Source organism: Cenococcum geophilum, assembly GCF_001692895.1.
Source record: "Cenococcum geophilum 1.58 unplaced genomic scaffold K441scaffold_87, whole genome shotgun sequence".
In the NCBI taxonomy this organism is placed as follows: Eukaryota; Fungi; Ascomycota; class Dothideomycetes; order Gloniales; family Gloniaceae; genus Cenococcum; species Cenococcum geophilum.
This window is the reverse complement of record NW_027137645.1, coordinates 505,292-575,257: the sequence shown is the minus strand read 5'-3', so window position 1 is coordinate 575,257 and position 69,966 is coordinate 505,292. Positions and strand designations below refer to the sequence as shown.

At 34.2% G+C, this 69,966-nt stretch overlaps 4 protein-coding genes across 4 annotated transcripts; 1 reads left to right on the top strand and 3 right to left on the bottom strand.

Moving 5' to 3' along the window:
• The first annotated feature begins 19,109 nt into the window (after positions 1-19,109).
• On the top strand, positions 19,110-20,798 carry K441DRAFT_358351 (uncharacterized protein). The gene is made up of 5 exons (XM_067641361.1): positions 19,110-19,162; positions 19,287-19,454; positions 19,591-19,674; positions 19,784-20,157; positions 20,320-20,798. The coding sequence occupies exons 2-5, from the start codon at positions 19,451-19,453 to the stop codon at positions 20,704-20,706; spliced, it is 849 nt and encodes a 282-aa protein (XP_067496876.1). The 5' UTR covers positions 19,110-19,162; positions 19,287-19,450; the 3' UTR covers positions 20,707-20,798.
• On the bottom strand, positions 20,729-21,324 carry K441DRAFT_358316 (uncharacterized protein; the record flags this gene model as incomplete). The annotated part of the gene is made up of 2 exons (XM_067641360.1): positions 20,729-21,206; positions 21,257-21,324. Coding segments are annotated over 2 exons (199 nt in total), but the record flags the coding sequence as incomplete, so codon positions are not given.
• A 6,872-nt stretch (positions 21,325-28,196) lies between these two features.
• Positions 28,197-28,885, bottom strand: K441DRAFT_742512 (uncharacterized protein). Its single transcript, XM_067654390.1, has one exon. It carries the CDS (start codon positions 28,580-28,582, stop codon positions 28,274-28,276), a length of 309 nt encoding a protein of 102 aa, XP_067496874.1. The 5' UTR covers positions 28,583-28,885; the 3' UTR covers positions 28,197-28,273.
• K441DRAFT_670960 (uncharacterized protein) lies at positions 28,262-29,101 on the bottom strand. The gene has a single exon (XM_067650351.1). The coding sequence runs from the start codon at positions 28,949-28,951 to the stop codon at positions 28,748-28,750; it is 204 nt and encodes a 67-aa protein (XP_067496873.1). The 5' UTR covers positions 28,952-29,101; the 3' UTR covers positions 28,262-28,747.
• Between the last annotated feature and the right edge of the window lie 40,865 nt (positions 29,102-69,966).

The window sequence follows — 69,966 nt, the reverse complement described above, 5'->3', positions numbered from 1 at the left end:
AGAGTAATTGTAGCGAACGCATGTGCCTGCACGCAAGGACCTTTTTAATGGTTGCCCTNGAGAATCGCCTTNGTTGCCAGGAGAACTAAANTGAGGACGNACGCGCCCTCCCNTCCCCCTTAACTGCGNACCCCCGCTGTGGCCNCNAAAACACGAATACAAAGCTNTTCCTGCAATTGCTGATNAAATTTGGTNATATTGTATGGGTGGAAACCTTACGATATNTAACAAAGATCACGACACTNTNGAGGATCGCGAAGTCTGCCAGAAGTAAAGTTCTTGCAGCCAAGCATGGGCGTTCGCTACGATTTCTAGCGAGCCCGCGTACCGAAGCGAAATAATATTTTTCCAGAGGGGGGGTGGAAGCTGGTCGTGCACATCGCTGTATTAGGGTAACGGCTATAAAACTTTTAAAGCTTATAGGGACTACCTATAAAGTTCTATATAGGGTACTAAGTAGGGTTTAGGTTATATCCTTTCCAACTAATATAATACTTTAATATTCCCTTTATAAGTTTATAGAGCTAGCATTTCTTTAATTTTCTATTTATTACCGCCATTAACTTAAATTAGTAGGGGAGGTTTATTCTTTTGTCTAGGTAGTAGGTTATTTATAGCTTTTTATAGCTTATCTAGTAAGAAGATAGGGTAAACTTTAATTAAGTTTAGGAGCTTAATCTTATACAAATTGCCTACTTTATTAAGAATCTTATACAGTTTTATCATCTTATAGTCTAGCTTACGGCTAGGCCGTTCTGTTTTCTAGTTCTTTATTATAACCTAGACTATATTACCTATAGTAAAGTTAGGCTCGCGCTTATGCTTATTTGCCTACTATTTTATTAATTTCTAGGCCTTTTTTAGGTTTATATAGGCTACTTTCTAGGCTTCTTCTAAGCGCTTAGCGTATTACTAGGCTTCCTTATAAGATAGTTTTTCGCGTACAGTCTAGGGCCCTTTTAGTTTTTCCCAGTTAAAGCTTATATGGGGTAGGTAACCCATTTCTAGTTAAATAGGGGCAAATCCAGTAGAGTTGTGGGGTAGGGTCGCTTAGGCGTAGTCTATTAAGGGTAACAGTTTAGCCTAGTTATTCTAGAAGTAGTTAATAAAAGGCTAGAGTCTCTGGTCTAAGTATTAATTTATAATCTCTATTTAACCGTCTGTCTAGGGGTAATATGCTATAAAAAGCTTTAGCTTAATGCCTAAGATTTAGGTAAACTTATTCCAAAAGGCTAATATAAACTGCGGCCCGTGGTTAGATATAATAGTATTTAGTAGTCCGTAAATTTAGTAAACGTAGTAGATATATAGTTAGGCTGCCTCTTTAGTATTAATATTTTTATAACAGGGAATTAAAAACAGGCGCTTGCCAAAGCAGTTAACTAGGATTATAACTATATTATATCCGTCACGGTCTAGAGGTAGCTTATAAAAGTCTATAGAGATATATTACTAGGGGCAGTCGGGTATTAGGAGGGGTTTTAATAGTCCTAGGGTTTTATCTCGTAGAATTGTAGACCTATAGCAGTTATTGCAGTTCCATATATAGCGGTTAATATCTATAATTATTCCAGGCTAGTAGTAGCGGTTGCTAATAATCCTATAGGTCTTATTTTTTTTAGGGTAAACCGTAGAGACCTAGGTATATACTTTAGCAATAAGCCAAGTCTATAAGTTCTGTTCCTCTACTACCACTAGCCGTTTACGGTACTTAAGTAGTCCACTTCTTAAGAGACCATGGGCTAGAAACGTTCTTTGCCTTTTTACAGTATTCCTATAGAGAGGGGGCCATATAGTTTGCCTGCAGCAGTTTATTAATAAGGTTTAGTTTTATGGAGTTAATAGGGTATATCTTAGTATCTAAAAAGTCTATATTTAGTTCTGCCCATATCCAGAAGTTAAGGTACTCTGGTTATAGTAGCGCTTAGGTCTATAATAAGATCTTTACAGCTATCTAGTTATTTATATCCTATTTACGCCTTATAAGAGCGTCTACACGGTTAGTGGCGCCTAGCCTATATATAATTAGGAAGTTAAACTAAGATAGGGTATCCGCCTAGCGCGCCTATCAGGCTATAAGGGCCTTTGTTATTATAAAATATTCTAAGGCCTTATAATTGGAAACTACCTAAATAGACTTAGGGGTACCTTCTAGTTAGGCTCGCCAGTGCTAAAAGCTAGAGATAATAGCCAGCATTTCTTTATTGTAAATTGGGTAGTTTAGCTTAGTATTTACTATAGTCTTCAAATAGTAAGCAATAGGGTGCTATTCTCCGTTTATCTACTTTTAGGAGTAAACGCCAGCTATAACACTATCTAAGGCATCAGTTTCTAGCATTAAGGGCTGTTTTAGGTTAAAGTAGGCAAGTAAGGGAGTAGAGACTAGTCGTTTCTTAAGCTCGTTAAAGGCCTACCTATATGCGGTATTAAAGTAAAAGGGCCAGTCCTTATAGGTAAGTAGGCTTAGTAGCTAGGTAATTCTGCTATAGTTCTTAATAAAGCGTCGGTAGAAGTTACAGAACCCTAAAAATAACTACACCCCCTTTACGGTCCTTAGGGGTACCTATTAGTTAATTATAGCCGTCTTTTCTAGGTCTACCTTAATCCCGTTTATACTAATAATAAACCCTAAGTACTTTATATGCTTAACACTAAATTCTAACTTCTTAATATTAGCTTAGAGGCCAGCTTCCTCAAGCTATTATAGGACTTTATAAATATACTCTTTATATTCTAGTTCATTTTTAAAGTAGATTATAATATTATCTAGGTATACTATATAGAAGTCGTTAAGGTAGTTAAATAGTACGTTATTTATATATTGTTGGTATATGGCCAGTCCGTTAGTCAGTCTAAAAGGTAGTACTTTATATTTATACGTTCCGTAATAGGTCTAAAACGTAGTAAGGTCTTCTAATTTAGGGTCTATTCTAATTTAGTAAAAAGCCTAGTGGATATTAAGCTTCGTAAAGATCTTAGCTCTACTTATTCAGGCTAAAGTCTTATTAAGTAAAGGCAGTGGGTAGCGGTCTTTAAGGGTTAAATTATTAAGTTTATGGTAGTTAATATAGAAACAAAGTCCTCTATTTAGCTTTTTGGCAAAGAGAATAGGTAAGTTAAAAGGGGCTTAACTAGGCTTAATAAAGCCCTTATCCAGGTTATTAATAAGATACTACTTTATAGCCTATAATTTAGCAGTAGATTACTATCGGAGAGGGCTATAGCTAAGGGTAACCACCTTGTCCGGCTTAATTTTAATCTTATAGTCGTACGGTCGGTAAGGCAGGAGTATATTAGACGCTGCTTTAGAGAAGGTGTCTTTAAATTTCTAGTATTAATAGGGCAGTTTCTATTCTACTAGCTCCTTATCTATAAGCTTGCCTTTCTCTTAGGCTAGGGCTTCTTTCTCTTTAATTATTTAATTAATTTTATATAAGCTAGTTATAAAGGTAACAGTATTAGGCTGAACTAGGTTTTAGTAGAATCCTATAGCGCTAATGCAGCAGATATTAATTGGTGGGAGGTCTGTGGGTTTCTTTACGGATATTTATTGGGCCGTATTTTGCGGTATAGGGTTTATAGTCTTCCTTAGCTTACGTTTTATTTTCCGTAAGTTATCCTTCTAGTTTATTAGTTTAGTATATTATCTAATATCCCTAGCCTTTCTTTATGGCTACGTAGGGCCTAAGTTCTCTATTAGGGACTTAGCTAGGCCACTACTAACTTCCTAAGTCTTTAGTACGCGTAGTATACGGATCCGTTGCAGATTAAGCTATACATCCTTCTTAAAAGCCTAGTCCCTACGCGTTATATCGGCCTAGTAAACGGTATTTATCTACGGCCGTATAAGGTTTTCTATTATAATACTAATTTCTTTTATAAAGGAAGGTGTTAGGGGCATAGTTTTAGGCTAGATAAGCTGCCTATTCTATATATTAAGCTATAAGCCTAAATAGGCTAGCCATTTTCTCCCTAAGATTATATTATAGCTTTTAAGGTCCGTAATAAGGAAGGGGATATTATACTGCCTTTATCCGTTAATACGGAGGTAAATCCGTAAAATAGTTATAATAGGTAGTCCTATCCGTCCGTTATAACCGCAAATAGGGACTAGTTTAGGTAGTTCTTTAAGGGGTATATTTAAAAAGTTAGCCAGTTTTACAGCGCACTTTATGTTAATTAAGGTAAAGGCATTTACTCCTAAGTTAGCTAAAGCAGAGGTTAAAACTTAATATCTATTGCGAAATAAAGTATAAGGGATAGTATAGCTTCTTCTACTAACTAGCCAACTTAGATTAATATATAATATATTGATCCCTTTTAACCCTAAAGAGGAGTCTTCCTCTAGGGTTCCTCTTTTTCCAGCTCTATACTATTCTCCTAAATTAATAGGACCTTATTTATCTTTACCTTTATTAAGTAGTTCCTTATAAGGTGGCCTATTTAACTGTATAAGAAGCAAGCTCTTTAATCGCTAAGGGCCTATATATAGGGGTCGCTATATATAGGCTAGGTATATACTAGGCCCGTAATAAGGGTAGCTGCGTGGTTAGCTGCTAGGTTAACTATAGGAGTTGCTAATTATACTAGGGCACTACGGGCTATACTTGTAGTACTTACGGCCTGGTTTATAAGGTTTCTAGTTTTTAACTAGTTAGCACGTGCCTTAATTTAATAGAGGCCTTAGTTAATAGCTAGGTAATAGTCTATAAGTTCCTTTAACGTCTGTGCTATAGTATAAGCTAGTAATATAGCCCGCTATAGGTCTAGGGTAAGCTTATTAAAGAGGTCTAGTAGTAGGTCTTCCTAGGGGATCTAGGCCTATTTGGCTACGTTAGGAAAAAATTTACCAGCATTTTTGCAGCATTTGGCAGCATTTGGCCGCCAAATGCGCATTCCGCGCACTATAACGTGTAGCGTATGGTATCGACTAAGGTGCGGCATACTGCTGCATTCAACAATNCAGTGCGGCATACTGCTGCATTTAACAATGCAGTGCGGCATACTGCTGCGTACTGCTGCATCTAACAATGCAGTGCGGCATACTGCTATATTTAATAATGCAGTGCGGCATACTGCTGTATTTAACAATACAGTGCGGCATACTGCTGTATTTAACAATGCAGTGCAGCTAATTGCGCATTTTGCACTTAATGCGCAATTAATATATAATGCCCTCCTCGTGCATTCTGCCCTCCTCGTGCATTCTACCCTCCTCGTGCATTCTATATATCTTGCTCTTCCTACATACTTAATTATATTTGCTTGGTTTATATAGTTGGTACAAAATTATATTATTTTAGATAATTTAATATATAGCGACGGTTCTCTTCTACCTACCTACCTACCGACTTACCTGCCTGCCTGCCTACCTGCCTGCCTACCTACCTGCCTGCCTACCTGCCTACCTGCCTACCTGCCTACCTGCCTACCTACCTGTCTGTCTGTCTGTCTGTCTGTCTGTCTATACCTACCCATCTATGCCTACCTATCTATGCCTACCTGTCTGTGCCTACCTGTCTGTGCCTACCTGTCTATGTCACCTTGATTCGATCGATCGATCAAATCGTTAATCGTGTTCGCTGGCTGGTCGTTCGAACGGTTGTCGTGTGGCGATGACGACGGTCGTCTAGCTCTGGCGACGGTCATCTGGCTCCGGCGACGGTCGTCTAGCTCTGACGACGGTCGTTCTGGCTCTTGACGGTCGTCTAGCTCTGGCGACGGTCATCTGGCTCCGGCGACGGTCGTCTGGCTCTGACGACGGTCATCTGGCTCTGACGACGGTCGTCTGGCTCTGACGACGATCGTCCAGCTCTGGCGACGGTCATCTAGCTCCGGCGACGGTCGTCTGGCTGCTGTCGTTCTGGTGTCTCCTAGGTAGGGGAGGATGTAAGGAAGGGTAAAAAATGAGGGGCTACCTAGGTGTATATAGGGGTATACTTGGCAGAGGCACGTGTAGAGCTATCGGGAATATAGCGGGGACCCGATGCGGAGCTTCGTGTAGAGCCTCCGTACGCAGAGCTTCGTGTAGAGCCTCCGTACCCAGAGCTTCGCGCAGAGCCTTGTGCAGAGCCTCTGTACGCAGAGCTTTATGTAGAGCCTCGTGCAGAGCTTCGTGCAGAGCTTCGTGCAGAGCTTCGTGCAGAGCTTCGTGCAGAGCTTCGTGTAGAACTTCGTGCAGAGCTTCGTGTAGAGCTTCGTGCAGAGCTTCGTGTAGAGCTTCGTGTAGAGCTTCGTGCAGAGCCTCGTGTTAGAGCTTCGTGCAGAGCCTCGTGTAGAGCTTTGTGCAGAACTTCGAACTTTATATAGAACTTTTAGAAAAAATTACAGCATCTAATTTTACTTTTCTGCCATTTTAGCATTTCTAGCATTTAGCAGCTAAATGCTAATACTTAATTATAAATGCAGCATTTGGCGGCTAAATGCTAGTACTTAGTAATAAATGCCGCATTTAGCTGCTAAATGCTAGAAAATGCTAGAAATGCTAGAAAATGCTAAAATGGCAGAAAAGTAAAATTAGATGCTAGTAAATTTTTTCCTGACGTAGGTATAGAAAGTGGGTTTAAAAGGCTAAAAAGGTCTCTATTGTTTTTATATTTAGGCTTTTATAGCTAAGGCGGGCGTTTTATACTTTAAAAGGGTCTTTATAAATAGAAGATAAGTATTTAATTATTTCTTCTTTAGAGATAAAGTGTAAGAGGCCAGTTTAACCGGAACGTATAATTATCTAATTAATAGTGTCACTAGTAAGTAGAGGGTAAGTTAAAGGTAAGTAGAAGGTAAGTTAAAGGTAGAATAAGTTTTACGTATTAAAGGACAAATGCTTTTAACTACTTCTATTTAGAGACTAATCGCTAGTTCTTCTCTAGAGGGGAACTAGCTTCCTATATATTCCTTCTAAGACGCTAATAAAACCTTTCGCCCCTAACCTATTTAATTATATCTTCTGGAATATAGATGGGATATAAATAAAACCTCCTACCGTCTTATCGGATATATACCTCCTAGGGGATTCCGTTATAATTGCCTTCCCTTTTAAGGTCTTAATCCTCTAAGACTTCGCCTCTACTAAGCTTTTATAGAGTTCCGGCTAAAACCACTAGGGAAACCCTTAGTGGAAAGGTACTCTATAATGCGACTTATTGCCAGCTCTTTACTAGCGCGGAACTTTACTTTATCTTTTATTTCTCTGCTCTTCTCTTACCCTAGCTCCTTATAGTGCTTTCGTAATAGGATTTTAATAATAGTAATAAAAATTTGGTGGGATTTACCTCTTTAATTTTAGGAATTTATTATAAATAGATTTAGAGGTTGTCTAGTATAACGCGTTAACTAATTACTAACCCTATTTACCTAAATAGCTTTAATGATAACGTCTTTTATTTTAATTTCTTTCTGTTTATAAGTTGTTATCTCTTCCTTATCCTTCCATTAATAACACTATTCGTCTCGTTCTTAAATAGGCTGTTTTTATTATATCTCGCCTTTCAGCTTCTGTATCTTTAGCCGTACTTCTATTACTACCTTGTTATTTTTTCTTAACGCGTTTATAAGCAACAGGATCCCTACCTTATCTCTTATAACGATGCTAACTTCTTAAAGTATTCTCTTATAATGGCTTGTGGTCCTTCTGCGCGTCCCTAGACCGGCGGTAGTGTTATTAATCTTTTAGTGACGCCCTAGATAGCGTCTATTACTCCTGCGGCAGTTTCCCTAAAATGTTATCGTTGCTGCGTTTATGCTCTTACGCAGGATCTTTTTTACGTCTATAAGATGCCTTGCTCCGGCGAAAATAAATCTAAGTGCTCCTATTATTGCAGTAGGAGAAAGACCTATGTCCTGGTATTTCCCATTCCGTCCTATTCTAGATTTTACTAATTATACTAGATCCCCGCTATCTATGCGCATAAGACTTATAGGCTCTAATACGCTATCTAAGATTTCCGCTAATATCCTAATAGTAATAGGCGGGAATAAAAGGTGTCTTCCCTTGTTTATAGACTCTTTAATTCTATAAGGGTTTCCACTACTATAGAGACGTAATATTCTCAGATATATAGTGTCTAGGAGCGTATATATAAACAGCTCGTCTTTATTAATAATAACATTTATACTTTTACGCGGGCTACTTTAGCTAGGTAAGTTTCTCTAGTGACTTACTTAGGAACTATGCTAACTTCTTTAGCCAATATCTCTCTAATCCCTACTTAGACGCTAATTTAGAACCTAGGGATACTAAGGATAGCGATAAAGGTTAAGATAAATATTCTCCTTGCCAGTTTCCTACCTGTGCTAGTTCTTCTAGTACCCGTTATTTTAAGAAGAATATTAGTAGAAGTGCTAATGCTTCTAGGGATAGAGGAGCCGATAATACCGTTAATAATAACGTTAAGATAGAAGAGGAGGCTCCTATTGCTGTTACTAGTGTTTAAGTTATTACCTAGCTCTTTCTTTCTTCTTATAAAATAGCTTTATATAGTGCCTCTTAGGTGCCTCTAGGATGCCCTATTATTAGGAATTAACTTTATACTTTAGGGATGCCTTTATTCTAAGCTTCGGCGATAATCTATATAAACGTAGTGCACTACTATAATCCCTATATGTAATAAACGGGTAGTATTCCTATAGGTGCCTTATAATTCCTTAAAATTTCTAATTCTTTATAGGCTGTCCTTTTGCTCCTCTTTGTACTATTAACTCTACTGCGTATCTCTGGTGCTAGGCCAGATACTCTCCTTTTATCCCTAGGGGATCTTTCTAAATCCCTAAGGCCACTTCTTATAGTGCTACTGCTTCTTCTTAGACAGCGTCTTCTTTAAATAGTATCCCTAGTAGTTCTCCTGTAGATCCTTATAGGCTTCCTCTTATAGGATTCTAGGATCCCTATTATAATGGCGAAACGTTTCCGTTCTTAATGCCTATGCTTAATCCTATGGTTTTAATTTATGGGGTCTTCCCCGTTACTTTACCTATAGTATATCTGGAACCATTTCTAAGTCTTTACCTTTAGTTCTTAGGAAGGTTTTAATTGCGGTATTGCATCCCGGCTAAAGGTACTCCTTAGGTTCCTAACTATTATGCGCCTAAAAGTATCCTTTCTAACGAACTAAAAATTCGCGCTTCTTCTGGCGCCATTTTTGGTTTAGAATATCTTCTACATTCTATTCTAGTTCCCCATTAATTTCGCTAGGTAGGGGCGGTTCCGTACTATCTCTTCTCTAGTATAGCTTTAGTAAGGAAATATAAAATATAGGATATATTAAATAAGATTTCAGTAATTCCAATTTATAAGCTTAGTTTCCTTTAGTTTTCTTAACTATCTTAAAGGGTCTAAGCTACTGGTAATCCAGCTTCTTTTTAATGCGTTTTATTTAGATATTTTTTATAGATAGTAAGACTTCGTCTCCTATCTCGAATTCTTTCGGTATATATTTTTCGTTATAGTACCTTTTTTATACGGCCTGGGTGTCTAGCAAGTGCTTTTCAAGTTCTTCTCTGCGAATTCTTATTTGCTTAATTCTTTCGGACGCTACTAGTGCCTCTCTTTCGGGAACGATGTCCTTAACGTTTTAGGGGTTATTTGCTTTTACCCCAAACAATGCTTTATAAGGGGTCATTTTTATACTACTATAGATGCTTATATTATACACGTGCTGCGCTAGAGCTAACTACAATGTTTAATTATCCTGTTAATAATTAATATAGTAGCGGAGGTAGTGTTCCAATAACGCATTTAGACGCTTTATTTACCCGTCCATTTACGGGTAGAAGGTAGTGCTTATCCTTCGCCGTATTTTTAATAAGAGATAGAATAAAGACTAAAATACACTGTTAAATACGGTACCTCTATTAGACACAATTCCCCTTAGCGTACTAAATAAGAGCCACCGTTCTAAAAACAGGTCTACTAGTTCTGCTGCCGTGATTATTATTATAATAGTAAAGTATCCTAAAAACTTTGTATACCTATTAACGATTATTAGAATAGCGTTAGTAACCTCTCCAGTTCTTATCTTAGTAGGGGGTAAGCCTATAATAAAATCCATTGTTAATTTTGATATAGGTCCCTACGGAATAGGAAGTACTAATAACTTACCATATAGGCGATACCTGGATATCTATATCCTTTGGTACGTATTATACCTTAATATATAGTCCTTAACCTCTTTAAACATTCCGTCCTAAAAGTATTTCCTTTAAACAGCCTTAAGGGTTCTATTAGCACCGTAGTAACCCCTAAAAGGGTTATTATGGAAGACCTTTAGAATTTCGTCTTAAATCGCTTAGTCCTTTAGGATATATATAGCACCCTTAAAGCGTAACAAACCCTTTTAGTCTTGCTACTATAGCTTCTTAGTAACTCCAGCTAAGTTGGTCTCTACTATATCTTTCTACCTCTCCCTAGAGGCGAAGGCGTCCCTTTATTAAGCTTAAAGAAGAAGATTTGGAAAGGTTTTATATAGATTACTTGCTTCTATTTCACCTACTACTATTACGGACTTAAGGCGTAGTATAAGACGTTTTAAACCATTAGTGCTAGCAGATTCTCCTACTATTATATAGTATGCTACGCTGCGGATAGGTATCTTGCCTATCCCCCTTAGATCCAAAAACTCGTAGCTAATACGCCGTTGAGTTAAAGGTGCCGCGATACCTCTAACACATCCTATAAAATTCTCGCTAATTCTAGGGTATGCCAACTTTATAATGTCTGCTTAGTCTATAACCTAGTCTATAACTATATCCTACGGCTCTATAATTATATCGCTTCGCAGCTATATCGCTAGGACTTCTACCCTACTACGAAATTCTATAGTTTTAGGGAAAGAGTCTTCTTTCTTCCTAAGTAAATTTTGTAATGTGGGGATTATTTCCCCTATACTATCCTAGATCCTCCCTGTCTTATAATCCGGACGTCTTAATAACCTATTAGTAGGATTTGTCTTCCCTAAGTAGTACGTAATTTTAAAGTCGTACTATAATAGTGCCTTTACCTATCTTACTTGTTAACTACTTAATACCTTTATAGTTATAAAGTATTCTAGGTTGTTATAGTCTATAAGGACTTTAATAGGATAATTTCTTCCTATATAATAATATCGCCAGTGCTTTATTACTGTAATTATCGCGAGCAGCTCCTAGTCGTGCGTTATATAACGCTATTTTATAGGGGTTATTTTCCTTAACCAAAACGCTATAGGATGCCATTTTCCGTCTTTTAATTAAGATATAATTGCCCCTAGGGCAAAGCCGGATGTATTTATTTTAAGGTATATATATAGCTCCTAGCAGAAGTATATTAGGATAGGCGCTAATATAAACAAATCCTTTAACCAGTTTATAGCCTACTTAGCAGCTTTCCTAAATATAAAGGGTCCTAACTTCTTGCTATTCTTAGATCCTTTTAGTAGATTGGTAATTGGGAGTATTACTCATAAGTAGTAAATAATAAACGTTTAGTAGAAGTTCGCCGTGCCTAAGAAAACCTATACTTCTCTAAATGTTGTAGGGTAGGGCTATTCCCTAATAGCGTCCACCCGACTTTTCTTTATTAACACTTTATTGACGCTAATAATAAAGCCTAAAAAATTAATACTAGTAGTATAGAATATGTACTTTTTTAGGTTTATATAAAGCTTGTATTCCCGCAGTCTTTCTAGTACTATTTGTACGTAATGCGTATATACTTCGTAGTTATTAGAGTAGACTATAATATTATTAAGGTAGACTATACATATTATGTCTAATAGGCCCGACAATGCCTTATTAATATAGGCCTGAAATGTCGCTAGTGTATTAGTAAGCCTAAATAGCATTATTAGGTACTTAAAGTGGCCGTACCGTATTTAGAACGCCATTTTCTACTTATCGCCGGCTTTAATCCGGATTTAATAGTATATATCTTTTAGATCTAATTTTATAAATATCTTCGCGCCCAATAGCCTATTAATAAGCTCCCCTATTAAGGGTAACGGGTAGCAATTCTTTATAGTAATCTTATTTAGCGCCTAATAGTTAATACAGAGGCAAAGGGTCCCGTCCTTCTTGGGTATAAATATAATTAGTGCCCCTGCTAGGCTTATAGAGGGCCAAATCCATCCTCTCTAAAGATTGTCTACTATATATTAACGTAGTACCGCTAGCTTATTTTCTAATAGGTTATACAGTAGTCTAAAAGGAGGTTGTTTGTCCCCTATGTCTATCTTATACTTAACCAATATAGGGTTAGGTAAGGTTTATGCAGCCTCTTTACTGGAAATATCCTAAGTCTATATATTCCTATAGAATCTCTAGTTCCTTAACTGCGTATAGCCGAATATCTAAAAATAAATATCCCGTGTCCCCGTTCTTGGTATTAAGAGTGGCATATATGGCATATACCCACCCTTCTTCTTGCACATAGTTTAAGAAAGTCTCTTAATCTTTAATTATAATGCGCGGTTAAGACTTCCGATATTAATACGAGGCCGAAGGCCAATTAATGTCCGGATTAACTTGGTAAAGCTATAGGTATCCCAAAATAAGGTCGTACCCCTTAATTTCTGCGGCATAGAAGCGTATCTCCTACGTATTCTATAGACTATTACGGTCCTAGCTAGCTACGGAAAAAGCCTATTCCCTATAGTATGGAATCCAGTAGCCTCTAATACTTTAAACGGTGCGCACCTATAAGCCGCTAAGGTCCAAATCTAATTCTTTTACTAGTAATTAAGAAATAAACCCTATACTCACGCCGCTGTCTATAAGGCAGTCTTACGTTACCTATTTATTATTGACTTAAATAGAGACAGGAATAACCATACGGTAGTTTACTCCCTCCTTCTCTTACTAGCCTAGTGTAAGGGAGTAAAGATCTACTAGGCTGTCTCTTTTCCTAATTAGGCCGACTTTTACTTCTTTTGCCGGCAGAAGCGGCTTATATGGCCCTTCTTGCCGTAGTTATAATAGGTACATATCTCCCGGTTCCCCTTCTACGGATTAGGTCTCTGCCTATTATTATTTTAGGGTTAACTAGCATTACTCTAGGGCTGCGAGGCCTACTTACGTTATCCTTCTATAGAGCGGTTAAGTCGGAATCTACCCCTATTATTAAAGCTAGGTCTAGTCCTACGCTCTTTATTATTAGCGTCTTATTCCTTTCGCTTGCCTAGATAGTCTCTTTTAGCACTTTTAATCCGAGTAGCCTTAGAGATAAGCTTTTCTTAAGAGGTAGGAATTTCGCCCTTTTCTTATATGGCCTATTAAATTTTAGGTTATAGCTTAGCGAGTAGCTGGCGAAGTTATATAGCGTTATCCTATAGATCTAAGTAGGGTATATTATCTTCTAGTTCTTCTAAGTAGTTTATAAACTGGACCACAGTCTAACCATCCCGCTGTTTAGCGTTGTGGTATCGCTGGTTATAGTCTATCCCTTAATTAGTAGGGTCTTAGACCTAATTAACCAACCAGGTCCTAAGTTCGCTAAATTTAAGGGGTATAGTAAGTTTCTTCTTATAGCGTGTCTATAAACTCTTAACGGTGCTACGTAGGAAGGTAGAAGCAATTAGTGTCTAATTATACTTATTAGAGTAACGTTTTAGATCCAGCCAAAACTTGGTTTTATATTATTAGATAAAACAATTACAGTTCCGAAGACTATTACTATAGTACTTATTAGGTTCCTTTATGCGGAATTTAGGTTTTTCTAACGTTATAGTATAGTATAGCGTTACCCCTTTAAGTCCGCTTCGTATCTAGGGTGTCTATACTTCCCCTAATTGTCCTTATAATTGTTCTTAGTAGTCTTAATATACTTATCTTAATTATATCTCTAACTCCTTTATTTTTTATAGGGTCTTATATAGCAACCGCTCTAATAACTCCCCAGCGGTAATCGTTTCTAAGGGTCTCGCAAGGTTAGACGGACCAGCCGTGGCTTCTTCATAAGAAGAAGAAATGCGCTCCTCTAGGGAGACTCTTTAAGCCTCTTATGGTAAGGGCGTTACTTTATGGGGTACAGGAGTATAGTTTGTTATCGTTAATTAATAGCCGTACGTTCCTAACGGATTATAAGTAATTAGAATTGTAAGAGGCCAGTCTAACCGGAATGTATAATTATCTAATTAATAGTATCACTAATAAGTAGAGGGTAAGTTAAAGGTAAGTAAAAGGTAAGTTAAAGGTAAAATAAGTTTTATATATTAAAGGACAAATGCTTCTAACCACTTCTATTTAGAGACTAATTGCTAGTTCTTCTCTAGAGGGGAACTAGCTTCCTATATATTCCTTCCAAGACGCTAGTAAAACCTTTTACCTCTAACCTGTCTAACTGTGTCTTCTGGAACATAGATGGGATATAGATAAAACCTCTTACCGTCTTATCGGATATGTACCTCCCGGGGGATTCTGTTACAATTAGGGGTTTACTAAGTCTTTAGTATATTATAGGCGTAAATGCATCTAGGCGTCTTCGCTAGTACGGCTAAAAATATAGGCTATTCTAGCTTAGGCGTTAGGGAAGTAGTCTGTATTAACTTTAAGCTTATCCTATAATTAAAACTTCCAATTATTAAATATAGGGTCGGTTCCGTTTATAAGTAGTAGGGGATCCGTAACCTTTGCTAACCGCTTTAGTACTATATAGGCCTTAGTAGATCTACTAAGGCGCTAGAATAGGGCCTAAAGGACTATAGCAAGTCTTTAGTTATCTAATAATAACTTATTATTAGATATAGGGGTATCTCTAGCTTTAAGCAGCTCTTATAGTTATTTAATTTTAGTATTAGTAGCCGTAAGCTCCGCCTAGGGGGTTAAAACGTTAATTATTTCTTTATCTAAAGTATTTAAGGGTCCTACAGCTGCTTTACCTGCTGCTGTGGTTCATGGCATAGTGGTAGGAATATTAGGTAATTCTAGGTAATTTCTTTAGGGGTTCTAGTCTATGCGTATCTTATAGGTCCTTTCCTTAGGGTTCTATTCTTTTCTTTTAGGTCCTATCCTTGTAGTCCTAGTAATGTCCTTAGGGTCCTATTCTATGTTCTTATAGATATATTTAAGTTCCTTCTTAAGAAGAAAGAGTAGAGTGAGCTTTAGATAATGTTTGTTACGGCACTGACGCGCGTAACCTGGATAGGGCCTAGTTAGGGGGGTTCGCTTACGTCTTGGCTCCATATATATAGACGTGTCCTTTCCACGACCTTCTTCTACTCCTTATCTTGATATCTAGGTCTATAGACATTCTAATTATATAGGCTTGCATATGTTCTAAACGGCGCTCGTGCCTCAATTAACTAAGTCGCTGTAACATTATATTAAGATCCCTCAACCGATCGCAGGCTGTTATATCCTAGGTTAAAGAAGCCCTATAGCCTAGGGTAGTTGATGGGTGACGGAGCCCTATATACTAGCAGGCAAGGAAGGAGAGCCTAACTTCTATAATAAAGAAGGCAGGAGATGCATACTCTGAGACAAAGCAGGATTATTGTTATTGTTATTGTTATTATTATTAAAGTCCTATGGTGGCTGGGTATGGAATCCCTACACCGTGCAGGCACCCTTATTGAAGTCCTACACTGCGTAGGCACCCTTATGTTTAATTCTTTTTTTTTTTTCTCTCTACCTAACGGCCGCCTATGCTATAGGGAAGCACGTGCTGAGATAGTAACCTCTTTCCGACCGTACGATCTCGTTAACTGACCGAGCAACGCGTATATCTGTTAACTGAACGCGTACACCTACCGACCAATCGATCGATCGAACCAGTGATCTTCTTGGACTGGACTGGAGTGGATCTGAGCTCAAATCCACTCCATCCAGCTAGTAAATTGTTTGACTCCAAGAGCTCCTTGGAGCTCCAGTACATTTATATACTAAAAATAGAAAGGCTTGGCATCGGCATAGCGTTGTAAAAGGAAGAGCAGATGTAGGATAACTGACTAAAAGCTACCTATATTACTCCTCGCCAATAACCTTAGTCTCGTAGTCAATCTCAATAGCCGCATATTGCTTATCTAGCTCCCCTTCCTCCTCATCAATCACGTCGTCTTCTACCTAAGTAGAGGCCTCTGCGGCAACCGTAGCAGCAAGCTGGGCCTTTGCTGCTTCCTTGAGGGACACCCTTTCGCAAGGCTCTCCTACTAACTTATCTACTTCCTTATTGTTAAATATACCCTTTGGCGGTGGAGTACGCGGTTAGTAGTAAGATACTCTTTAAAGCAATTAATTGGCGCCAGGCCGTTGCATTTAGGGTGACTTGTCAGCTTTTGGGTTAAAGCTCTTAGGCATAAGGATCACGTCATCGGATGTAGGGCACGATTGAGTTGACAAATATCGATCTATGGTGGCAGTAAGAAAAAAGATAAGGATAACTAAATTAAAGCGACGATGACGACGGGGGCAGGGACGACAGGGGTAGGAGGAACAACCCAATTCTAAAATTGGAGCTCATCGTTGGAGTCGCTGATTGGCTCACTTGTACGCACTGACACCTATACGCTCCCTCCTTACGTTACACCTGCCCGAATCAGGTTAAAGAATTGGAGCTCCAAGAGCTCCGCGGCTTCAAATCCACTCCATCCAACCAATTAAATTGACAGGATCCACTCCAATCCAAAGACGGCTCCGCCACGGAGCTCCAGAATTAACCCAGTCCAAGAAGATCACTGGATCGAACGATGACCCTTTAACTAACCGTACGTCTCTCTATCGGACGCTTATACTATACTGCTACCAAATAGTCCTTTTTGACAGACACTAAGCTACATATACTGTGAGGAACGAAATCGGTTAATACTGAGACTAGTGCTATACACTGGCTGCGATGAACGACCCTAACTAATACTGAGTAATACGAGCTTCGAGGAACGAAATCACTAGGACTATTAACGCTAGCATTACTCTGCTATTGACTACCGATCGTGCCGATATGCATATGATCTATATACTAGACAACAGTAGCGCCAATACGCCTGCTACTATGACCTGACTACAACTGTGCCGATACGCCTACAGTCCCATTGACCGTACGATCGTGCCGTTACGCCTGCGATCTACGACTTCCGCTTGCATCGTACTGCTACAACAAACGACTGCCCTGCCACAGTCGACGAGACAATGATCGTGCCTCTACGCCTACGATCACAAGACAACCGATAGACGAGCTCTGTGCTCGACCACTATCGTTACCGCCGCTAGTACTGTACTACTACCCGAACACAGCTGCTCCCGCCTGCAGCTAAACCTTAATTCGACTACTACTGCTCCTGCCTGCAGTACCACAATTGACTTCTGCTGCTACGCCCGCAGCACTACGATCGACCCTCGCTGCTCTGCCTGCAGCATCTCATCGACTACTGCTGCCCCACCTGCAGCAAATAACTACAACTGTACAAGAGGTAGAAGATAAGCACCTAGGGATAAAGCTTGAGGGCAAGCTTTTTTGAAGGGGGGGGTAATGTTACGGCACTGACGCGCGTAACCTGGATAGGGCCTAGTCAGGGGGGTTCGCTTACGTCTTGGCTCCATGTATATAGACGTGTCCTTTCCACGACCTTCTTCTGCTCCTCATCTTGATATCCGGGTCTATAGACATTCCAATTGTACAGGCTTGCATACGTTCTAAACGGCGCTCGTGCCTCGATTGACTGAGTCGCTGTGACAATGTTAGCGACTTAGTTAATCGAGATATAAGTACGGCAAAAGGGTCGCGCAAGCCTATATAATTGGATTGTCTATAAACGAGAATCTAAAGCTAGGGAAAGGAAAGGAGAAGAAGAGTAGCGCCGTTTGGTGTTTTATAAGATCTTCGCGTCACGTGATTATAATATGCGGCAATCTATGGCAATCTGTGGCAATCTGTGGCAATCTGCCGGTGCGAAGTTCTGCTAAGTTCTGCTAGTGCCGTAATATATATAAAGGTATTTAGAAGTGCTAATACTTTTAATAATAGGAATTTTCACTTTAACGAAATTAATCTTAAATTTGGGAGGGGATAATACAATTTAAAGGCCTTTGGTATATAAAGTAGCCCCCTAAGATTTATTTATAAACTTTTAAAAACTTTAATTTATTATATGGTGGAGGAAATCCCCTTATAAAATTGCTAAAACTAAGATTTTTGTTGATAATTTTAACAAAACTCGCCAAACGCTCTCAGACGTGATTTTGGTGGATGTTAGTTAGCTTGCTAACGGGCCGAAGGAACATCCGCTCCAATCAAATTCACGTCTGAGCTCGCTGAGGTAAGGCTCGTACAGCTTTGTTCACGACCAGCTTCTAAGCTGCGATTTTTGTACGCCATTTAATTTCGCTTGATCGCCACCAACTGTACATAGCAATCGTAGCGAACGCCCATGCTTGGCTGTAAGAACTTCAAAGCTGTTTACGCTCCACAGTATCGTCATCTTTGTCAAATATCGTGAGGTTTCCACCCCTACGATAATGACAAATTTGAGCGCTGTATTTGCGTTTTAGCAGCTGTTGTAAGTCCACAACATAGGTGTAGGCGTAGGCGTAGGCAAAAGGGGAAGGAAAGAAACTTCAACAAGTCGTTGAAAGGGAGGAGTCGACAGTTCTCCCAGACAACCAAAATGGCCCTTGCGTTCAGCCATAGGCGTTCGCTACAATTACTATGTATATTTGGTGGCGATCAAGCGAAATTAAATGGCGTACAAAAATCGCAGCTTGGAAGCTGGTCGTGAACAAAGCTGTAAGATCATGCCCGGCCTGCGACACTCAACTAGCGGTAATCCCAAAGTCTGCTTGTATAGCGCGCTTAGGTGACTTATGCAGGGCGGGAAGTACCACGTCATGGCGCAGTCAGCTGACGCTTGACCATCTGCGGTTAGACTCGCGTAAGGGAGCCCTGCTCGGTGAGGCGCAGTAAACAGTTGTGTACTGCAAAAGGTGAAGTTATCTCATGAATCAGACGCTTTGCAAAATTTGGATTAGTGGAAATTATTATTATTATTAGTTCTATTTAGGGCCTATCTAGCTCCCTTTTTAGGTCCATGAGGGCGAAGCGCCATGATTTCGGGAAAAAACCTAACTCTGCTAGGTATGGAATACATTGAAAGTTTGTTCTGTCGTGCTAAAGTTAACCCTTTTTGGGCAAAGCGAAGGCGGGATTAGTGGCTAAGCAGCGACATGGATCCCCTAACGTCCACCACTTACGCCTGATATCATAGTAAGTGATCAGCACAAGTTCGTTAATAATTTCCTTCTGCCTCTTTGGCTTTCTCCTAGCCCAAGCCTCTTTTTCTATTTAAGGACGCCTAGCTGAACTTAACCGATCTCACTAATCTCTTTAGAGCTACCAAGCCTGGACTTAGCCGCAGCGCTCTAACACATAAAGGACGGAATAAGACCATAGGCCGGCTCTCAGTCCACCAAAACTCACAACCTGGCCTTAGGAAATGTGTGACACGATCTTTGCCTTCGCCGAAAACGGATATCATTTTGAAAGTCCATCGCTATGGGTACAGTTCGTATTCTCCCCCTTTTCCCCCTCCCTTGTACCTCCCCCTTTATCAATAAAGCATTAGTTAATCCAGCCAAAAATTAGCACAAATCTGCCCGCACCCATCGCCACTCTCTTCGCTGAAAACAGAATAGCCAGCGTGTACTGTCTTGCTTTTGGCCCTAATGGTGCTTTTGTTATTTCCTATAAGGGGAAACAGGATGGAGCGGATCATTTGCGTAAGGATATGTGACATAATTATCTAAAGAAGTGATGCTACGCCCAGCATCTATACCGCAATAAGGAAGAATACATGAACTAACCTACGCCTCTTGTTGTTTGACGCAGAAACTGCAAACATCCCAACTTCACTCGAGGCCTTTCTCTATGAAACAAAATTCGGCAGTCTTGTCCGCAACCTTAATACCCTTCGCGTCTCCTTCGGCACCCCAACAGGATCCTTCTACGCAACCGACGGTTCTAGCTGGCGTTGGGATAATCTTCCGCCTCCCTTGCAAGCCGCTCTCTTAGTGCGTCGCGGCTTTAAGGGAGCATGGCGCGATCCTCCTCGCCTGGTTTCTTTAGGTGCAGATGGGGATTTTATTTTATTAACGGTCGGGAACGGGTATACGATGCGACTGACTAAGTATCCGGAACTGGATGTAACGTTTGATGAGTATATTAAAACGGTTGGCAAGGGAAGGGCTTTTAATTGGATTCATGTAAGTATATTTCTCTCCTGGCATCCTTTATGCCCTTCCAAGGTGTTGATTAGTTATTCCTGCCAAAAAAAATAAAAATAAAAATAAAAGAGGAAAGAAAGAAATGATGCATTAAACTAACAAATGTTCGACACCCTTACTAACTTACTAAATCCCAACTAGAATCTCACCCTCAACGCCTACGTCCCAGACTCCTACATCCTCCAATGCTCCAACGGCAAAGTCTTTCTCAACAACCTTCCCCCTAACTCCTCCTCCCACACCTCCCTTATCCAATCCCACATCCTCTCCGACACTCGCATTCTCGAACAACATGTCGCCGCGGCTTTCCGCGCCCAACAAAATATTACGCTCATGCAGACGGAGGCAATGTATCGCAGAATGGAGATGGAGACGTCGGCAATGTTAGCAGCAGATCTGCAGCAGACTCAGGCGTTGCATGAGGGGAATTTAGAGACGTTGAGATATAGAAACGAGCAAGATAGGATAGTGCAGGAGAACACGCGAAGTTATATATCTGATGGGAAATGGGAGAAGAGGTATATTTAAGTATACCAGTCTACTTATAGTACCGGTCCACATTGTCCCTTCGTCTGGTAGTAGAGTACTAGCGTTGTAGTAGTGTGGCGGTTACCATACATCCTACCTCTTCGTATAGTGCGAGAGATTCGGCGTGGCGACGTTGATTTGCAAGGAGGTGAGCGAGGCAGTACACGCTCGTTAGGGTGTCTGGATGCTCTGGCCCAAGCACCTTCTCACATCGCCAGTTCCTGCTTTTGTAGGTCTTCCGCCTCCTCAAACTTGCCTTGGCGCTCCAGCACTCCTGCCAAGTTGCTCATGCTCGTCAGCGTGTCTGGATGCTCTGGCCCAAGCACCTTCACTCTCCGCGCCAGCGTCTGCCTGTTCATCGATTCCGCCTCATCGTACTTGCCTTGGCTGTATTGTCATGCGGCGGTGGGTGTTAGGGTAGATGAACTGTTCGAGAGATTGAAGCTGGTCTTCTCGTCCGACGAACAGTTCGTTCCTCGGAAAGGATAACAACGAGGAGACTACACATCGTTAGCTGCATAATAACTCGCACACAGGAATGCTACTTTGCCTGAAAAAAAGGTACCCGTCAAATCACGCAGACATTCTGTTCCCTGCCCTTCCTGCCGCTTCCGTATTTCCTCTTTCAGCCGTAGAATCGCGTACGCTTCCCCTTCTCCATATATAAGTGGCAAGAACACCCCGCATATCCCTAGTAGACAATCTACCTCAGCAAGCTCAGACCTGATTCTGTTGGTGCGGATTTTCAATCGGTCCGCAAGCTAACTAACTACGTTTGTAATGCACCACCAGTATTACATCTAAGCGTGTTCCGCGACGGTTCTTAGTAAATCTACGGATATCCGTGTTATAGAGGTTGCGGATATTAGAATAACTTAATACTAATATTTTATATTATATCCTAAAGTTAATTAATTATATAATAGAACCTAAGCTTTTAGAATATATTATTTTTATTACTTAGGTATTTTTAGGTCTTATAATTATTTTCATTAAAAAAAAAAAGTATTATTAGCAATTCTATAACCATATATAACTTTATTAAACGCTAGCTAATATATATAAAACCTATATAAATCTATAGTAGCTACCCTAAAGAACCTTAGGTAGTTATTGTTTGGGTAGACCGTACAGAGGCTCCGAGTATAAAAGCTCTGCACGAAGCTCTGCACGAAGCTCTGCACGAGGCTCTGCTCGAAGATCTGCTCGAAGATCTGCTCGAAGCTCTGCTCGAAGCTCTGTACGAGGCTCTGCTCGAAGCTCTGCTCGAAGCTCTGCATGAGGCTCTGCTCGAAGCTTTGCACGAAGCTCTGCACGATGCTCTGCAAGATATTGGCCACGGAGGTAGCCTTACTACGGAGCTGCGACAGGTGCTGTTCGACGTCAGTTTCAACGTGTATCATCACTCTCTAGGGACCCCTGTAGGGGGTCAATTCTCTTATATATATTAGGGCTCTTAGAGCCACCTTGAATAAGACAGATCAATCGTTCAACTCTGTGTCTCTACCTACCAGCTAGCTTATGTCATTCGTGATACCTGCCTAGCTGAAAGTTATAAGCCCGGTAACCTTCTGAGCACTAGGGAGATCTTAGTGGCCAGACGACTACCACTAAGCCTCTTTGAGCATAGTTTGTTATGAAATATCGCGTGCTTTACGCGTAAGCGCGTCTCTTTACGCAACCTTAAAATAAAAGCCACTATGGCAACCAAGGACTCTATAAACCCTCTTTTGCTAACCTAGAAAGACTGGCCTATATAGTTTTAATTTATCCGCTAAGAAGTAAGTTTTGCGAAGATCTGGGACTATATTAACCNAGATAAGACGGANAACGAAATTAAAGAAAATAATGAGCTAGCTATACCTTNGATAGTAGCAGCTCCTATAGCACCTATAGCAGNACCTANAGATCCTNCAGCACTAGTAGCGAATCCTGCAGCTNCTGTAGNATAAGNAGCGGCTCCTATAGATCTAGTAGNAACTCTAGNATCTACTNGAANAGCTANACCTNGGTTATTAAGTTAAGGATAATAAACTTAGCAATCTCTAGAGATATAGAGAATGCTCTTTAAGCTCTATAAGCTTTAATAACAGAACTATATAAAACGGGAAGAGAAGCTCTATATCTTTATAGCACTATTGCATACCACTATAGGCACTAACTTCTTGGGATATCTTAAAAACCTNACTATACTATATTCGATTTTAAGGCAGCTAAAAAAGGTAGCAAAGCTGTTATAAGCTATATTGCAGCAAATAGTATTAGACGATCTTAAGAAACGGAAATAAGGGCCTAAACGCCAGACTCTAGAATTATAGCTTTAGCTTTATATTACTATTATATAAAACGGCGAAGAGCTAGAGGAAGGGTTAATAGAGGTAACGGAAGGCAGCGTTATATAAGCCTTTATCTAGGACTATAAGGAGATCTATCTAGCTCTATATTATACCTTTATCTAAAAGGTAGCAAAGAGGTTAGAGAAGCTTAAAATGTTAACNATAATTAAGGAATTTAACCTCCTCTATAAGTATCTAAATACGGGACATAACGCCCATACTATACTCTTAGGGCAGCTAGCTACAGATTCTATAATATCTACTACCCTAATACCTTCTTAATTACCTAAGGCAAAGTGCTTTACTTATAGTTTACCCTATAAGTTAAGGAATTATAAGTAACTATTTTAGTCTCTTTAAGGTCCGCACTTTATACCAAATAACGAGTGTTTAAGGAAGTGTTAAGAATGGCTTAAGGTCCATAAAAATAAGTAATACTATAATAAAAGACTTAAGCAGATTAAGAAGGAAGGTTCTAGATTAAGGACGTCTATATCAGCTTCGTCTATTGCTAAAAAGGTTAAGGATCTAGATAGGCTCTAAGCTATAGCGGCAGCTATAATAATATTCTTTTTATTATTAATATTATCGCAGGATTATCCGGATCTGTCTTTAATTAATGCCTAGGGGTATAATACTATAGCAGATACCCACTTTTGTAACGATATTAGATACTTCCGTAACTTTAAGTTAAGTATATCTATAGTAATAGCTGGAGATTCTAGGGCAGAAATCTATGGATATAATAATATTAACTTGGCAATAGAGGTGGGAAAATAACGCCTAACTTGGTATCTAATATTAAGGAACGTAGTATACGCTCCCTATTTTTATACTAATCTAATATCCACAGTAAAGCTCTATAGGGTTAGAGTAATTATTAACTAATTTATAAACTATCTACGCTATAAAGATAACGGAAGCCTATTTGCTAACATTACGGAATACGGAGGTCTCTACCTTATTAATGCCATTACCACCTTACCACCTACTCCTACTACCTATGCTATATCTACTAGATTCTTTAAGACCTTAGTATATAATAAAGTATAGTATTAACGCTTACTACACTGTAATATAGAGTTAGTGGATTATTTACCGACTGCGGTAGATGGGGTTAAAGTGGTTAAGACGGATAGAGAAAGAACTCTGTATAGTATACCACTTTATAAACTATATATTCTTAAAAAGATAATATAGCAGACATCTCGTAGAATATCCGTAAAGGGAACCTACCCTTTTGAATATATTTACTTTAATATTATTATAGAACAAGACGGGTTTAATAGAGATACGTATGTAGCTTATTTTTGGTGTAACTAACGTAGGTGACAGGGTTTTGACGGTTTGATGGGTTTTGACGGTTTTAAGGTTTCCCATACAAACTTCGTCTGTGCCCTCTCGCTTAAGTTTTGATGTTGGAAACCGTCAAAACCCATCAAACCGTCAAAACCCTGTCACCCACGTTATATAAAGTACCACCGTGCCTTTCCTATTAAGAACCATAAGTAAGAGACACTGCTCCCACTCTTTAAATTAATAATAGCATTTGCGAAGAAATTTAATGCTTAAGGTATCCGCATTTAGTATATAGATAAGGAGTAAGGTATAGGCGCTAGGGTAAAGAACCTTATCTAGCTTAACGGAGGTATTATTAAGTAATCGACGCTATATACACCAGCTTAAAATAGACCTATACAGAGGTTAGAAAGAGCTATTTCCGAATAAGTAAGGACTGCTATTATTAAAGTAAAGTTATTTGTAGATCTATAGCCCGAGTTTATACTTCTAGCAGTATTCCTACTTAATTAAACTCCTATTAAGTCCATCAACTAAAAGACCCCATTTAAGATGCTTTATAAATAGAAGCTATAGCTAGTAGGACTTTGTATAGCCAGATCTTTAACCTACGTGCTTATTAAATACGGCATTCCTAGGAAGGCAAAGTTTAAGCTATAAGCCTAAATAGGTTATCTTATCGGTATAGAAGCGTTAAATATCTATAGGATATGGATACTAACCACCAACTGTATTATCCGATCTTGTGACGTACAAATTAATAAGTTAAAGAGATATTAATCTCCCGAAACACCAGAACACCTTATTATCTTATAGGCTTAAAAGGACCGTTTTTAGTAAGTCTAAGACCTACTAGATAATCTTTAAGATAGCAGTAAGAACTAGATAGAGAACTTTAACGAAGAACTAGATATAGGACTACCGTATTTGGCAAATATTAACGTTATTCTTACGTTAAAAAGCATTTAGATCTTAATAGAAGAACTTTATTAGCTACCTACCCTAGAGCTAACTCTAGAACCGTTTAAACTATTAGCGTCTTTAGCGCCTTAGTAAACACTATCTACCGTAGCATCTATACTACAGATATTATCTACTACTTAGTTATCTTCTAAAGTTACTAAACCACTATTTATAGATCCTACACCTCGTTCCGAACCTTAGATAATAGTAGGCTTATTATTAGGGGGTAAGAGACGTTCTAGCCGTAAAAAGCGGTNTATAGTAAAGAAGAAAGATATACTAAATTAGGATCTATAATAATAAGCCTTTACGGTTTAAATTAATAACGGTAATAATATTATTAGTCCTAATACGACACCATTGGCTTATGCTTTTTATACTACTGCTATAAAGACATATGGATATTAAGATGACTTTCTACTACCACTAAAGTCATAGAAAAAGATGCTTAATTATAAGTACGCTATAGAGTTTAAAGCAGCTGCTTATACTAAGATAAGGGCCTTAACCGGAAAGCAGACCTAGGACGAAGTACGACTAATTAAGAAGGTCTATTAACTTCCTACTATATAGGTCTTTACGTACAAGGAAGATTNGGACGGCTTTATTATAAAATTTAAAGCTTATCTAGTCGTCCGCGGAAACCTTTAAGCAGTCTTATAAAAGGAGGTTAAAGCTATAACGGCAGCCTATTAAACCTTCCGTCTACTTTACGCTNTTACCGCTAGCTTTAACCTTAACATTATATAAGTTAACGCCGTTAATGCATTTNNTAATGCCTTAGTTAACGATAAGGTCTACCTTGTTCCCCCTAAGGGTATAGACCTACTACCTAGATTCTCTCTCNNTNTAAGAAAGGCAATATATNGACTACGGAAATCTCCTAAATTNTAGTTTTTAGAAATNTCTGCTGCTTTANGGAGTATAGGTTTAAAAGCTNTACNNGATAAGCTATNTCTCTATATACACCCTACTAAACCTATCTTTATATTCTTNTANATTAANAATATCCTAATTATAGGACACCTAAGCTGTTAANAGNAGATAGAGGACATCCTAAAGCAGCTATAAGATNGATTNNAGATCCGCNAAATACCTCAGTTNANGTTATTCNTAAATACTTATATTNTATAAGATTAACAAAAGGGAAAGCTCTGGCTNTGTTTAGATNAATATNTTAAGAAGCTAGTCTTAATATACNACCTAGAATATCTAAAGCTATNAGCTATACCACTATNNGGCTAGGAATTAACGCTNTATAAGGGAGAAGCTACGCCNAATTAGATAAAAGGATATTAACGTTATATAGGTTCTGCGACATATCNGGCATCTACTANACGACTAGACGTTGCTTTCTNAGTTAGTAGGCTGGCTNAGTTNTTATAAAATCCGTCGCTAGCTTATCTTGNGGAGATTAANAGATTNCTTACCTATCTCTATAATANNAGATACCTCGCTCTTAAGTTCTNTANTATTACGCCGTATAAGATAAACTAGGTTCTAAAAGCTGCTTCTAATNCTAGCTTTACTAANNATACTNTAANACGTNGGAGCTNANAGGGCTTCTTAATAAGCTTATTTAATAGGCCTATAGTATGGCAGGCAANTAGATAAAAGGTAGTTACTAAGTCTACTATNGAGGCAGAACTCTTNGCTCTNTTATACNTTAGTGGGGAGGTNGAGNATATAGTTNGGATCTTTAAAGCTATTAGATTNGACCCAGAACAGGACGTTATTATTAATTATAATAATTAGCAGTTAGTACGGATCGTAATAAAAGAAACCCCTACGGTATCTATAAAACTCTAATATATAGATATCATTAATTCTAGCTTCGCTAAGAGGTCTAAAACGAAAGCTTTATTGTATAATGGGTACGACTAGTAAAATGGCTGCAGATAGACTAACTAAAGCTCTCTTAAAGTAAAATTATTAAAAATTTGTTAAAGTTTTGGGGCTCCCGCGATATCCGACATCTAGTTAATTAACGCTTGGTAAAGCTTACTACTAGCTCGTCTATCCCAACTGCCTAATCCAGTAATTCAGCTCTAACGCTCTGCTTCAGATCTGAGGGGTATATTGGCTACGGAGGTAGCCTTACTACGGAGCTGCGATAGGTGCTGTTCGACGTCAGTTTTAACGTATATCATTACTCTCTAGGGACCCCGTAGGGGGTCAATTCTCTTATTTATATTAGGGCTCTTAGAGCCACCTTAAATAAGACAGATCAATCATTCAATTCTGTGTCTCTATCTACTAGCTAGCTTATATTATTCGTAATATCTACCTAGCTGAAAGTAATAAGCCTATGTACGCTTCTAAGATACTAGGGACGATTTTAGTGGCCACGACGACTACTACTCTAAGCTCTTTAAGTAGAGTTTTGCTTACGAAAGTATTTTGTGCTTATCGCTCGTAAGTGCGTCCTCTTTACGCAACCTTAAATATAAGCTAGTTTGGCACCTAATGGGTAGCTCTGTAAGTACTCTTATCTAAACCTTCTACGTCTTGCGTACCTATAAGGTTGGCTTAAATATCCGTAAGTTAGTAAGTTTTCGCGTAATAAGGTATTTATATACTATAATATAGACGCTATATATCCGCTAGGCTATAATAGGTTCTTTAGGGTGGCTATTATAGATCTATATAGGTTTTATATATATTAGTTAGCGTTTAATAAAGTTATATAGGGTTACAGAATTGCTAATAACGCTTTTTTTTTTTAATAAAAATAATTATAAGACCTAAAAATACCTAAGTAATAAAAATAATATATTTTAAAAGCCTAGGTTCTATTATATAATTAATTAACTTTAGGAAATAATATAAAATATTAGTATTAAGTTATTTTAATATCCGTAACCTCCGTAAAGCGGATATCTATGGATTTACTAAGAACTGTCGCGGAATACGCTTAGATGTGATACTGGTGGTGCATCACAAACGTAGTTTGTCAGCTTGCGGACCGATTAAAAATCCGCACCAACAGAATCACGTCTGAGCTTGCTGAGGTAACGGTCTGAGCTTGCTGAGGTAAGTAGACAATATACTTTGTCCTCTTCTAATGTTGTCGTGCGGCTGGCCGCCCAGCTCATTCGTTCCTCGACGCTGAACTCGGTGAGATGCTGTCCTCTTAATACTCCAATGGGAATCTTAGTAATCTCATGGATTTCCTGCTCCAAGGACATCCTACTACCCAGCTGCTTGCCCTCCTTGGAGAAGAACTCAACAGTGCCGGCGCTAAAAGCTCTTGCAACGTCCAGTCTCGCGTGAACCATCGGCTCTATCGAAACGCAACCTCCCAGGCGATCCGGAAGACCTGTGCGTCGGTGACCTCACTCGGGACCTGGACATCTGACAGATACACGTAGCACTTGCTTGCGCGCTGATACCAGCGGAACATAGAATTGATCGCATTGCTAATTTCGTCGCTGGTAGACTTATCAATGCAGCAGGTGTCCACCCACGCAGAAGCGGAGTTTATTGTAGCCGGCCTTGTCCTTGCCTGTGCCGGACACCAGCTCATGATACTTGACTTCCTGGCCCTCGGTCCAGGTGTGCGATAGGATGGCATACGGAGGAGGGCGGTCATCGCCGAAAGAAATCAGCTCGAAATCGCCGCCTGGTGAGCGCTTCGGAAGACGCATCGGGGCGGCTACAAGTTCTCCCACGAGCAGAGAACGTTGGTCGAGTTCGATCGCAATACAAGCGTATTATCGTGGTAACACGGGAGGCGCAGAGCAGCGGTACTTATCTCCCGACCTGCTCGAGTTTCGTGCATAATAAACACAGAACACATCGACCAGGCTGCAAGCTGGCGCTGGGCAGCTGCTTGGGGCTGTTGTGGTTGGTGGTGCTTATCGATCAGCTCAGCCGCAAGCTCACGTGCGCGCGGGGCTCAGCGCCAAAGCGTTGACTCAGCATGCTCAGACTAAGAAACCGATGAATATCCGCAAGCTAACCTATTCGATCGATCGATCTGTTTCTTGGTCTAAGCCACTTTGGCAAGCTTTTGGAAGCTCAGCCGCTCTATTTATATGAGGGAAACCATTAACTTTAATGAAATTAATGTAAGCAACCGCCACGTCTATTATCCTGTAAATACCTGCGTTAGAATTGCCTTAATTAGCTCTCTAATTGATGGATTTTCTAGAACCAACCGCCAGCCATAAGTGCATCTAAAAGGCGTTGAAGATACCCCTCTATTTTGTCTAGCAGGAGCTAGTCTTAAGCTTTTGATCGAACGGTAGATATCTAGGATATCTGCACTACATCTAATATAACTAGAATTCGAATTCAAGATGTTAGGCGCGCGTATTTAGCGTACAAGCGGTCCTTATTAATATCCGCAAGCGTTATATAGAGTTAATTTTGCGACCGTAAGCTTCCAGACCCTTAATAGAAAAATCTTCTGTAACGACTCTACTATAGCTCTACTATCGCCTATATATAGTCGCCTATATAATCGTCCGTACGAACGGCTCTACATTGTCTCTACAAACGGCTCTGTATTATCTTTACGAACGGCTTTACGAACGGCTCTACGAACGGCTCTGCAACGGCTCTACTTATCTAGCAGGAGCCAGTCTTCTTAAACTTTTAATAATAAACTACCTAAGGGCTTAAACATATTATAATAAATAGATCTTAATAGGTTTTAATAGATATAGCGGATAGAGAGTGGGTGGTTAAGGTTGTAACCGTAATTGTACACTTTAGTAAACCGCGTTATGGCTATTTTAAAATTAATGTTAGGAACGGGAAGGCGGGGAGACTTCTTATATAGACCATTCAATTCGCTGGAGCTTAGTGTATAATTAATGGATTTTTTAAGCTGCCTAAACTTGTCGTAAGAATAAGAAGTAAATATCCGTAATATTAGCTATGCGGATATAGCGACGTGCTTTATAAACGTTAGCTAAAGTATTTCAGACCACAACGGGACAGATGGCCTAAACTAGTTTAGCGCCATCGGGCCGGATTTATCCGGCCTCCTATTATGGTCTAAGCATGCTAAGACAAGCTAAAGCGCGGCCTTGACCCGAGTCACGTGAGCATTGCTAAATTACAGCTATCCTGCTTCTGACTTTTTGGTACTGTTAGGAGGTAGAGCTCTTGTTTACCAATCCCACTTAATAAGGTATTAGGTCACCACTAAAGCGTAATAAGCTTAAATATTTGTATACTTCGCTTAGTATATAATCTTTCCATATCTATCTACAGCTTAATAGGTTTTTAGATAAGATATATAAACTTTTTAATAAATCCGAGGCTATCTAAAGTAATACTATTATATATGCCTATGATAAAATATAGTATTATAGACTAAGTAGGAGTTTTCTATAAAAGATATAAGGTGTAGATAAAGCTTAGGATATAAGGTCTTTATTCTAAGATTATCTACGCCCCTTAATTGTTATTGATTTTATTATAATAGAAAGTACTAGCAGGTTTTCATTACGTAGGGTTTTTCACTACGTAGGGAAGGACGTTACATAGAATAAGTCTTAAATTCATTTATATCTTGAGTGACTGTGTTGCTGCGTTGGGTTGGGTTTTTTTAACGTGGCGGTTTTTATTGGCCGCTTTTTGCAGAAACCTCGATTGGAATAGTTGTACGCTAAGCCGCGCAACGGGCTCTTTCCACCGTTACCACTCCTCCGGGCTCGATATTATGAGCAGCTTTTAATAAAAGTCTATAAACCTATAAACTGCCCTAGACCTGCTCGACTACCTATATATTAAAACTATATCAATTACCCTAGAGTGCCTAGCAGCCCCGCTGCCTAAATAAAGCATTGGCAGAGGTAGTTTAAGGCCTTTAAACCCCCATAGGATTATACCTAGCGTTCTGCTAGTAGATCTACGTATAATATTCTGGTTTATAATATAATTCTACTATTTACTAACTACTGACGAGGAAAGGGTTTTAGTATTCTTAAAATAGACCGTATATAAACGCGCCTATAAAGAGGTATATTCTTTTCTACTATTACATCCTAAAGCTAACTTAAGCGCAGATTCTTAAAATCTCTCACCCCTTTTTTAAAAAATGAAATCCTATCCGCCTATTATAAGCGACTACGAAAGTCTCTTAGGCGTCTTACTAGAGGGTATATTTTTAAAGGGGCAACAGGAATAGAATTAAGTTAGTTTATTGTAGGAAAATCTCGCGGACTTAAAGAGAACTTTATATAGGAGAGTAATATAAATCCTCTGCCTGCTAGATAAGATTAACTAAATATACTATTTTATTAATTAGTCTTCTATAGGAAATCCTTTAGATTATTATTTCCTTGCTTAATACTAGGTCTATAGTTAATATCTATAGAACTTATAAAAGTTTTTATAAGCTTTATAGTGTGTGGAATTAAATAAGCGACTTGATTGTAAATCTATGGAAATCAAGAGGTATATATATATAAAATGGTGTAGGTAATAGGATGAAATGGGAACAGTGATCTGCAAGTAATATTAATCTACAATCAATATATAGGGTGGCGTTAACGCTGTCTTAGATCCTTCTAAGAGGTGATCTTATATCTTAGCACAGTGTTGGTAGTCGGTTACAGTTTTTAAGCTCTTGCTAGTTCTTTTAATAATACTAAGGGATATACTTTCTTGGGCCGGATTTAGGAGTTAGGAGAAGTTTTAATAATAGCCGCGATAGTAGGGTAATCTACAATTGTTAGCGGGATGCTTAAAGATAGGATAGGCTAGAGTATAGGCTCCTAGACCTAGCAGTTAGGAAAAGCGTTAGAGGTAGCTATAGCAGCTAGATATACTATAACTATTATTATAATCCTTAATATTATTAATAGGTGGAGTTTGCCTGCTTAATTTGCACTTAAGATAGCTATGGCTACTAGGTATACTAAAACTGCTATAATAATGCTCTATTATAAAGGGGATAATACTAACTACTTTTATTAACTTTTATAAGCTGCGTATAAAGCAGCTAAAGCATCTAGGTATACTATAACTATTACTAGTAGTAAGGTATATTCCTTAGCCATATCTGCTATACGGTCTACTATTACCCTTTCTAAAATCTTGCTAAGGGTGTTTTCTAAGGCAATAGGGCAGTAGCTTCCTAGGATTAAGTAATCTACTTTACCTTCTTTTTATAGAATAACCGTCGTTATAGATCTTCTAAGCCGTGGGTAATAGCCTATAGTAAAGCATACTCTAGCTACATCTGTAAGCTAGGGTGCTATAAGTAGTCTATAGGTCTTTAAGGCCTTATTTAGAATCCCATCTAGTCCTAGTACTATATTATTTAAAAGGCGGCTAATAGTTCTAGCCATTTCCTCTATTATTATATCGCTGTTAACCCGCAGGCGAGTTACTAGTGTTTTACCCGTAATATTACTAAGGTCTGCTAAAGCTGGTTAGGGGAAGAACCTTTTTATAAGGATCTTTACCTTCTTATCATTGTTATTAGTGGCTTATAATTCCCCTATTCTTTATAGGGGCGATAGGTATAAGTTTTCTGCTAGGCGCCCTACCTTTTTCTTTACCTATTTCGCTATAGTCTAAAGGCCCTTGTTATAGGGGAGGCTTAGGTTAAAAGTATGCATATTTATAAACCATCTCTAGTTATTCCTTACCTCTTTTTTTAGGGTATTCTTTAACTAGTTTCTTATATCTTTATATTATCTCTTATCTTTAGGGTTATAGCTGCTTATATATTTTCTTCTTACTTATCGTTAGCTGGCGATAAGAACCGCGCATTATACGGACCATATATATCGCGTAAAGGGGCCCGGTTTCAAGACCGGGCAGTACTCTTTTAGACTATTTTTAATTACTGCCTAAATCCTTTCTAGTCTTTGGTTAATTTCCTTAGGGGTAGCTAATAAGCCTCGCTTGTTTAGTATTGGGTAGATTTCTTCTAGGTTATAGAGTTGTTATTTAACTATATTAAGGAAGCTGGCTGTCTTAAGCTTTCTTATTACATATCTTTTGCTATTTAGTTACGCCTTAATATCCAAATCTAGCTGTATTTGGATGGGGTAGGTAGTTATATAGTAGAGTTTAGTATACCTGCTTATCTAGGCCTCTACCCTAGTTTTTTAGTAGCTTTCCCTTTTCTAGGCCTAAGGGCCTAGGGCTTTCTATAAGCAGTTAGCTGCCACTACTACTTATACAGGGAATTTCACTATTCTCTTAGATATCTTATAATGGGTTATTAGCCTAAGTACTAGTCTACCCCCTAGTAGTCTGTATAAGAGTCTCCTCCTAAAGTTAATACGCTTTTATACAGCTTAGGAGCCTTCTATAGCCTCTAGTTTTACGCCTCTTTTTATTGTTTCCGCCGGCATAGGCATAAGCTACTATTTGCAAGGGTTATAACTCCTATCTTACGCGCCTACTGGCGTAATCCTATAAGGGCGTCGTGGCTATATCCTACATAGGTAGTTATATAGTAGAGTTTAGTATACCTACTTATCTAGGCCTCTACCCTAGTTTTTTAGTAGCTTTTCCTTTTCTAGGCCTAAGGGCCTAGGGCTTTTTATAAGTAGTTAGCTGCCACTACCACTTATACAGGGAATTTTACCATTCTCTTAGATATCTTTTAATGGGTTATTAGACTAAGTACTAGTCTACCCCCTAGTAGTCTATATAAGAGTCTCCTTCTAAAGTTAGTACGCTTTTACACAGCTTAGGAGCCTTCTATAACCTCTAGTTTTATACCTCTTTTTATTATTTCCACTAGTATAGGTATAAGCTGCCATTTATAAGGGTCGCAACTTCTATCTTACGCGCCTACTAGCGTAATCCTATAAGGGCGTTATAGCTGCATTCTATAATATAAAAGCCTTAGGTACCTTCTATAGTTAAGGCCTAGATAAAACCTTTCCCGCCTAAGTAACTCCTATTTACTCCTTAAGTATATCTTACCGGCGTGCCGCCCTAAAGGCAAACGGTTCCGTCTATTAATATACCAATATATATATCCGTTCTCTTAAGCCACGTAGTAGTCTTTTTAGCTAGGATATAATCCTACCTACCTACTAGGTGCACTAAGGGTTAGAGCTTAATAAAGGGGTAAGGTCCTTAGAGCTAGCAGTAGCTACTATATACTATACCTTATAGGAGGCTAGTAGTAATATAGGGGCGCAACACCCTATATTACTGCCAGTTCCTATTTCGCGTTACCTATAAAAGTCTCCTTATAATAGGCCGACCGTATCTTACAGGAGAGGGGCCGTAAAAATACTAAGTCCCGCACTAAACGACCTACTCCCCCCTCTCCTACTAATTAAGCTTATATCCCCCCCTTTTATAAGCTGGCCTATATCTCTAACTATTAAGTCCTTATCCAACTGGCCTATGTTTCCCCTATAGCCTCCCCCATATATATATATTAGGTTATATGCACTACGCCTATTAAGACCTTCCTATAAGTCGCCTTATACATATACGCATTAGGTTACGTACACCACGCCTATTAAAACCCTCCTATAAGTCGCCTGTAAGTCAACTATAAGTCGCCTACAAGTCAACTATAAGTCGCCTATAAGTCAACTTAAACGCTATAGGGCCGTTAAAGCTAGCCTATATTTCCGCTATCTAGAGCTTTACCCGTATTTCCGCCTCGTTAAGCTATCTAGTCACCGTCGCGTCATCGTTACGTCGCCGTCGCAGTCAACTAGGTCGCGCGCACTACGCCTATTAAGACCCTCTTCTAAGTTACCTAAGTGTACTAAATACCAGATAGGCCCTTATAGAGGGGCCTTAATAAGTTCTCTAAGTAGGGCCTTAATAAGTTCTTTATGGTGGCCTTAGGGCCTTAATAAGTTTTATACAAAGTATCTATAACGCGTTAACCTTAACAAGTTCTTATAAAAGGAGGATCCCTATACCCTTATCGCGTATACTTCGCGATCTTAGAGCTAGTATAAGCTTAAGGGTGTCCTGTTATACGCCTAGGACGCGTCCACGTCGACTAGCTAGATAAGGCCAGTTTCGGGCCTAGCTACGAGCCAAGTAGTCGTATATTAGGCGGTTTTCGTATCCCAGTTTCCCTTAATAGGCCTCCCTAAATGGTTAAATAGGAGCTCTAAGCAGAGGCAGTAAGGCTCCTAGTGTTGTTAAAGGCAATGCTTTATACGCGTCGCAGGCTTATCGCCACAGAGTCGAATAATAGCGCTGCACGCGCTGCGACGGCTCTCTACTATCGCCTCTGCACTTAGCTATTAAGAGGAATAGGATTCCAGATGATGTTTTTACCCACGGCGACGTAGACGTGTGCAGTAGGGCTTCGCGGGCCCGTATAATATATAAGTTAAGATACTACTCTAAAATAGAAAAGAATAAGTAGTAGTATATATTAGAATAGAGAGAAACTACTTTTTTAAAAATTATTGCTATAAACCTAAGTATCCCTTAGCTTAATTATCTTTAAAAGCTCTTTAATTAACTTTAGATAATTTAGCGTGGTTTATCTAAATTATATTAAGAGAATTTTAGCCTATATAATTAAGCTATTAGCGTATACTAAGGCATTAAAGAATATAACCTTACTCTTTTTAATTCTGTAAATACTTATAAAGGAGTATATACTTAACTAAGATCTTCTATTAATACTACTTTACGCTCTTAAAAAGTATAGCAATTTAACGCCTAACTTTAGTCTACTTTAATTAACCTAAATAACCTAGCTAACTAATATAACTATAACTAAACTAATTAAATATATAGTGGTTATAGTAGGGACTATAGTAAAGGGTATAATTAATATTAACTATAAGGCAACCATAGAGGTCCTTATAAAAGTTTATTTTAAAATAATTACTAAAAAAAATGTGATATTTATAAGAAGCTAAATTACTAGTTAACTAGGCACTCTTTTAATAAGTAAAAAAAGGTATATAAAAAGTTTTACTAAAGTATAAGAAGTATTAGGAATTATAAGGTTACTATAGCCTACTTTTAAAGCTTCCTAATTTAATATAAAGGTATAAAAGATCTTTAGGGTAATATTAATAAAGCTAAATAGCTTCTTATAGATATAGAAATTAAGAACCACTTTACTAAGTATAATAAGGTAAATAGTATATAAACCGTTACTATTCTTAATAACTAATCTACGCTGTACTCTATTATAAAGTTAAATATCTTTAATAAGCTAAGAAAGAGTTTTATATTCTCCTTTAATAATAAATACTTAATAAACGTCTTCTATAGTATTATACTAGACATTAGAGCCGTAAAAGTATCTATAATAGAAGAACCTTAAGTTTAAGCCCTTTAATAGCTTAATAGCTCTATTTAGATTAACTATTTAACGGCAGGCTAATACACGATTTGTTTTAGTAAGGGTACTATGATCTTTTTTAGTATAATTAGGGTCTAAACCCTTTTAGGGTATATTACTTTTTATATTATCCCTATAAACACTTTATTTCTATTTTATATTATCCCTATAAACACTTTATTTCTATTTTATATTAAAGATATAAATAAATTAGGTATTAAGCTTAATAACTTTAAGAATATACTTATTTAGGGAGATAATTAGGTACCTATTATACGCAAGTAGGGTTACCCCTAATTACTCCTTTATTAACTAAAAAAGAGTATTACTTAAAGCTACTTAACTAAATTAAAGTTATATTAACTACACTATCGTTTTAGCTACCTATTTATTTACTAATTACTTAGGGTTCTTTAGTAAGTAGGCTATAAAGTTAAAATTAAGGCAATTAAGCATTTTATAAAGTACTATTAGTATTATAAGGTATTATTACGTATCTATAAGTTGTAGGTAGTATAATAATTGTTGTTATATATATATCCTCTTTTATTAGAATAAGGAAGGACGAGGAGCCTAAGACTCCTCGCTACGCTAGTATAGCGGCATTACGTAATAACCGCTTGCCTCATTCCCGACACTAGCAACTCTTTTTTTATAGCTGCTATCTATATATAAATACTGCTTAACTAGCGTAATAAATATTAATCCTCTTTACTTACTATTGCTATTATAATATAAGTCTTACTGTCCTAAAATTTGCCTCTTAGCATATAGTGCTTTTTTACTTAGGAGTTATGGGTAGATATTGTGTTAGGGCCGCCAAGGCGCTAGTTATAAGTGAGCTAATAGCGATTTTCTATGCTGGGTATAGAAAATCCTAATTAGCTAGTTAAAATTAGGTTCTGTAGAATATTATACCCCTACTTCCTTTTAACCTAACCTTTAACTCGTATATATAGAGTATTTATACTAACAAACGTTTTTAGAGCCTTATTTAGATTTACCTTTATTATTATATCTACTAGGTTATCTTAACTATTAATCTATTAAATCTTAAAGAGTTTTTGCTGTTTATAGGATTACTAAAGTGCCATAATATTAATTATAAGGCGCTTCTCCTTTATAGTACTAAGCTTAACTAAATACTTATAGAGGGAATATAAGTTGGTATATATAATTATAGGGATAATAGGAAGTTTAAGTTAATCTATAATTATCTTTAGGGTAGTTCCAATTGCAATTGCTATATTAACTCTGCTAACTATTCTATATATCTTTAACGCTAAAACACTTTAAGTAACGCGTTTACTCTTAGTTAAGCTCTAATAGATAAGATTACTATAGATTATAAAGTTATTCTCTCTAGTAGATTTATTCGCGATAATAATCTTATATCCTAACTAGGAGCTAAAGTCTTTATTATTTATAAACGATCTATTAATAAATATAAAGAGCTTAGCGGTAGGAAGATTAATAGGCATATAGAGTAGTCCCCAATTAAGATAGTTTATTTACTAAAAAAAGACGTTTATTTAGGGCAAGAATGTTATCCTTAGTTAGTTCCTATTATTAGGCGGCAATAAAGAGATTAAATAAAGCCTTAGGTTAATAGATAGAAGTAATATAAGCTTTATAAGCGCGTTGCTCTATATATCTTTGCTTTAGAGAATTAACGTTAATAAAGTTAATCTTTTTACCTTAACCCTTCTGGCGTAAAGTAATAGAATCCTTATTTAGGGAGAGGATGCATCTATTAAAAAGTAATAGTGTTATTAAATTAAGCTTTTTCTTTAGCTTTACTATAAGATTTACCTTTACTAGCTTATCTTCTTTAAGAGTTAAGAATTAGTCGTCTCCTAAGATAATTATATTATTAGTTTATATACCGATAATTCTAAATAGGGTTCCTATAGTTATAATAAGGAAGTATAAATTAAATATAGAAGTAGTTATTATAAGTTTCTCTTTATAGTGCTTACTATAAGTAGCTTACTAAATACTTCTTTAACATAAATTCTAGCGATATCTTTTGCTAATATTTCTTCTATATATGCTATAAAGTATCCCTACTTTATAAGCTTATCTACTATTACTAAAATCGTGTTATAGGGTCTTTTAACTTTAGTAACTTAATAATAAAGTCCTATAATATAACCTCCCATAGTCTCTCTAGTATTTTAATAGGTTATAGCCCTTTATATAGCTTATACCTTATTAGTTTATTCCTTTAGCAATCTAGATACTCCTTTATTACTTTTCTAGCTATACCCTAGATTCCATTAATAATATACTCCTCTTAGAGTCTTAATACTAAGCCTATTACTCCGTTATATCCTTAAGTTATTCCCTTATAAAAATCTTCTATAAAATGTTCCGCTATGCTTTTTAGGATATATTTTACCTCTCTATACTTATATAGTATTTCTTCTCCTAAATATTCTAACTATTCTTCTAGTTATACCTTAAAGATCGTTTATACCTAAAAGCTCTCTAGTGTTTTATAGACTCTTTCTAGCTTATTATCCTCTTAAGTTACTACTAGCTTAGGGTAATTATATTTAATTAACCCGTTATTATCTTTACGTAGTATTACTCCTAATAGTTTCTTATTATTCTATAGTTTAGCTTTTCTACTAAGTGCATCTACCTATATATTTTTAGTTCCTTTAATATACTAAATCTTAAAATAGTATTCTATAAGCATCTCTACCTATCTAACTTATCTCTAATTAAGTTCTTTTATTATTAGGAACCCTATTAGGTTCTTAGAATCTATTTTAACTATAAATAGTTTCTTTACGCCTTATAAAAATACTTGTTAGTCACACAGGGTGACTCACCAATAACGACTACTCGAGTAGGGTTACAGTGATGTTAGTTAATAAAGCTTTTTGATTGGAATGAGGAAGGGCGAGGAGCTTAAGGCTCCTCGCCACGCTAGTGCCGCGGCGACACGTGATGGCAACTTACCATTACGTGACGGCAGTTTGCCGTACGTAACGGCAAATTGCCTCATTCCCAACACTGGCAACTCTCCTTTTGTGGTTGCCCTCTATATATAAATACTGCTTAACTATCATAACAAATATGGATCCTCCTTACTTACTATTGCTATTATAATATAAGTCTCGCTATTCTAAAATTTGCCTCTTAGCACGTGGTGCTTTCTTACTAAGGAGTCGTAGGTAGATATCATGTTAGGGCCGTTAGGGCCGCTAAGGCGCTAGCTATAAGCGAGCTAATAGCAATTTTCTATCCCGGGGATGGAAAATCCTAATTAGCGTTATCTACCTTACTAAGTTCCATAAGAAGCTTCTAGCAATTCTTCTTTTGTGGATGTAGTGCTGCAGGAAGGCAGTAAGGTATTAGTTTAGCTACAGGTGGAAGCAGCAAAAGTCTGTTTAGGTAGTAGTACGGTACCAGCGGCGGTAGTGATAGTAGTTAAGTATAGAGCTTATCTATTAGTCGGTCGGTTAATTATAGGCGTATAGGCACAATCATTTAGTTGGTAGATCGCAGGCGTATCGGCGCGATCAGTATCGTAATAACAGGTATAGCGGCGCTATCAGTTTATCGATAGTATATAGCAGTACAGTACTAGCGCAGGGTCGGTTCCGTAGGCAGATTAGCACAGAGTCTTATTATAGGGTTGGTTCGTAATAGTAGGCGTATTAGCGCTATCGTTATCTAGTTTATGGTTTATGTCGCGGGTATATTGGTATAAGGCTTATCGGGTTTATAGCTACTATAAATACTAGCAGTTCTTTCTTTATACTTTACCTGCGTAACTATACCGTTCTAATTACTCCCCCCCCCTATATTACTCTCTCTTTATAGCACCCTCCATAAGAACTTCCTATCTAGATCACGCTGGTAGCCACCTCTATAGCTACCTTAGGAACTATAAAAGTCTTAGAATTCCCCTCCACGCTAGATCTTCTAAAGCTTATTAAATGTTTATAGAGAAGTAGAGGCTTATTGCGGAGATTACTACGGAGATTGCTGCGGAGATTGCTGCGGAGATTACTGGTGGGACGGAGCTTAAGCGGACGGAGCTTGTGTGGACGGAGCTTGTGTAAACGGAGCTTGTGTAGGCGGAGCTTGTGCGGACGGAGCTTGTGGGGACGGAGCTTGAGGCACGGGTTGAGATACGACAGCTTAAGGAACTTAAGGTGTTTAATAGCCTAAGGTTGTCTATGGTGGTTTCTGCGGAGGCTGCTGCGGAGGTTACTAGTAAGGTTACTGTAGAGGTTCTTGCGGAGGTTCTTGTTAAGCTTACTAGCGGGACGGAGCTTATGCGGACGGAGCTTATATAGACGGAGCTTGTACAGACGGAGCTTATAGCTGTCCGTTATTAGAATTCCCTTAAGAGTTAAACTTCTTTATAGCGCGTATTTAGTGCTCAATCTTAATCTCTTATAGAGTCCATTTATGCTCTTTTTTTGCATTAATAATATACTTCTGAATATTGTCTCTAATAACGCCCCCGTCCATAGGGACGAATACTTTATACTCCCGTAAAAAGTCACAAAAGTCTTATACGATATTCTTATTTACAGAAGCCTATGTTTCCTTTATCCATCTAATAAAGTCCTCCCTTATACATTCCCATAGCGCGATATTATTATATTTACTGTCTTTATAGTATACTATACGGTATAATAAGAATCTATTTAGGTCTTATGGTTTAGCATTTATAAGGTTAATGTCTCTATTCTATGTCTTTAGGTTAATATCTTTCTCGTACTTCTTTAGGTAGGTTAACGCTATAGTAGGTATAAAATTAACGGGGTGTCGTATATTAAAGGTAGGTAGGATTTTTGGTTTTATAGGATCTCGTAGGTTTACTATTAAGAGGTAGGCAATTTAAGATGTTGTTTAACGCGTTTTGGACGTTAACTTAGGACCTTAGGTTTAGTAATACTTCTAACCTAAAGTACTTAACTAAATCTTCGTAAACGCGGTTATTTTATATAATAAACGCAACTTAGTATCTCCTAGTACTTAGTAACACTTCTATTACTAGTTTTCCGTAAGTTTAAGGTAGTATAGTGTTGCCGGGATCTATTCTATATAAGCGTATATGGCACCCCTATATAAGACTATCTCTTCTATTTAAAGACCTAGCTGCTCTATAGTTAACTATATATTTAACCACTAATCAGTATTAGTTATATAGGGTGATTTACCAATAACGACTACTCGAGTAGGGTTACAGTGATGTTAGTTAATAAAGCTTTTTAATTGGAATGAGGAAGGGCGAGGAGCTTAAGGCTCCTCGCCACGCTAGTGCTGCGGCAACACGTAATGGCAACTTGCCATTACGTGACGGCAGTTTGCCGTACGTGACGGCAAATTGCCTTATTCCCGACAATACTCTCTATTCCTTAAGTGCTGTAACTATCCCTAATAACTCCTTATTATAAACGTTATAGTTTAACTCTAGTAGTGTTATTTTTCAACTATAGTATGCTACTAGGTACTGTACGTCCTTATATTTTTATAATAAGTATACTCCTAGTGCGTAGTCTAATATATCCATTTCTACAGCTATATCTAGTCCTAGTTAATAGATTTTAAGGATTAGCTCCTAGGTAAATAATTCCTTAAGTTTTTTTTTTAAATAACTTTCTTTACTTATCTCCTTATACCTATAGTTTCTCTTTTTTAATAAGCCTAGTAAATAGTTTAATATTCTTTAACCACTATACTATAAACCTCCTATAGTAGTTACAAACCCCTAAAAATAACCTTAACTATATTATATTCTCTAGTTCTTATTAACTTACTATAGCTTTAATTTTCTTTAGGTCCATACTAATATAACCTAGTTTAATAATAAATTTAATAAAATCGGTCTTCCTTATAAAGAACTTATATTTTTTAATTACTACTAGTATCTGCTCTTTTTATAGTCTCTTTAAAACCCATTTAACGTGTTCCCCGCATTCTTCCTTAGTTATTAAGTAAATAATAATATCGTTAAAGTATACTATAATAATCTTATTAAGGTATTCTCTTAATATACTATTAATTCGTTTCTAAAATATTACTAGTATATTTATTAATCCGAATTATATTACTAATAGTTTATACAGTCCTTTTCTTAATCTAAAGGCTGCCTTTTATTTATCGCCTTCCTTAATTCTAATTTAATGGTACGCCTATCTTAGATCTATCTTTATAAAGATTTACACATTACCTATTTAATCTTAGATTTCGCTAATTAAGGGTAAAGGATACCTATCCTTTTAAGTAATACTATTTAACTATTTATAGTTAATATATAACCTAAGTTTTCCATTCTTCTTTAGTATAAATAGTACTAGATAACCTATTAATAACTATAATAGTTTAATATATCCCTTTTATAGGGTTTTTTTAGATAAACTCCTTAAGTGCTTTTAACTTCTTTTAAGTAAGCTTATAGGTTAGAAAGAACTTTAGACTTATTCCTAGTTCTAACTCTATCTTATAGTCCTATACTATATAATCTACTAGTCTTTTACTTTTTAGTAACTATAACTTTTTGCTATACTTATAGTATCTCTTTAGTATATAACTTAAGCCTTACTTAGTCTCTTTATATATCGCTCTAACTTAGTACTATACTAGCTTAGTCTATTATTATATCTTACACTATTAAGTATCTCTAATATTAACCTATCCTGTAATTTAATTAATTTTTAGATTATATTTTTATAACTAAGGTATACCTAATACTGCCTTATCCCGTCCTAATAGTAGGATATTAAAAGATATCTTAATTTATCTCCCTTTAATAGTTAACTAAATAGGTCCTATTTTAAGATAAATAATCCCTTCTTTATAGGCTATTAGATCTCCTAAAATAGTAACTAATAGGTAAGATTGCTCCTTCTATCTATAAGGTAATCCTATTTTTTTTACTACTATTAGTAAAATATAGTTCCGCGTTACTCCACTATCTATTAATGCTTTAAACTTCTAATCTTACTATTTAACTTATAAATTTAGGTATTATCCTTAAATTCCTTTAAGGGTCTAAGGCTTTACTACTAGCTCCCTCTAATCCTATAGGCCTTTACTTTTCCTAACTACTAGCTACTTAATCCTTATATACTTAGCTTGCTCTTTAGCTAATACTTAGTTTACTTCTTATCCTTAATATATTATAAATATATATTCTTTAAGTATTCCCACTACTATTATCTATCTAAGCATTCTTCTATAAGGAATCTTTTTAGTTAAAGTATTAAGTCGCCTAACTTCTAAACTTCTATTAGATGCTATCCGTATATATACTTAGTATTTCTATATTATTATTTATCTAATGCCTAATATATCCTTACTAGGTACCTCTAATGCTTATCTTTAAGTATTCTGTATATATTACACGTATTATTTATATATGCAATCTATAATAATATATAGTATACTAGGTACTTTAGGTTAACTCTTAGTTTATCTTTATCCTTAAGTTTAAGCCTTTATTATATTAATCTAAATATTATAACTTTATTTACAGGTATAGAGATTTGCTTATTACTTTTTTAGTCCTATAATTATTCCTTTAGATCCTTTAACGTTATAATTAAGGCTCCTTTAATATAACTTATAGCCTTCTCTATAATTAGGTGGTCTTAGATAACTTTCTTATTTAACCATATATAGAAATCTTCCTACTTATTATTGTGCCTTTGCCTATACTACTTTTAGTATAGCTACTAAAGTATATACAGCTTATCCGTAAGGAAGTATCTTCTTATTACTATATTATAACAGCCCTTTATATATTATTCTTTAAACCTAATAAGGATCCCTAAATCCTCTTTATTTTCTAGTTTAGTAAGTTACTTAGCTCTTAGTATACCTACCCTAGGCCTATTAGTAATTGTTTATATAGGTGCTTTATCCTTAATACAACTTAGTATATTAGTCCTTTAATCTAGCTTTTGCTGTTACTATATAGTAATTTATTCTCTAAATTTAGTTATAGTTTCTTTTAGTTTATATCTTATAAGTAGATTCTTAAAGTCTTCTTGCTTCTTAATCTTAGTATTATATTTTATAATAGTCCTTATTTATATTTAAAAATCTTAGTCTTATAGGATTCTTAATTCTAAGCTTACTTCTATCTTAAGCTTTACTCTAGCCTTAGTTTAACGAGGCTTACTTAGTATTCTTATCTTATCTTAAAAATCTTAAATTTCACTTATCTTGTCTTAAGAATCTTATAATTTTAGGAAACTTTGTCTTAAGCTTATTTATATATTACTAAACTAAGCCGTTGCTCTGCTTTATTGGTTATTATCTATTATAAGTCCTTAAGCTTACCTTATCTTATCTTAAGAGTCTTAAGTCTTTAGCCTTTTGCCTTTATTAAGTGCTAAAGTAGTTTACTATCCTACTTCTCTTATATCTTGCAAAGTAATAGACATTATATCTAGTAGGGTTTTAATCCCTACTAATATTCCCTATTCTATAGTGGAATTATCTTTTACCTTTTATATAACATCTTTAAGGTCTATATACTCCTAGTAAGCTACCTTTATTACCTTATTATTACTAAATATTTCGCCTATATTAAATTTATTATCCTTAATATCCGATTTATAAACTAGTTTATTAGTTCCTCTAAACTTTAGTAATTTTAGCTCTTATAGCTAATAGCTTACGCTATACTTAGTATCTTTATAAATTTAGTATATATTATTATAATAAAACACAAAACTCTTAATTAAATATTCATTTATTTCTTATAGTATATTATTATCCCTCTATATATATATATTGTCTACTAGTCTTATCCCCTTTACTATATAATAGCTCTATCCACTCTTATAATCTTTAATATAATAACCCTATTTTCCGCAATTTATATAAGCTCCTTTTTTAAACTATTTTTCTTGCTATAAAGTCCGCCTAAATATCTTCTACTATTAAGATCCCTAATTTAGCCTTTGTTTTTTAGACCTTTAATTACTTAATCCTTATCTTTTAGGTTTCTATAATTTCTTACTTTATTTCTTAAATTCTTTAGTACTACTTAGGTCTATTAGCTCTGCGCTATATTATAGTTTTTAACTTTAACTTTATTACTATATACTTTACGCCTTATATAACCATAGAACTCTATTTTAACCCTTTTTAGCCTATTCTCTCTAATAAATACTATTATTAATCTTAATTACTTAATTAATTAAATCTCTAAGAGTATCTATATCTTCTATTAGGATAATTATATTCTAAACTTTAGCTTTAAGTCCCTACTTATACTATACTATAAGCGCTTTATTATTCTATTTAACTTATATTACTAATATTTAAAACTATATTATATATTTAATTACTAAAGTTCTCTATACTAGGTTTTAAAGCTTTCTTTCTACTATTATAGTTGCCTCTAGGTCTTTAAATATTTATATTAATTATTTTAAAACCCCGCTTTAATTTAAGAATATATACTGTACCTCCTAGTTAGTAGTTATTATATTATACTCTTATACCTCTATAAGGTAAGACTTAAACTACTTAAATACTCTTCTTATTAAGAATAATCCTATATAAGTAACTTAATCTATAAACGTTTCTAATTTAACTCCTTAAGTAACTTTAAAGTATATTTACATAAGGAATCCTTTAAGTTTTAACTTCTTCCCTAAAAATTGCTTAATTAAGGGCAATTTAACCTTTACTACTCTAATCCTAGTAATCCTTTCTTTAAGTATCCTATTATTATCTATTAATTAATTAACTATTTTTTATAGCTATTTAATAGTAACTAGTTATAAGTTAGTATTTACTATACTAATATTATTACTTAATCCTAAGGTAGTCGCTGCTATAGACGTTATTATAGCTGCTACTTTTAGTAGCATATTATTTAACTTTTTTTACTATAACTTTAGTAGTAAATATATAATAAAGCCTTATAGGTAATACTACGGTAGACTTATTAATAGGCTAGGTATATAGGTATAGAATAGTTAATAATATAAATATAACTAGTGAAGTAGTTACCTAATAGATTAACTTTAATTATATTCTAAGATTTACTATAAAGGAGAGAACTATCTAGGTAGGGATTATAGTCCTTTAAATATATAACTATACTGCTAAGAAATCCCCTTAGTACGTAAGGTATATATACTCTGTTTACTTTATTATAAATCCCTTAGATTATATAGATTATATAGATTATATTATATAACCTTAGTTACTATTCCTCGTTATATAGCTCTATTAGCTCTATCCTAAACCGTACCTAAATTAACTAACTAGCTTCTTCTAACTCCTCTTTTAGTAGTTGTAATATTGTACTTAAAGCGTCCATAATACTAGTAAAGGTAAATCTTATAGTAAAGCTAAAGGAAAAGCTTAATTTAATAATACTATTACTTTTTAATAAATATATCCTTTCCCTAAATAAGAATTCTATTACTTTACGCTAGAAGGGTTAAGGTAAGAAAATTAATATTATTAATATTAACTCTCTAAAGTAAAAATATATAGAGTAATATACTTATAAAGCTTATATTACTTCTATTTATTAACTTAAGGCTTTATTTAATCTCTTTATTACTACCTAATACTAGAAACTAACTAAAGATAATATTCTTACCCTAAATAAATGTTTTTGCTAGTAAATAAACTATATTAATTAGGGACTACTCTATATACCTATTAATATTCCTACTACTAAGCTCTTTATATTTATTAATAGATTATTATTATAAATAAGTTTACTAAAGAAAATAACTTTATAATTTATAGTAATTTTATTTATTAGAGCTTAATTAAAAGTAAGTATATTACTTAATTTTTTTTAATATTAGAGATATATAGAATAGTTAGCGGAGTTAATATAGTAATCGCAATTAGAACTACCCTAAAAATAATTATAAATTAACTTAAACTTCCTATTATCCCTATAATTATATATACTAACTTATACTCCCTCTATAAATATTTAGTTAAGCTTAATACTATAAAAGAGAAGCGCCTTATAATTAATATTATAGTACTTTATTAATTTTATAAACGGTAAAAACTCTTTAAAATTTAATAAATTAATAGTTAAGATAATTTAGTAGATATAATAATAAAAGCAAACCTAAATAAGGCTTTAGAAATATTTATTAATATAAATATTTTATATATATAAGTTAAAGGTTAGGTTAAAAGGGAGTAAAAGTATAATAATTTATAAACCCTAATTCTAACTAGCTAATTAGGATTTTCTATCCCTAAAATAGAAAATTATTATTAGCTTACTTATAACTAGCGCCTTAGCGGCCTAATAGGACGTTTACTAGCGACTCCTAAAATAAAAAAGTACTATATATTAAGAGGCAAATTTTAGGACAGTAAGACTTATATTATAATAGCAATAATAAATAAGGAGGATTAATATTAATTACGCTAGCTAAGCGGTATTTATATCTAGATAGCAACTATAAAAAAAGGGTTACTAGTATTAGGAATAAAGGTAGATAGCTATTATATAAGGAAAGTTGCCATTATATATTATTGCAGCACTAGCGTAGTAAAGAGCCTTAAGCTCCTTACCCTTTATTATTAATTAAATATAAGTATATTAACCAACATCATCATAACCTACTTAAGTAGTCGTTATTAGTAAGTCACCCTATATAACTAATAGTAACTCCTATTAATTTTATACCTAGAATAATAAGTATAAGTTATATTAATTATTTAGTTAATATCTAACCGAAACCTTTTATATAGTATAGTTAGTAATAAATCCTATTATAAAAAGATTAATTAATAATCATTATTAAAGATTATCGCTTATCACTTGCTTATTTTAATAATTATTAATAATTTCTTAGCGCACCTTACTATAGAGCAAAATATTAAATCTTTTGGTTTCTTTAGGTATTATATATAATTACTGCTTTAGAAGCTAATTTCCCTCTTCTTATAGATACTCTTAACTTACTTAAGGCCTCCATTATATAATAATAGAGGAGTTTAAGGTCCCTAATTTACTAATACTTTTACTTACTAAACGACGATAAGCTAAAGCTTAATTATTATGGACGCTTTAAGTACAATATTATAACTACTAAAAAGGAAGTCGGAAGAAGCTAGTTAGCTAATTTAAGCATAGTCTAAAATAGAACCAATAGAACTATATGATAAGAAATGGTAACTAAGGTTATATAATATAATCTATATAATCTATAGGATCTACAGAATTTATAATAGAGTAAATAAAGTATATATACCTTACGTATAAAGGGGATTTCTTAGAAGTACGGTTATTGTCGGAATATATGGACAGAGGTTATGTGGTCATTCGTGTCTCTGATTAGTCATCCTTATGATGACTCATCAGCCCCCTACTTAGGCACTGCGATCCTTACGATCCTCTGCTTTCGACACCTATTAGACAAGAATCAATTCATCAGTTAATAGGCCATACAAGTGCACTTGGGTGATACCGACAGTTATATATTTAAAGGACTACAGTCCCTACCTAAATAGTTCTCTCTTTTGTAGTAAATATTAGAATATAATTAAAGTTAATCTATTAGGTAACTACTCTACTAGTTATATTTATATTATTAACTATTCTATACCTATATACCTAGCCTATTAATAAGCCCACCGTAGTATTACCTATAAGGCTTTATTATATATTTACTACTAAGGTTATAGTAAAAAAAGTTAAATAATATACTACTAAAAGTAGTAGCTATAATAGCATTTATAGCGGCAACTACCTTAGGATTAGGTAATAATACTAGTATAGTAGATACTAACTTATAACTAGTTACTATTAGATAGCTATAGGAAATAGTTAATTAATAAACAATAATAAAATACTTAAAGAAAGGATTGCTAGGATTAGAGCATTAAAGGTTAAGTTACCTTTAATTAAGTAATTCTTAGGGGAGAAGTTAAAGCTTAAAGAATTCCTTATATAAATATACTTTAAGGTTACTTAAGAAGGAGTTAAACTAGGAACGTTTATAGATTAAGTTACTTATATAGGATTATTCTTAATAGGAAGGGTACTTAAATAGTTTAAGCCTTACTTTATAAAGGTATAGAAATATAGTATAATAATTACTAACTAGGAGGTATAGTGTATATTTTTAAACTAAAGTAGGTTTATAGAATAATTAACGCAAATATTTAAAGACTTAGAGGTAACTACTATAGTAAAAAGAAAACTTTAAAACCTAGTATAGAGAACCTTAGTAATTAAGTATATAATATAGTTTTAAATATTAGTAATATAAGTTAAATAGAATAATAAAGCGCTTATAGTATAGTATAAATAAGGACTTAAAGTAAAAGTCTAGAATGTAATTATTCTAATAAAAGATGCGGATACTTTTAGGGATTTAATTAACTAAGTAATTAAGATTAATAATAGGATTTATTAAAGAGAGTAGGCTAAAAAGGGTTAGGATAAAGTTTTATAGTTATATAAGGCGTAAAGTACGTAATAATAAAGTTAAAGTTAAAAACTATAGTATAGCGCAGAGCTAATAAACCTAAGTAGTATTAAAGAAAATAAAAAATAAAATAAACGACTATAGAAACCTAGAGAATAAAGATTAAGTAATTAAAGGTTTAAGAAGTAGAAGCTAAACTAGGGATCTTAATAGTAGAAGATATTTAGGTAGACTTTATAGTAAAAAAAATAATTTAAAAAAGGAGCTTATATAAATTACAGAAAATAGGGTTATTATATTAAAGACTATAAAAGTAGATAAAGTTACTATATAGTAAAAGGAATAAGACTAGTAGATAATATATATATATAAAGGAATAATAATACACTATAAGGAATAAAAGAGTATTTAATTAAGAGTTTTATATTCTATTATAATAACGTAACGTGGGTGACAGGGTTTTGACGGTTTGATGGGTTTTGACGGTTTCCAACATCAAAACTCTAAGCGAGAGGCACAGACAAAGTTTGTATGGGAAACCTTAAAACCGTTAAAACCCATCAAACCGTCAAAACCCTGTCACCCACGTTATACTAAATTTATAAAGACGCTAAATATAATATAAGCTATTAGCTATAAAAGCTAAAATTATTAAAGTTTAAAGGAACTAATAAACTAGTTTATAAATTAGATATTAAGAATAATAAATTTAATAAAGGTAAAATATTTAGTAATAATAATGTAACGGAACCTTGTAGTAGGAACTACAATAGGCTCGTTAATAGGCTAGGTATGTAGGTAATGCAAATTAAAGTCAACAACGTAATAACAACTGGTGGAGTGGTTGCCTAATAAATTAACTCTAATTGTATTCTAAGAATTACTATAAGGAAGGAACTATCTAGGTAGGGACTAAGGGTCCTTAAATACACAACTATACTCTTATAAAATCCTTTTTATATATAATATACGTCTTATATATAAGGTATATAAGTTCCTCTTGTTCCCTACGTTTAATACGTAGCATATTATATAACCTTAGTTACTATTCCTTGTTATATAGTTTTACCGGCTTTATTCTAGACCGTGCCTAAATTAACTAACTAGCTTCTTCCGACTCCTCTTTAAGTAGTCGTAATATTATACTTAAAGCGTCCGTAATACCATCTCTCTCCTCTCTATTTTTGTTTTTAAAGATTTTAAATATCTTTAAGTTATTTACTAGAGGTATAATATCCGTCTAATTAATTTAGTTAGTATTATTACTTATTATACCTAAAGTAATTTCTTCTTTACACGCCCAGCGTCGTGCTCGCACTATTACTGCAATATTATCTCTTAATAAGATTATACCGTCTCTATATTCTCGTTATTTAAAAGAGGGGTTAGTTTATATTACGTTAGCGAACCTATCTTCGCGACAACCGTTTTCTTACTTAGAGTGCACTAAAGCGAATATTTATTCGTCCTGTGATATTTGCTCTACCTTTAATACTAAATATACGCGGCCTATTACTCTTAATAGTTGTCTGGTTCCCTAATAAATTTATTTTAGGATTTTATATTTAATCTGCTACTGCGCGGCTAGATAGTAAACTGTCTTAAGCCCTTACTAAATTAGAACGTTCTTAGGATGCAGAATAGAAGGCCCTAGATACTTATATCGCGGCGTCTACTTATTTACTCCGTCTTAAGAAAGTCCGTAAGAAGGTTCGTTCTAAGGAGTAGAAATTTATAGAATAGGGTTTATAGGAACTTAATAATAAAAAAACGGATTCTCTTTTAATAGAGAAGGAAATAGATCTAAGTAGTTCGGTAACTGCTCTTCTTAGGTCCCCCTTAGGTAACTTATTCTTTAGCGATTTTTCTTTATTAATACTACCTAACCTAATCTCTTTTAATACTCCTATACCTTTTCTATAGCATTTTTTAAATTTTCTAGTAGCTCCTAGGTAGTCTTAGTGTAGCCTATCCACTTAACCTTATATTATATTTTATCGTTAACGTCCTTATAACTAACGATCTTTAAAACTTACTATTTATCTTCTTCTTATCCTTTATATATATCTGCTTTATAAACTAGTGGCTTAATATTCCTATATACTGGCTCTAGTATTACGATATACTATATAGGGTAGATCTTTATCCTAGCTAGTAGGTTTAACTTAAACGTAACCGGTGAAATCCTCTATATAATTTTAAAAGGTCCTAGTCTAACGTGGTTTAACTTCTTACTTAGTTGTTAACTTTTAAAATTTTTATATAGTAGCTATACTTTATCTCCCTTCTTAAGATCTGGTCCCTTAGATCTCTTAATATTATAGTACCTTTTTATTCTTTCTTATACTTTCTTTACTAATTTTATAAGGTCTACATAAAGGTTTATTAGTGTCTTTATTCTTTCTTTAGCTGTGCTACTTATTTTCTTTACTTATTGTGGTAATAACGATATTCTTAGCTTATATCCGTAATTTACCTTAAATAGTAATATGCCTATTTCTTTCTGTAGTGTTATATTGTATATAAACTATATAACTAGTAATAATAATACCTAATTATTCTGCGTATAATTAACATAATGCCTTAGATACTACTCTAGTGTCTAATTTAATCTTTCCGTTTAACCGTCTGTCTGCGGATAATATGCGGTGGAAGTTACTACTTAAACTCCTTACTCTGCTAAAAATACTTCCTAGAATGCTGCTACGAATCTTAAATCTCTATCCGATATAATCTTACTTAGTGCTTTATATTTTACGAATACTTCTTTAATATAGATTCTAGCGATATCTTCCGCTAATATCTCTTCTATATATGCTATAAAGTATCCCTACTTTATAAGCTTATCTACTATTACTAAGATTATATTATAATCTTATCCGGTAATAAAATCTCTTAACTTTAATAACTTAATAATAAAGTCCTATAATATAACCTCCTATGGTCTCTCTGGTATTTTAATAGGTTATAGCCCTCTATATGGCTTATGCCTTATTAGTTTATTCCTTTAGTAATCTAAATATTCCCTTATTACTCTTCTGGCTATACTTTAAATTCTATTAATAATGTACTCCTCCTAGAGTCTTAACACTAAGCCTATAGCTCTATTATGTCCTTAAGTTATTCCCTTATGGAATTCTTCTATAAATTATTCCGCTATGCTTTTTAGGATATACTTCGCTTCTTAATGTTCGTATATATTTGTTTGCGGATCTTTTAGCTATACTTCTAGAATTCTTTGTGCCTAAAGGCTCTCTAGTAACTTATAAACTCTTTCTAATTTATTATCCTCTTAAGTTGCTGCAATTTTTGGGTGATTATACCTAATCAGTCCGTCTGTGTCTCTTTATAGTAAAGCCCCTAATAGCTTCTCATTATTTTATAGTTTAACTTTTTAACTTAAAGCGTCTGCTCTTATATTATCTGTACCCTTAGTATACTAAATCTCGAAATAGTATTCTGTAAGCATCTCTGCCTATCTAACCTGTCTTTGGTTAAGTTCCTTTATTATTAGGAATTCTATTAGGTTCTTATAGTCCGTTTTAACTATAAATAGTTTCTTTATACCTTGTAAGAATGCTCTCTATTCCTTTAGTACTGTAACTATACCTAATAACTCCTTATTATAGATGTTATAGTTTAACTTTAGTAGTGTTATCTTTTAACTATAGTATGCCACTAGGTGCTATCTATCTTAATATTTCTATATAAAGTATACCCCTAGTATATAGTTTAATGCATCTATTTCTATAACCGTCTCTAATCCTAGTTAATAGATTTTAAAAACTGGCTCCTGGGTAAACAACCCTTTAACTTTTTTAAAGAGTTCTCTTTATTCCTCCCCCTATGCCTATAGTTCTTCTTTCTTTATTAATTACGTAAATGGTTTAATGTCCTTTAACTACTGCGCTATAAACCGTCTACAATAATTATAAAACCCTAAAAACGATCTTAACTATATAATGTTTTCTAGTTTTTGCCAATTTACTATAGCCTTGATCTTCTTTAGATCTATACTAAGTTAGCCTAGTTTAATAATAAATCTGATAAAATCTATCTTCTTAGTAAAGAACTCGTATTTCTTAATTGCTATTAGCATTTATTCTTTCTATAGTCTCTTTAAGACCTATTTAACGTGTTCCCCGTATTCTTCCTTACTTATTAAGTAGATAATAATATTGTCAAGGTATACTATAATAAATTTATCTAAGTGTTCTCCTAATACATTATTAATACGCTTCTAGAACGTTGCCAGTATGTTTATAAGCCCGAATTATATAACTAATAGTTTATATAGTCCTTCCTTTAACCTAAAAGCTGCTTTTTATTTATTGCCTTCCTTGATTCTAATCTAATGGTACGCCTATCTTAGATTTATCTTCGTAAAGATTTACGTATTACCTATCCTGTCTTAGATTTTGCTAATTAAGGGTAAAGGATATCTATCCTTCCGAGTAATGCTGTTTAACTATTTATAGTTAATGCACAGCCTTAGTTTGCCATTCTTTTTTAGTATAAATAGTACTGGATAACCTACTAATAACTGCGATGGTTTAATATATCCCTTTTATAGGTTTTCTTAGATAAACTCTTTTAATGCTCTACCTTCTTCTTTAGTAAGCTTATAGATTGGAAAGAACTTTAGACTTGTTCCTAGTTCTAATTCTATCTTATAGTCCTATGCTGTATAATCTACTAGCTTTTTACTTTCTGGCAACTATAGTTTCTTACCATACTTATAGTATCTTTTTGGTATATAACTTAAGCCTCACTTAGTCTCTTTATATGTCGCTCCGACTTAGTACTATACTAACTTAGTTTATTATTGCATCTTATGTTATTAAGTATTTTTAATATCGACCTGTCCTGTAATCTAATTGATCTTTGGGTTATATTCCTATAACTAAGGTATACCTAATACTGCCTTATCCTGTCCTAATGGTAGGATATTAAAAGATATCTTAATTTGTCTCCCTTTAATGGTTAGCTAAATTAGTCTTATTTTAAGGTGAATAATCCCTTCTTTATAGGTTATTGGATCTCCTGAAATTATAACTAATAGGTAAGGTTACTCCTTCTATTTGTAAGGTAATCCTATTCTCTTTACTACTGCTAGTAAGATATAGTTCCGCGTTGCTCTACTATCTATTAGCGCTTTAAACTTTTAATCTTACTATTTAACTTATAAATTTAGGTGTTGTCCTTAAATTCCTTTAAGGGTTTAAGGCTCTACTACTGGCTCCCTCTAGTCTTATAGGCCTCTACTTTTCCTAACTATTAGCTGTTTAATCCTTGCGTACTTAGCTCGCTCTTTAGCTAATACTTAGTTCGCTTTTTATCCTTAATATACTATAGACACGTATTCTCTAGGTATTTCTACCACTATTATCCGTTTAAGCATTCTTCTATAAGGAATTTTCCTGGTTAAAGTGTTAAGTTGCCTAACTCTTAAACTTCTACTAGATGCTATCTATGCATATACTTAGCATTTCTGTATTTTTGTTCTTCTGCTATCTAATATATTCTTATAGGGTATTTCTTATACTTGTCCTTTAGTGCTCTATATATGCTATACGCATTATCTATATATACAATCTATAATAACGTATAATATGCTAGGTGCTTTAGGTTAACTCTTAACTCGTCTTTATCTTTAAGTTTAAACCTCTATTATATTAATCTGAATATTATAACTTTGCTCGCGGGTATTAAGATACGCCTTTTACTTCTCTAGTTCTCTAATTGTTCCTCTAAATCCTTTAACGTTATAATTAAGGCTCCTTTAATGTAACTTATAGCCTTTTTTATAATTAGGTGGTCCTAGATAACTTTCTTATCTAACTATATATAGAAATCTTCCCACTTATTATTGTGCCTTTGCCTATACCACCTTTAGTACAGCTATTAGAGTGTATACGGCTTGTCCGTAAGGAAGTATCTTCTTATTGCTGCGTTATAACAGCCCTTTATATATCGTTCTTCGAACTTAGTTAGAATCCCTAAATCCTCTTTATTTTCTAGTTTGGTAAGCCACTTAGCTCTTAATATGCCTGCCCTAGGCCTATTAGTAATTCTTTATATAGGTGCTCTGTCCTTAGTACGTCCTAGTGTGTTAGTTTTTTAATCTAACTTCTGTTGTTGCCATATAATAATTCGTTCTTTAAACTTTATTATAGTCTCTTTTAGTTTTCGCCTTGCGAGTAAATCCTCAAAGTCTTCCTACTTTTTAACCTTAGTATTGGCCTTCCGATCTTCAGGCTGAACTCTATATTCCCCTGGTAAGTCCTCTAGGTCTATATATCTATCTCCTAGTCTAGTTGCTATTTGCGCTGTAGATTCTCTAATCTTGTTAATAGTCCTTATTTGTGTCTTAAAGTCTTAGTTCTATAGGATTCTTAATCCTAAGCTTACTTCTAACTTAAGCTTTACTCTAGCCTTAGTTTAACTAGGCTTACTTAGTATTCTTATCTCGTCTTAAGAGTCTTAAATCTCACTTATCTTGTTTTAAGAGTCTTATACCTTTAGGAAACTTCGTCCTAAGCTTATTCGTATATTACTAAACTAAGCTACTGCTCTACTCTATCGGTTTTCGTCCGTTGTGGGTCCTTAAGCTTACCTTATCTTATCTTAAGAATCTTAGTCGTCTTGTATCTCTTCTTAAGAATCTTAAGCCTTTAGCTTCTTGCCTTTATTAAGTGCCAAAGTGGTTTACTACCCTACTTCCCTTACGTCTTATAAAGCGATAGACATTATATTTAGTGGGGTCTTAATCCCTACTAATATTCCCTATTCTGTAGTGGAATTATCCTCTGCCTCTTATATAACATTTTTAAGGTTTGCACGCTCCTAGTAAGCTGCCTTTATTGCCTTATCATTATAGAATGTTTCGCCTATATTAAATTTATTATCCTTAATGTCCAATCTATAAACTGGTTCGTTAGTTTCTCTAAACTCTATTAATTTTAGCTCCTGTAGCTAATAGCTTGCGCCGTACTTAGCGTCTTTATAAACTTGGTATGCATTATTGTAATAAAATGCGAAACTTTTAATTAAACACTCTTTTATTCCTCGCAGTATATTGTCGTCCCTCTATATATATATATCGTCTGCTAGTCTTATCCCTTTTACTATATAGTAACTCTATCCACTCTTATAGTCTCTAATATAATAACCTTATTTTCCGTAATTTATATAAGCTCCTTCTTTAAACCATTTCTCTTATTATAGAGTCCGCCTAAACGTCTTCTGCTGTTAAGATCCCTGATTCGGCCTCTGCTCCTTAGACCTCTAATTCCTTAATTCTTATCCTCTAGGTTTCCATAATTTCTTATTCCATTTCTTAGATTCTTTAGTACCGCTTAGGTCCATTAACTCTGCGCCATACTATAGTTTTTAACTTTAACTTTATTATTGCGTACTCTGCGCCTTATACAACTATAGAACTCTATTCTAACCCCTCTTAGTCTATTCTCTTTAATAGATCCTATTATTGATCTTAATTGCTTAATTAATTAAATCTCTAAGAGTTTCCGCATTTTTTATCAGGATAATTACGTCCTAGACTTTCGCCTTAAGTCCTTACTTATACTATACTATTAGCGCCTTATTATTCCATTTAACCTATATGGCTAATGTTTAAAACTATATCGTGTACTTAATTGCTAAAGTTCTCTATACTAGGTTTTAAAGCTTTCTTTTTACTATAGTGGTTGCCTCTAGATCTTTAAACATTTGTGTTAATTATTCCGCGAACCCGTTCTAACTTAAGAACATATACCGTACCTCCTAGTTAGTAGTCGTAATACTATACTCTTATACCTCTATAAGGTAAGGTTTAAACTACTTAAGTGCCCTTCCTATTAAGAATAATCCTATATAAGCGACTTAATTTATAGGCGTTCCTAGTTTAACTCCTTCTTACGTGACCTTAAAGTGCATTTACGTAAGAAATCCCTTAAGTTTTAACTTCTCCCCTAAGAATTACTTAATTAAGGGTAACTTAACCTTAACTGCTCTAATCCCAGCGATCCTTTCTTTAAGTATTCTATTATTGTCCGTTAATTAATTAACTATTTCCTAAAGCTGTCTAATAGTAACTAGTTGCGAGTTAGTATCTGCTATACTAGTATTATTACCTAATCTTAAGGTAGTCGCCGCTGTGGACGCCGTCATGGCTGCTGCTTTTAGTGGCATGTTATTTAACTTTCTATATTTAATACTATAACCAGATAGTAATTATGTAACGGATGTAACGGAACCTTATAGTAAGAACTACGGTGGGCTCGCTATTAGGCTAGGTGTGTAGGAAATGCAAGTATAAAAGTTAACAACGTAATAATAACTAGTGGAGTGGTTGCCTAATAGATTAACTCTAATTATATTCTNAGAATTACTANAAGGAAGGAACTATCTAGGTAGGGACTAAGGGTCCTTAAATATATAACCGTACTCCTATAAAATCCTTCTTATACGTAATATACGTCTTATATATAAAGTACGTAAGTTCCTTTCGTCCCTTTTATTTAATACGTAGCATATTATATAACCTTAGTTACTATTCCTCGTTATATGGTTCTACCGGCTCTATTTTAGACCGTGCTTAAATTAACTAACTAGCTTCTTCCAACTCTTCCCTAAGTAGTTATAATATTGTACTTAAAGCGTCCGTAATACTATCTCCCTCCTTTTTATCTTTGTCTTTAAAGATTCCTAATATCTCTAAGTCGTTTACTAGAGGTATAATATCCGTTTAATTAATTTAGTTAATATCGTTACTTATTATACCTAAAGCAATTTCTTCTTTAAACGCCCAACGTCGTGCCCGCACTATTACTGCGATATTATCTCTTAGTGAGATTATACCGTCTTTATGTTCTCGCTGCTCGAAAGAGGGGTTGGTTTATATTACGTTAGCAAACCTATCTTTACAATAACCGTCCTTTTACTTAAAGTGCACTAAAGCAAATATTCGTTTGTCCTGTGACGTTCGCTTTACCTCTAATACTAAATATACGCGACCTATTACTCTTAATAGTTGTCTAGTTCCCTAATTAATTTGTCTTAGGGTCTTATATTTAATCTACTACTACGCGGCTAGATAGTAAACTGTCTTAAGCCCTTACTAAGTTAGAATGTTCTTAGGATGCGGAACAGAAGGCCCTAGATACTTACATCGCGGCGTCTACTTATCTACTTCGCCTTAAGAAGGTTTATAAGAAGGTGCGTTCTAAGGAGTAGAAACTTGTGGAATAAGGTTTATAGGAACTTAGTAATAAAAGAACGGATTCTTTTCCAACAGAGAAGGAAATAGATTTAAGTAGCTCGGCAACTGCTCTTCCTAGGTCCCCCTTAGGTAACTCATTTTTTAGCAATTTTTTTTTTAATGCTGCCTAACCTAATCTCTTCCGATACTCCTATACCTTTCCTATAGTATTCTTTAAATTCTCTAGTAGCTCCTAGGTAGTCTTAGTGTAGCCTATTTACTTAACCTCGTACTATATTTTATTGTTAATATCCTTATAACTAACGATCTTCGAAACTTACTATTTGTCTTCTTTCTATCCTCTATACGTGTCTGCTTTATAAACCAATAGCTTAACATTCCTATATACTGGCTCTAGCATTATAATATACTATATAGGGTAGATCTTTATTTTGGCTAGTAGGTTTAACTTAAATATAACTAGTAAAATTCTTTACGTAATTTTAAAAGGTCCTAGTCTAACGTGGTTTAACTTCTTACTTAGTTATTAACTCTTAAAATTTTTATATAGTAGCTATACTTTATCTCCCTCCTTAAGATCTAGTCCCTTANATCTCTTAGNNTTNTAGTACTTTTTTATTCTNTNTTATACTTTCTTTACTAATTCCATAAGGTTTATATAAAGATTTATTAACGTCTTTATTCTTTCTTTAGCTATGCTACTTGTTTTCTTTACTTATTATAGTAATAATAATATCCTTAGCTTATATCCATAATTTGCCTTAAATAGTAATATGCCTATTCCTTCTTAAGGTGTTGTATTATATGCAAACTATATAACTAGTAATAGCGATACCTAATTATTCTGTATATAATTAATATAATGCCTTAGATACTGTTCTAGTGTCTAATTTAATCTTTCCGTTTAACCGTCTGTCTGCGGATAATATATAATAGAAGTTACTGCTCTAACTCCTTACTCCGCTAAGAATACCTCCTAGAATGCTACTATAAATCTTAAATCTCTATTTAATATAATTTTAGTTAGTGCTCTATATCTTACAAACACTTCTTTAATATAGATTCTAGCGACATTTTCTGCTGAGATTTCTTCTGTGTATGCTATAAAGTATTCCCACTTTATAAGCTTATCTACTATTACTAAGATCGCGTTATAATCTTATCCGGTAATAGGATCTCTTAATTTTAATAACTTAATAATAAAGTCCTATAATATAACCTCTTATAGTCTCTCTGGTATTTTAATAGGTTGTAGCCCTCCATATAGCTTATGCCTTATTAGTTTATTCCTTTAGTAATCTAAATATTCTTTTATAACTTTTCGCGCTAAGCCCTAGATTCTATTAATAATATACTCCTCCTAGAGTCTTAACACTAAGCCTGTAGCACTATTGTGCCCTTAAGTTAATCCCTTATAAAAGTCCTTTACGAACTACTTTGCTATGCTTTTTAGGATATACTACGCTTCTTAATTTTCGTATATATCCACCTATAGATCTTTTAGCTGTGCTTTTAGAATTTTCTATGCCTAAAAGCTTTCTGGTATCTTATAAACTTTCTCTAACTTATTATTTTTCTAAATCGCTATAATTTTTGGATAATTATACCTAATTAATCCGTTTATATCTTTTCGCAGTAAAGCCCCTAATGGCTTCCCGTTATTTTATAGTTTAGCTTTATAGCTTAAAGCGTCTGCCCGCGTATTATCTGTACCCTTAGTATACTAAATCTTAAAATGGTATTTTGTAAGCATCTCTGCCCATCTAACCTATCTTTAGTTAAGTTTCTTCGTTATTAGGAATCCTATTAGGTTCTTATAATCTATCTTAACCATAAATAGTTTCTCTATACCTTATAAGAATGCTCTCTATTCCTTTAATACTATAACTATACCTAATAACTCCTTGTTATAGATATTATAGTTTAACTCTAGTGGTATTATCTTTTAACTATAGTATGCTACTAGGTGCCATTTATCTTAATATTTCTATATAAAGCATGCCCCTAGTATATAGTTTAATATATTTATCTTTACAACCGTCTTTAGACCTAGTTAATAGATCTTAAGAACTAGCTCTTAGGTAAACAACTCTTTAACTTTCCTAAAGAGTTCTCTTTATTTCTTTCCCTATGCCTATAGTTCTTCTTTCTTTATTAATTACGTAAATGGCTTAATGTTCTTTAACTATTGCGCTATAAACCTTCTATAGTAATTGCAAAACCCTAGGAACAATCTTAATTATATAATGTTCTCTAGTTCTTACTAATTTACTATAGCCTTAATCTTCTTTAGATCTATACTAAGTTAGCCTAGTTTAATAATAAATCTAATAAAATTAGTCTTCCTAGTAAAGAACTTGTATTTCTTAATTACTACTAGCATTTATTCTTTTTATAGTCTCTTTAAGACCTATTTAACGTGTTCCCCATATTTTTCCTTAGTTATTAAGTAGATAATAATATTATTAAGGTATACTATAACAAATTTATCTAAGTGCTCTCCTAATACATTATTAATACGCTTTTGGAACATTGCTAGTACATTTATAAGCCCAAATTATATAACTAATAGTTTATATAGTCCTTCCTTTAATCTAAAGGCTGCCTTTTATTCGTCACCTTCCTTAATCCTAATCTAATAGTACGCCCATCTCAGATCTATCTTTATAAAGATTTGCGCATTACTTATCCTATCTTAGATTTTGCTAATTAAAGGTAAAGGATACCTATCCTTCCTAGTAATGCTATTTAACTGTCTATAGTTAATATATAGCCTTAGTTTACTATTCTTCTTTAGTATAAATAGTACTAGATATCCCACTAATGACTGCGATGGTCTAATATATCCCTTTTATAGGTTTTCCTAGATAAACTCCTTTAGTACTCTACCTTCCTCTTTAGTAAGCTTATAGATTAGAAAGAACTTTAAACTTATTTCTAGTTCTAATTCTATCTTATAGTCCTATACTATATACTCTAATAGCTTCTTACTTTCTAGTGACCATAGTTTCTTACCATACTTATAGTATCTTTTTAGTATATAACTTAAGCCTCACTTAGTTTCTTTATATATTACTCCGACTTAGTACTATACTAACTTGGCTTATTATTATATTTTGCGGCATTAAGTATCCCTAATATTAACTTAACCTGTAATCCAATTAATCTTTAGATTATATTCCTATAACTAAGGCATTTTTAGTACTGCCTCGTCCTGTTCTAATGGTAGGATATTAAAAGACATCTTAATTTGTCTTCCTTTAATAGTTATCTAAATAGGTCCTGTTTTAAGATTAATAATACCTCCTCTATAGGCTATTAGATCTCCTAAAATTATTACTAATAGGTAAAATTCCTCCTTCTGTCTATAAGGTAATCCCATTCTCTTAACTACTACTAGTAAAATATAGTTTCGCGTTACTCTACTATCTATTAGCGCTTTAAACTACTAATCTTACCAATTAACTCGTAAATTTAGGTATTGTCCTTAAATTCCTTTAAGGGTCTAAGGCTCTACTACTAGCTCCCTTTAATCCCATAGGCCTTTACTTTTCCTAACTATTAGCTGCTTAATTCTATTGCACTTAGCTCGCTCTTTAGCTAATACCTAGTTCGCTTCTTATCTTTAATATACTATAGATACGTGTTCTCTAAGTATTCCCACTACTATTGTCCGTCTAAGCATTCTTCCATAAGGAATCTTTTTAGTTAAAGTACTAAGCTTCCTTCCTCTTAAACCTCTACTAGATGCTATCTATATATATATTTAGCATTCCTATACTATTACTTATCTATTATCCAGTATATCCTTATAGGGTATTTCCAATTCTTTTCCTTTGGATTCTTATGCATCTCGTATATATCGTCTATACACGCGATCTATGATAATGTATAGTATGCTAAATGCTTTAGGTTAACTCTTAACTCGTCTTTATCCTTAAGTTTAAACCTTTATCGTACTAATCTAAACGTTGCGACTTTATTCGCAGGTACTAAGATGCGTCTCTTACTTTTTTAGTCCTCTAATTGTTCCTCTAGATCCTTTAACGTTATAATTAAAGCTCCTTTAATGTGCGTTATGGCCTTCTCTATAATTGGGTGGTCTTAGATAACTTTTTCATCCAACTATATATAGAAATCTTCCTACTTATCATTATGCCTTTGCCTATACCACTTTTGGTATAGCTGCTAAAGTATATACGGCTTATCCGTAAGGAAGTATCTTTTTATTACTATATTATAACAGCCTTTTATATATTATTCTTCAAACCTAGTTAGAATTCCTAGATCCTCTTCGTCTTCCAGTTTAGTAAGCTACTTAGCTCTTAGTATACCTGCCCTAGGCCTATTAGTAATTCTTTATACTAGTGCTCTATCCTTTATACGTCCTAATATACTAGATCTCTTATCTAGTTTCTGTTCTTGCTATGTAATAATTCTTTGCCTAAACTCTTCTATAGTTTTTTTTAGTTTGCGTCTTACGCTCTAATCCTTAAAGTTCTCTTACTTCTTAATCCTAGTATTAACTTTTTAATCTTTAGTTCGAATAATGTGTTCTACTAGTAATTCTTTTAGGTCTATATATTTGTCTCCCAGTCTAATTACTATTTATGCTGTAGATTCTCTAATCTATAAAGAAGCTCCTTACCTCTTACTTATAGGTGTCCTAATTCGCACTCTAAATTCTTAACCCTTTTAGATTCTTAATCCTGAGCTTACTTTTATCTTAAGCTTTGCTTTAGCCTTAGTCTAACTAGGCTTACTTAGTGTTCTTATCTCGTCTTAAGAGTCTTAAATCTCACTTATCTCGTCTTAAGAATCTTATGCCTTTAGGAAACTTCGTCCTAAGCTTATTCGTATATTACTAAACTAAGCCATTGCTCTGCTCTATTAGTTATCGTCTATTATAGGTCCTTAAGCTTGCCTTATCTCGTTTTAAGAATCTTAGTTGTCTCTTATCTCGTCTTAAGAATCTTAAGCCTTTGGCCTTTTGCCTTTATTAAGTGCCGAAGTGGTTCGCTGTCCTACTTCTCTTGCGTCTTATAAAGCGATAGATATCGTGTCTAGTGGGGTCTTAATCCCTACTAATGTTCCCTGTTCTATAGTGGAATCATCCTTTACCTCTGGTATAATATTTTTAATAGCTGTGTGTTTCTAGTAACCCGCTCTTGTTGCCTTATTGTTACGGAATGTTTCACCTACGTCGAATTTATTGTCCTTAATGTCCGATCTGTGAACTAGTTCATTAGTTCCTCTATATTCTATAGGTACTAGCTCTTATAGCTAATAGCTTGCGCTATACTTAGCGTCTTTATAAATTTGGTATATGTTGTTGTAATAAAACGTAAAACTTCTAATTAAACATTCTTTTGTTCCTCGCAGTATATTATCGTCCCTCTGTACGTATATATCGTCTGCTAGTCTTATACCTTTTACTACGTGGTAACTCTGCCCACTTTTACAGTCTCTAATATAATAACCCTATTTTCCGCAATTTATGTAAGCTCCCTCTTTAAACCATTTTTCTTGCTATAGAGTCCGCCTAAATGTCTTCTGCTATTAAGATCCCTGATTTGGCCTCTGCTCCCTAGACCTTTAATTACTTAATCCTTATCCTCTAGGTTTCTATGGGTTCTTACTCTATCTCTTATAGGCTTCTTTAGTACTACTTAGGTCCATTAGCTTTGCGCTATACTATAGTTTCTAACTTAGCTTTTATTATTACGTACTCTACGCCTTATATAACTATAAAACTCTATCCTAACCTCTCTTAGCCTATTCCCTTTAGTAGATCTAATTATTAATCTTAATCGCCTAATCTATTAGTTCCCTTAGGGTGTCCGCATCTTCTATCAGAATAATTATATCCTAGACTTTAGCCTTAAGTCCTTATTTATACTGTGCCATAAGCGCCCTATTATTCCACTCTACTTACGTTGCTAACGTCTGGAACTGTGTTGTATACTTAATTACTAAGGTTTATTGCGTAATATCTTAGAGTTTTCTTTCCGCCGTAGTTACTGCCTCTAGGTCTCTAAATATTTATATAAGTCGCTCTACGAATCCATTCTAGCTTAAGAATATAAACTGTACCTCTTAGTTGGTGGTCGTTATGCTATTTGCTTATATCTCTATAAGGTAAGGCTTAAACCATTTAAGTGCTCTTTCTGTTAAGAATAGTCCTATATAGGCTATTTGATCTATAGGTGTTGCTAGCTTTACTCCTTCCTGTATTACCTTAAAGTGTATTTATATAAGGAATCCTTTAAGCTTTAATCTTTCTCCTAAGTACCTTTTAATTAATAGTAACTTAACCTTTACTGCGCCTATCCCATTAATCCTATTTTCCAACGTCACATTATTTTCTGTTAACTGGTCGACTATCTCTTATAGTTATCCAACCGTTACAGGTTGCTGTAAGTTAGTGTCTGCTATACTGGTGTCGTTACCTAACCTTAAAGTAGTTGCCGCCGTTAATAGCGTTATAGTGGCTGCTTTTAGTGGCATATTATTTAACTTTCTATATTAATACTATAATTAGGTAGTAATTATATAACGGAACTTTGTAGTAAGAACTACGGTAAGCTCGCTATTGGGCTAGGTATATAGGAAATATAAGTATAAAAGTTAACAACATAATAATAACTAGTGGAGTAGTTGCCTAATAGATTAACTCCAATTATATTCTGAGAATTACTATAAGGAAGGAACTATCTAGGTAGGGACTAAGGGTCCTTAAATACATAACCGTACTCCTATAAAATCCTTCTTATACGTGATATACGTCTTATATATAAGGTACGTAAGTTCCTCTCGTTCCTTTCGTTTAATATGTAGCACATTATATAACCTTGGTTACTATTTCTCGTTACATAGTTCTACCGGCTCTATTTTAGACCGTGCTTAAATTAACCAACTAGCTTCTTCCGACTCTTCCCTAAGTAGTCGTAATATTGTACTTAAAGCGTCCGTAACAAATAAGGTAATAAGGGTAGCTTACTAGAAGTATATAAACCTTAAAAATATTATAAAAAAAGTAAAGGATAATTCCACTATAGAACTAGGAATATTAGTAAGGATTAAGACCCCGTTAGATATAATATTTATTACTTTATAAAATATAAGAGAAGTAAAATAATAAACTACTTTAGCACTTAATAAAGGTAAAAGACTAAAGACTTAAAATTTTTAAGAAGAGATATAAGATAACTAAAATTCTTAAGATAAAATAAGGTAAGCTTAAGGACTTATAATAGACGAAAACCAATAGAGTAGAGTAATAGCTTAGTTTAGTAATATACGGATAAGCTTAAGATAAAGTTTTCTAAAAGTATAAGATTCTTAAAACAAGATAAGTAAAATTTAAGACTTTTAAAATAAGATAAGAACACTATATAAGCCTAGTTAAACTAAGGCTAGAGTAAAGCTTAAGGTAGAAGTAAGCGTAGGATTAAGAATCCTATAGGACTAAGATTTCTAAACATAAATAAGGACTATTAAAGAATATAATACTAAAATTAAAAAGCAAGAAGACTTTAAGGATCTATTTATAAGGCGAAAACTAAAGAAAACTATAACAGAATTTAGGGAATAAATTATTATATAGTAATAGTAGAAACTAGATTAAAGGACTAGTATACTAGGTTATACTAAAAATAAAATACCTATATAAAGAATTACTAATAGGCCTAGGGTAGGTATACTAAGAGCTAAGTAGCTTACTAAACTAAAAAATAAAGAAGATTTAGGGATCTTTACTAGGTTTAAAAAACGATATATAAAGGGCTATTATAACGCAGTAATAAGAAGATACTTCTTTATAGATAAGCCGTATATACTCTAGTAGCTATACTAAAAGTGGTATAGACAAAGATATAATAATAAGTAGAAAGATTTCTATATATAGTTAGATAAGAAAGTTATCTAAAACTACCTAATTATAGAAAAGGCTATAAGTTATATTAAAGGAGCCTTAATTATAATATTAAAAGATTTAAAGGAATAATTAGAGGACTAGAAAAGTAAAAGGTAAATCTTAGTACCCGTAAATAAAGTTATAACATTTAAATTAATAAGATAGAGGTTTAAACTTAAGAATAAAAATAAACTAAAAGTTAACCTAAAGCACTAAGTATACTATATACTATTATAGATTATATATATAGATAATACGTATAATATATATAGAGCACCTAAAGATAAACACTAAAAGTACTTAGTAAGAATATATTAGGCACTAGATAAATAGTAATATAGAAACACTAAGTATATATATAAATAGTATCTAATAAAAGTTTAGGAGTTAGGTAACTTAATACTTTAACTAAAAAGATTCCTTATAGAAGAATACTTAGATAAATAATAATAGTAGGAATGCCTAAAGAATATATATCTATAGTATATTAAGGATAAAAAGTAAACTAAGTATTAGCTAAAGGTGGACTAAGTATAAATAGGATTAAGTAGCTATTAGTTAGGAAAAGTAGAGGCTTATAAAACTAAAGGAAGCTAGTAGTAGAGCCTTAAACCCTTAAAGGAATTTAAGGATAACACCTAAATTTATAAGTAAAATGGTAAAATTAAAAGTTTAAAGTATTAATAGATAGTAGAGCAATAAGAAACTATATCTTACTAGTAGTAGTTAAGAAAATAGGTTTACCTTATAGATAGAAGGAGCAACTTTACCTATTAGTTATAATTTTAGGAGATCTAATAACCTATAGAGGGGGGATTATTTACCTTAAAATAGGACCTATTTAGTTAACCATTAAAGGGAGATAAATTAAAATATCTTTTAATATTCTACTATTAGGACAGGATAAGGCAGTATTAAAAATGCCTTAGTTATAGGAATATAATCTAAAGATTAATTAGATTATAAGATAAGTTAATATTAGAGATACTTAATAACGTAAAATATAATAGCAAACTAAGTTAGAGTAACTTATAAAGAGACTAAGTAAGGCTTAAGTTATATATTAAAGAAATACTATAAATATAGTAAGAAGCTATAGTTACTAAAAAGTAAAAGACTAGTAGATTATATAGTATAGGACTATAAAATAGAGTTAGAACTAGAAATAAGTCTAAGGTTCTTTCTAACCTATAAGCTTACTTAAGAGGAGTTAAGAGTACTTAAAGAGTTTATTTAAGAAAACTTATAAAAGGAATATATTAGACTATTATAATTATTAGCAGATTATTTAGTGCTATTTATACTAAAGAAAAACGGAAAACTTAGGTTATATATTAACTATAAACAGTTAAATAGGATTACTTAAAAGGATAGGTATCCTTTACCCTTAATTAGTAAAATCTAAGATTAAATAGGTAATACGCAAATCTTTATAAAGATAGATCTAAGATAGGCGTACTATTAGATTAGTATTAAGGAAGGTAATAAATAAAAGGTAGCCTTTAAATTAAGAAAAGGACTATATAAACTATTAGTTATATAATTTAGGTTAATAAATACACCGGCAATATTTTAGAAATAAATTAACAGTATATTAGGAGAATACTTTAATAAGTTTATTATAGTATACCTTAATAATATTATTATCTACTTAATAACTAAGGAAGAATACGGGGAATATATTAAATAGGTTTTAAAGAGACTATAAAAAGAATAGATACTAGTAGCAATTAAGAAATACAAGTTCTTTATAAGGAAGACCAATTTCGTTAAATTTATTATTAAACTAGGTTATATTAATATAGACCTAAAGAAAATTAAAGCTATAGTAAGTTAGTAAGAACTAGAGAACATAATATAGTTAAGATTATTTTTAGGGTTTTGTAACTACTATAAAAGGTTTATAATATAATAATTAAAAAATATTAAACTATTTACTAGGCTTATAAAGAAAGAGGAACTATAGGTATAGGAAAATAAATATAAAAAAGTTATTTATAGAACTTAAGGAGTTATTTACCTAGGAGCTAATCCTTAAAATCTACTAACTAGGGTTAGATATAGCTATAAAAACGGATGCATTAGACTATATACTAGGAGTATACTTACTATAAAGGTATAAGAATATATAGCACCTAGTAGTATACTATAGTTAAAAGATAACACTACTAGAGTTAAACTATAACGTCTATAATAAGGAGTTATTAAGTATAGTTATAGTACTTAAAGAATAAAGAGTATTCTTATAAGGCGTAGAGAAACTATTTATAGTTAAAATAGATTATAAGAACCTAACGGGGTTCCTAATAATAAAAGAACTTAATTATAGATAAGTTAGATAGGTAGAGATACTTATAAAATACTATTTTAAGATTTAGTATACTAAGGGAACTGAAAATGTAAGGGTAGACGTACTTAGTAGAAAGGCTAAACTATTAGGAGTAATACTACGTAGAGATAGTAACGGATTAATTAGATATAATTACCCTAAGCTAGTAGTAACTTAAGAGGATAACAAACTAGAAAGAGTCTATAAGATACTAAAAAGCTTTTAGGTATAAAGAATTTTAAAGATATAGCTAAAAGACCTATAGGCGGATATATACAAAAATTAAAAAGTAAAGTATATCCTAAGAAGTATAGCAGAGTATTTTATAGAAGATTTCTATAAGGGAATAACTAAGGATATAATGGAGTAATAGGCTTAGTGTTAAGACTTTAAAAAGAATATATTATTAATAAAATCTAAAATATAGCTAGAAAAGTAATAAAAGAGTGTTTAGATTGCTAAAGAAATAAACTAATAAGGTATAGGCTATATAGAGGGCTATAACCTATTAAAATACTAG

Coding starts and splice junctions, on each gene's coding strand:
- K441DRAFT_742512 (XM_067654390.1), bottom strand. CDS start 28,582: ATGGTTCACGCGAGACTGGACGTTGCAAGAGCTTTTAGCGCCGGCACT.
- K441DRAFT_670960 (XM_067650351.1), bottom strand. CDS start 28,951: ATGCGTCTTCCGAAGCGCTCACCAGGCGGCGATTTCGAGCTGATTTCT.
- K441DRAFT_358351 (XM_067641361.1), top strand. Junction 19,675..19,783: donor GGATGGAGCGGATCATTTGC/GTAAGGATATGT, acceptor TGTTTGACGCAG/AAACTGCAAACATCCCAACT. Junction 20,158..20,319: donor GGGCTTTTAATTGGATTCAT/GTAAGTATATTT, acceptor AATCCCAACTAG/AATCTCACCCTCAACGCCTA.